Raw genomic sequence first — 62,396 nt, 5'->3', positions numbered from 1 at the left:
CTGGGTCCAGTGTAACGCGGGATGCTGATTCCCCGTTCTAGGTTCTGCTCTGCAATTACTCGAGGATCCTACTGGCCTTTGTCGGGTTAATCGTCCTAATTCCTTGGCCTCTGGGCTTTTAGTGTTGTTCTAGATATTTTTGAAATCCTGGACTTCTCCCATTAGCCAGACCCTAATAGGCCATTTCCTTTTAGCCCCTTGCATCCCAGCAGGATCCCATTTTCAAAGGACTTTGTATGCATAGGAATCTCCAGCTTTGAATTGCCTCGTAGGAATATGAAAACTCCTCAAATGGTTTAAGTAGAGGGAGTCCGTGCATAACAACAGAAGTCGTACTAAGGAGATGGGAGAATACTTTACTTTGTAAAGCGCTCCTGAATTATCTTATTGACCATCATTATGCGGAAGGATAGGTTTTCATTTTACCCTTTTGACCACAGAGGAAATTAAACTCTAACTAGTGAGGTGACTTGCTACAGTTCAACCCTGCCCCCTCTACGGAAAGCCAGGCCCTTATGGCCAGTCAAGTGGCTGAAAACTTGAGGGCTGAGCATCTGGCCCACTGACAGATGTTTTGTTTGGCTAGTATGATGTTTTCCAAAATTATGAATTAGTTGCCAAATTTTAAAAATCTGTCTTTTTGGCTTCTCTCTAAAAAGTCAAAAGTTTTGCTCATTTTGAGCCTCTCTTTTCACGTGACCATTACTTCTGAGTAACATCTGTCCATCCAGGGCAGGCACTGTCTCCACTTAGCTGCTTGGCCTCTGTATTTAAATTATCTTCCCCCTATACTTGCCATGCCCCAGTCTCCGTCCCCTCCCCATTATCACGTTACCTCTCTACAAATGTATTTAAAATGACAAGTGTGAAGACCCTGTAAATATGTGAAAATAGGAATAAAGAACACGTTAGCTAAGATGACACAGGAGACAAAATCCATACTGACTACAATATTAAAACTCATCTATTGCTAGTACAAGTGTAAATCGCTACAAATCACTTTGGAAGACTGTTTGGCAGTGTCTACTAAAGCTGAAACTAGGAATGTGAATCTGTAAATCTGAAATTCCACAAAATGTGTACAAAATACTTGTTCTAGAATATTGATGGCAGCAGTATTTGTAATAGCCAAAAAACTGGGAACTACCCAAAATGCCCATCAACCATAGCAAGGATAGATAAAATGTTATATTCTGACAATGGTACATTATGCAGCAATGAGAATGAATAATCTACAATTACACGCAGCAAGATAGATGAATCTCACAAAACTTTCCATTTGTATAAAGTTCAAAAACAGGCAGAACTAATCTGTGCTGTTAGAAGTAAGGATAGTGGTTATCCTAGGGTAAGGATAGTTATCAGAAGGGAGCCTGAGGGGGCTTCTGGGGGGCTGTTCCTGTTCTGTTCCTGAGCTGGAGGCTGAATACACGATATACAGGTATCTTTAGTTGCCACATTTGAGCTGTTCTCTTTTGATAGTGATAGTACACTTTTCTATGGCATGTTGACTTCAATAAAAACCTTTAAAATATTTGGTTATATACGTATATATAATATTTATAAACAAATATGTACTGTGTATTATATATAAATTATATATATATATATATATACTCAAATGTTTATTAGGTATTATTTTCCTATAAATTCATGGATGAACCTGCCAGGAAGTGTGGAGTCCTAATCACTGGACCGCTAGGGAATTCCCAAGAGCAACCTTTTAAAGATGGAAATGATGTGCTTCCCTGGTGGCTTCCCTGGTTAAGAATCCGCCTGCCAATGCAGGGGACACAGGTTCGATCCCTGGTCTGGGAAGATCCCACATGCTGCGGAGCAGCTAAGCCCGTGAGCCACAACTACTGAGCCTGTGCTCTGGAGCCCATGAGCCACAACTACTGAGCCCACGCGCCTAGAGCCCATGCTCCGCAACAAGAGAAGCCACCACGATGAGAAGCCTGCACGCAGCAACGAAGACCCAATGCAGCCAATAAATTTTAAAAATAAATAAATTAATTTAAAAAAAAAAGATGGAAATGAGACCCAGAGAAGATAAGTTGTTTTAACTGCAGATAGTTAAAAAAACAGAAATGTAGCCAAAGACTCTGTCTCCTAGTCAGGACTCTTCATCCGCTCCTCTGTCACCTTGCCAGCTACTGACATCCTTTAATCCAGTTACAGGTGGGGAAGCTGAGGCCAGAAACCTAAGCCAGAGGTCCAGGCATTCACCATGGTCCGGAGCAAACCAGGGCAACTGCTAGAATGTGAGCTCCCTGAAGGCAGGGCCGCTGTGTCGCAGCTCCTTGAGCCCAGCCCAGCACACAGTAGGTGCCTGGCAAGTGTATGCAGAGTGCATGAGTGAAGGAAGGCTTGCCATTGCTAACATAAGAAAGGCTACCGGAGGGAAGAAAAAAAAAGCCTCAGAACAGGGAAATGGGTCTGGTTTCCAGCCTCTGGCAGGGAGTGGTAGAGCCGGGTGCTGTGAGAACCATGTCACTTTTTATTCACATGGGGCCCAGGCAGGAAAGGATCAAAACCTAGTTTGAGAACTTGAGAGTCGCCCTGGGGCTCTGTGGTTTGGAAACTGTAGGGTCAACTTGAAGGCTGCAGTGTGTCACTATTTCCATTACACATTTTCCAGGGTCCCCACTTGGCTGGTAAACTCGGAGCAGATTCTTCTGTCCAGGGGGATGGGAGCAGAGGCCCAGAGAGGTAGGATTTGGGAAAGCTCCCGGTTGGCAACAGGAAGCCCTGCTTGCCCCAGACTGGCCGGATAAGAAGCTCTTGATTACTTGTGCTATTGGGAGGGGGGTGTTAGTAGCACAACCCCCTGCCCCCATAATCCCCAGCAGTTTCAGTTAACCTGTGAGACACATTATACTGCTCCTCCCTGCCACAGGGATGTTGTTTGAAGCAGATTTTTTTGTCAAAAATTTTTTTGAATAGGTAATGCAAGTAGTATAGAGGGAACAGTAAGATGACTCCCCCCAGTGTTTCCCAGAGCCCAGCTAGCTGCTTCTTGTGTATTTAATGCTGGATTTCAAGTTAAGGTCAATTTACTTGCAAATGAAGGGTAGGTGAAGTATGCTCAGGAATTAGGGGTGGGGAGAAGGGTATGGGAGATGAAGAGACCTCCTCTGGTACCACCCACAAGCAAGGACTTTTGGACACACTCAGAGCACAGTGGGGGGGAGGAATGAATTGGGAGATTGGGACTGACATATATACACTATTGATACTATGTATAAAATAGATAACTAATGAGAACCTACTGTACAGCACAGGGAACTCTACTCAGTGCTCTCTGGTGACCTAAATGGGAAGGAAATCCAAAAAAGAGGGGATATATGTATACATATAGCTGATTCACTTTGCTGTACAGTAGAAACTAACACAACATTGTAAAGCAACCATACACCAATAAAAAATTAAAAAAAAAAAAAGAATACAGTGCACTGGCTCAGGACCTACCCTGCCTTGGTGAGAGGCAGTGCGGTGGGTGTGCAGTCCTTGAGTGTCTGGAAGCCCTGGGTTCAGAGGTCTGCTCTGCCCAGCTGTGTGCATTCATTTATGTGTATTTCTAAGATGGTGTGAGAATGTGATGAAATGTACAGGAAATCACATTGTCATATGTTAATTTTTCATTGTAAAGTGGTCTATAGTGGTTATCATATTTTCTTTTTCTTTTTTTTGGCCGCACCATGCGGCATGCAGGATCTTAGTTCCCCGACCAGGGATCGAACCCAGGCCCTTGGCAGTGAGAGCACGGAGTCCTAACCACTGGACCACCAGGGAATTCCCTGTAGTGGTTATCATTATTGGCTGGATAGTGCAGCCATTTACCTGCTGTGTGATATGGCTGTTACTTAACCTCTCTCAGCCTTGGTTTCCTCATCTATAAAATGGGGATAATGATATCTACCAGTTGGGGCTGTTGCGAAGATTAGATATGTGAAGTATCCTAAATCTTGTAGGCTCTCAAGACATTAGTTCCCTCTCATAGTGCGCTTTGGGTAATTTGGGTATTCAAAAGCACCCAACACAAGAACTTCAGCAAAACATTTCAACTCCTCTGGAGCAACCATTTGTTAGTACAGGGGTCTATACTGGTGTCTTCTGCAGCTCAAAACTATTCCTTCACAAGACAGGATTCTGTGTCAGCATCACTACAGTCTGTCAGCCTTCCAATTGCTATTATTATCCACACCCTCTTAGAATCTTTAAAAATATGTGAGCAGTCCCTCCAGAATGATTAGTGGGTACCAAAGGCACTGTCCTGGCCCAAGCCTGTGGCTCTTGAGGCTATCCTTGGACAAATACTGCGAGGTCCTTGGAACCCAGTGCCTGGTTTTAGAAGGAGAGGGGGTGTCCCACCCTCCCCACCCCAGGCACCCTCTAGAGGTTGCCTCAGCCTAGCCACATCATCTGGAAACTTCCACTGCCTCTGCCTGTTCCTGCTACCACCTCTTTGCCCCTCAAGTCCCCCAGATACTACTATATGGCCCAATGTTTTCTCCCCTGTGATTACCCCAGCCCTTCAGCCTGGGTCCTTCCCATTCTAACCCCAACTCAGAGCATTCTCTGTTCCTTGTCCAGTTCATTCATCATCATCCCCTCACTCACAGCACTCCTTAGCTCAAGGCAAAAGCTGCACGTCCCTCACCTCCCCCCTCTTGTCACTCAGCTCCCTCAGGCTATATATAGCACAGCTGTGTCTTAGATTGTGTACAGCCTCAAGTCCAAGTCCCCCTCCCCTACCCATTCCCTTCCCCCCACACAATAAGGAGAACAAGCCTGAAGCTTCCAGTTAGGGCAGGGAAGCCCCTCCAACAAGGAGGAGGTGGAGTTGGAGAAGGTTGAGAGTGTGCTGAATTCAGGACCACCCAGAACATGGGAACCTTTCCATCTGTTGTCAGGGACTTTCCACTTCTCCCCCAGCCTGTTACCCATCCCTGCCACTTGCTCATTCTGGAGGAAAAGGAGCAGGCAGTGTGCAGGGGAATTCTAACAATTATCTTGTTTAACCCTTACAACGATCCTATAGGTAGATGCTACCTCCATTTTACAGATGATGACACACACTCAAAAGAGGTTGAGTGGCATAAGACCAAGTATTCAGAGAGTGGTTGGTCAAGCAGCTGACCCCACGTCTGACTCTGGCCGGCACTCCAGATCCATTAAGTCTGTCTGCATCATTCAATTAGACCCCTCTAATAGAATTTCTGTTAGTGTGACCTGATCTGGAAGAGGTTTATTAAGCAAATTACTAATGTAGAAAGGCTTAAATCGAAGTAATTATTAAAGTCTTGGCATATTAAACAAAAATGGTATCATAATTTTATCTTATCTGTTTACTAAAACAGGACTCTACAGAAATCTGGTCCTTGAAGTTTTAATTACTGTGTGTTCTCAGAGGTTCTTGAAATAAAAAGCAATTTTGTTTCTTCTATTTCAAGACTTTCCCCGCACTTTACAGTCATTCTCCTGTTAGTCCAGAGTAGTGAGATTTGACTTTAGGAATGGTTAGAAATCTGGTCCTTTTTTCTCTGTCACTTTCTGTGACCTTGAGCAAGATGTTTAACTCAAGCCTCAGTTTTTCATCTTTGAAATAGGAATAAAAATAATAGTACCTACCACATACCTAATAGAATAATAGTTATGAGGATTAAATAAAATAACCTATTTAAAGCAATTAGCACATGTCTATGCTCAGAAGATCATAGCAACTATTATTATTTTCTTGGTTCTGGGCTGAGATGCTGTGGGAGCATCAACATCATCTCAACGGGGAGAAGTTGAACTTCGCTCTCCATAGCTTGGCCTCCATTCTCTAAAGGGCTTGGAGTTGATCCTGATTCTTGCACTGTCTCATCCAGACATTTCCATCCTCCCACTTCTGGCCTAGAGCACTGATCTCTGGAGAATTCAGGCCACTGCTGGGACCAGGAGAGGCAGCACAGGAGTGTGTGTGAATGACTGGGAGGAGAGTTCCCATGGACGCTGGGGATATGCGGAGGCCCTGGGGAGATGCTGTGACCCTGGGTCTCTCCCTGAAGCAGTGAGGGCTAGGGAGAGAAAAGAGAGACATCAGCTGCTGGACATATTTCCAGTGCTAAAACGCCCCTTTAGGACAGACACACAGGCTAGGAGAGAAACAAAGGCATGGGACGGAGTGGGACTCTCCACAGTGCATCCGATCTTTCTCCATTTCTTAGCAAGAAGCTACTTTGGAGCCAGCCAGACCTAGGTTCAGATCGTGAAACTGCCATTTACTAGCTGTGTACCCGTGGATAATTCATTTAGCCTCTCAGAAGCTCAGTTCCTGGTCTATGAACAAGCTGCTACTTACTGTGTAGAATAGTGGAAAGGTCTGAAATATAAATACTTTAAATAGAATAGGTGCTAATGCTGGTCTTTGTCATCTCTGTATCCTGAGTGAGCATCACCCCATAGGCAGTATGAAGGGGTCTGGAGATGTGAGGGAAGTCCCAGTTGTTTCAAACTCCTGGAGAAATCTCTTTGGTCCAGAAAACATCCTTGGAGGGATCAAGACCAAGACCAGACAGCCCGTCTCTCACAATTAAGGCAGTACAACTTGGGGGAGAACCCAGGATCTCTATCCATCCTTGCCTCTATATTCCCATCTCAGTTCTTCAAATCAAGTCCGTCTCTGATCCAGCCACTTATGTCCAGAGGAATGAAAAGACTGAATTGAGGTAAGGGCTCCCCTCCATCTGATCTTTCATTACTTTCCAGTGTTTGAGCTCCAGCCTGGAACTCAGCAGATGGGGGGTTAAGACCGATGCCCTGTCCTATCTCCTCTCCTCTCCATTCCTGACTTCAAAGTCTCCATAAAGCCGGACACTGCTTCCCTGACCCCATAGTGGCAGCTCCATCCGCAGCTCTTGGCCAATTCAAAGCAGCAGACGCTGAGCCCTGGCTGGGCTGCTTGCACTCCACTTTCTAGCCGTCTCCTAGGGTAAGCACCGGCGTGCTGAGGACCTGTGGGGCCAACAGTCTTTGCTCCTCCAGGAGAGGAGAGGCAACTAGGAATAGAAGCCACCTCAAGCAGGGACTTTGTCTCGTGGTTAGACTTAGAAGGCACCCAGCAGGCAGAACCCCTGGCCTAAGGACCAGGACTCTGGGACTCCATCTAGTTTTTGATCAGAGCAGACATTTACAGGGTTAGCAAGTAGAGCCATAGGGGTTCCAGCACAGGGATAAGGCAGGGGGTTGGTACCTGCAAAGAACCTGGCAAGAGATGGACTTAGAGACAGGAGAACAGCTCAGGGACCAGAATTTGTTCCATTAGACTTAACATCCAAAATCTACACAAAATTATACACAGATACATGCCTAATCGTTTCAATCTCTGGCTCTCATGATTCAGTAACCAGTGCTGTAACTGTCTGGGATGGCTCTGGCTGCCTGGGGCCAGATCTTCCTCTGCAGCTCCATCAGGGACAACCATCACAGACTCAAGGCCAGTGGGGGACCCAATGTTAAAGGCCTGTTCCTCCCACCCTCATCTGTGGATTTTTCCAGCTGCTTTTCTTGGCCCAAGGATCACACCCGTAGGGACAGAGATGGTAGAGGGGGAGGCAGAGAAAACAGTGAAGCTGGAATGAGCTGGGCAAGAGGCAGATGCTGGGAGGAAGAGACGGAGAAATGGCTCCAGCCATCTGAGACAGGACACCCAGGACATCTTTTTTTTTTTTTTTTTTTTTTTTTTTTTTTTAAAGTTTTACTTGATTTTATTTATTTATTTATTTATTTTTGGCTGTGTTGGGTCTTCGGTTCGTGCGAGGGCTTTCTCCAGTTGCGGCAAGCGGGGGCCACTCTTCATCGCGGTGCGGGGACCGCTCTTCATCGCGGTGCGCGGGCCTTTCTCTATCGCGGCCCCTCCCGTCGCGGGGCACAGGCTCCAGACGCGCAGGCTCAGCAATTGTGGCTCACGGGCCCAGCTGCTCCGCGGCATGTGGGATCTTCCCAGACCAGGGCTCGAACCCGTGTCCCCTGCATTAGCAGGCAGATTCTCAACCACTGCGCCACCAGGGAAGCCCACCAGGACATCTTTTTAAGTAGTGTCTGTGTTGGGCATGGTAAGAGAGGTCTCAGCAGTCCACTTCTTCCTTCCCTCCCTAGACTGGGAATTGGAGTTCTTCCTGCCTCCTTCTAGGACCGATTTGAAGCCTAGGAGCCCCAGCTGCTAACATCTGGGGGCAGGATCATGTCTGCTAACAAAGGCTCGTGGGCACCACCTGAGGGTGAGGACAGCATGTCTGAGAAGATCCTGAGGAAGACCAGGGAGTCTCTGCTGGTGCCTATAGGTGAGTGGGAGACGAAGGAATGGGGGCCGAGGAGGGGGCCTTCTCTCAGAGAACATGTCTCCTAGTCCTTTCAAAGAATGAAGCACAGAACTCAAGTGGTCCTACCCATCGAATAATCAACAGCTAGAAGTGAACCAACAGCAAAGGTGCCGAGGGACTAAGGGACACGTCCTGACAATGAAACGAAGGAGTCTGGATGGCTGGAGGTGGCAGCCAACCAAGCGCATGGGATACCAACACCAGCGTCAGGATGGGCAGGAGCAGTCTGGGGTTCCCCAGGGCTCCCTTCCCCCTGGCCCTGGGAGGTTAGAACAGCTGTGGGGGCCGGCAGCAGTTGGAGAAGAGCTAAGGGGGGTGGGAGAGTCATGATGATGGGCTATTTGTACAGGGAGGAGGGGAGTCATTGGAGGGAAGCACTTTGTAAATATCTTTGAGAAGAAACAACTCAATGTTCTAATGATAGCCTCTCCTCACCCCACTGCCGGCCCCAAAGCAGTAGCAGGAAGGCAGTTGATTATCCAGATGCCCAGCCTGCCTAGTGAGGTGTCTCTCACCAGGAGAGCGATGTACTTGGTGACTGAGGTCCAAGGGGTCATGTTCTCTGCCTACATAGGCTTAGGGGGTTGTGTGGTGGTGGCAGCATGCAGGATTTACCGGCTGAAGGCTCATGGTTCCACCAAGATGTCCACACACCTGATTCACACCCGAGTGGCAGCACAGGCCTGTGCTGTGGGTGCGATCATGCTGGGTGAGCAGCTGGTGGGGTCATGGGAGAATGAGGGCAAAACTGATTAGGCAAAATCTGGCTGAGTCCTGACAGTTAAGGGACCATGAGTTCAGTCCCTGTTCCCTATACCAAGCTCCACAGCAAGTCCTTGGTGAGGCCCTCATACCGAGAGTTTCAGGGTTCCCTGTTTAATCTCCTGTGTTCCAGGGGAAGATGCACAGTCTGTTTCGTGAGTTTGTCCTAGAAATGAGAAAAACCATGCAGCAGAACCTATGCTGAATTTCTTTTCCTCTCTGGATCGAAAGGCAGACAGCTACTTACTAGCTGTACGACAGTGGACAAATCTTTCTCTCACAGTTTCCCCACGTGCAACATGATGGTAACCACCCCAGCTTGCCTCCCTCATGTACTGCCGTGAGGTTTCTCAGATAATATACGTGAAAGTACTTTGTGAAGTGTTAAATGGGATGTTTCCCCAGGCTGTGCGGCCAGGTGTTTGTAGCAGCTGTTGTGACCTAGGGTGGAAAGATAAGCAGCAAAGCTGGACTCCCAAGGGGATAGCTAGTGCTGGACCCCCAGGACTCTGGAACACCTGAGAGAGCCAGAGGATGGGTGGAGGGTGTGATGTCATGGGGCCGTTTCCCTTCTCCCTCACACAGGTGCTGTGTACACGATGTACAGAGACTACATCAAGAGAACCGCGCAGGATGCTGGGGAGAAGTAGGACTCCTACAGGCCTGGGGCAGCCAGACCTCTTCGATCAACCCCTGGTATGCACCTAATAAAGGAGTCTGAGGCAAATCAATAGTCTCTTCTTCACACAGACGAGAGCAGAGTAAGGGATTGGTAGTGGCTGGTAGGAGGACTTAGAGCAAAGGGCTGGAAATCAAAGAGTTCTGGCCCCCAGCTCCAGGGCAAGGAGAATCCTCAGGGGCAGAGGAGGAGGTGTAGCCCTCTGATCCCAGAGACCCAACAACTCCCAAGCCCCCTCAGGTGCCATCCACCAGGAATGGGAGCTGGGGACAGTAAAGAGGCCTCAGTGCTCATGGGAACACTAAGTGAAGAGGCAGGCGTTCCTCCCCCCACAGGCCGCCTCCCTGGGGACCAGGCAGGAAGAAGGCTGCAGCTGGGAGCAGAGTCAGTGCGGCCTCATGGGAGACAAGACAGATCCAGAACCCAAGTGCCAGGATGAGCCCGTGCTGGAGGGAAGGGGGCGGAGCGGTGGGGATGAAAAGAACGGAGCAAGGCAGAGGTCAGAATGTTCTGTTCATTTATAAACCATGTCTCAGGTCAAACTTTTATACAAAAAAAAAAAAAATAAAATAAAAATCCACGTAAATCCTGACGACAGGGCCCCCTTGGGCGTCAACACTGCCACGCCCTTCTCCCTCCCTGAGCCCAAGCTCCTCTCTGTTCTCTGGGAATGCAGCCAGGCAGAGGCCACAGGAGGAACCAGGAAGCCAAACGCTCCTCCCTCTGGGTTGGAGGTTGGAGGCTCTGGGCTTGTTAAGGGCGGCCACAGCAGTCCCAGACACGCTCTGACAGCACGGAGTCCAAGTCCCACCAGGTCCTCGCTTCAAAGTCCAGGACGCAGCCCAGCGCAGGGAGCAGGAGCGGCCAGGAGTCCGGGCGCTCACATGGGGTAATTGAGCACAACATCCTGCTTGGCGAGCTCCAGCAACATAGGATCATCGAAGAACTTGCTGATGCTGACGTCTTCACTCAGGCCCTGCAGAGTGGGGGCAAATGCAAGGATGAGCCCTGCGTGACCGAGCTGTGCTTGACTGCGGGGAGCGGGTGGGGGCCAGTTGTCGGCGGAGCTGCTTCGGGAGCCCTGCCTTTAGGGTACCGTCCCAGGGCAGGGGAAGGCGCTCCCTTCCCAGGCAGGCAGCCCTGGGTCTGGTTGCCTGAAGCCTATACAGATCGTGACTCTCCACGCTGTGCTGTGAAATGCTTTCAGTCTTTGGGAGAAGGGTCCAAAAGCAAGAAATGAAGAGAGATCCAACTCCTGGCAAGACCTTGGGGGTGGAGGGATGGCCGTGGGTCTGAGGGACACGTACCTTCCTACGACGGGTTTTGATCATGAATTCTCGGGCCAGGTGGGGTGCTGGCTGCGGCTCCAAGGGACGGATGACAATGCTTTTGTCCAGAGGATCACCGGGTACAATCTGAAAGGCAAAGTGGTTTCATCAGATGGTCCAGGCCGACCTCCCAGAGCATCCGGCCTAGCAGCAGGGCCCTTCTCTAGGATGCCGGCGATCCCCCTTGGGGCCTGGAGAGGAACAGGTCAGAGGGGATGACCTTGCAGAGGTGGGGACCATAGCGGCCAGCCTGCAGTTTTCTTACCTGCCAATGGTGGAAGACAGACAAGGAAAAGGCCTGCCCCTGCGTGTGAGTCCGCAGATCGGTCTCAAAGCCAAAAGAGTCGATGGCAGGGATGAAAGCTTTGATGGTGTAGAGAGGGGAGCCTGGGATGGGTGCATCCTGAGTCACATGCCCCCTGAGACAGAAAAACAAAGGCTGAGTCCCTAGTCCTGAAGAGGCCAAAAGCAGAGAAGTAGTGTACCCCCAAATGTTGACCATCAAAGAAAATAACCACAAGTGCGCTACAGAGGGCAGAAACGGCTCTCGGCCTAGTTCCCTGTGGAAGTCAAAGGTGCAGCAACCTCTGGGCAAGAGTACAACATTGACGAGACAAGGTCCTGTAGACATTCCCACCACTGACACACCCCAGGAATACTTGCCCCAGGAGCTCTCTGAGGGGGCAGCCCAAGGAGAAATCTCAAATTATAATCTGTGGTAAGGCTGGGGATTGCCTCATTCCTTTCCTACTTCCTTCTAAAAACCGTGGTTTCAGGAGTGGAGAGTGTGGGGTCCAGTCCCTCCTCCTCCACAGCGAGGTTCCTTCTTGCTGGGCTTGTGCTCGCTGCCCCTCCCTAACGTGCCTGGGCAGCTCACCTGCGCCTGGCCAGGACGGTATAAACAGCAGAAACACAATCTGCGGGAGCCTGGACCTCTACGAAGTAGTAGGGCTCCATCAGACGAGGGGTGGCCTGCGAGAGAGCCAGAAGGAAGGGTTCCTCAGCTTGGGGAAGGCTGAGGACCGAGAACCCGGGTAAAGGGAAGGCTGGGGGACAGTAGCCTCGAGGCCCCACTTAATGCCCTGCGGCAGGACAGCCCTACTCGCTCACCATGAGGAAGGCAGAGTAGACGACTCTTCTGGCCGTGGGGATGATTTGGCCCCCACCCCGGTGCAGGGGCTCCTGGGCAACCACTGCATCCAGGATCTTAAACTTGACATTTCGAATCACTGGAAAGGAGAAGGGGGAGCTGACTGCTGAGTGGTTCTGGTGCTAGTCAAGGGCGCACGGGCAGAGCAGCAAGGAGCCTCTGCAGCATTGCAGCTGTCTTGTAGCCATGAAAGATACGGTACAGAATCAGCCTGCAGATGCGCGTTCTAACAGCATATGCGGGGGTGTGAAGGTAAGCATATGTTCTCAGTGTTGGTTTCAGGCCACGTTCAGACAGCATAAAGTGTCCCTAGAAGTTTATGTGTTTCTTTTCCAGATATTTAATTATTTTGGGATGTAGAGTAAGTTCTAGAAATTGCACATTTGTCCCTACTAAGTCCAATCCTGGTCTATAAACCACTCCAATCCCATCCCCCTGATACCCTTCCTGAAACACATTCCAGAAATGAGGAGCAAATGTCAATCTAGACGTGACTTCCATTTCTAAGGTGTACCAAGCAGTAGCACCAGGATAGGGAAGGAGAAGGGAGGAAGCTGGCCCAGGACATGGGAAGGCCCTGTGGGCCCCAAGCTGCTTCTCCTGCCAGGTCCCAAAGATGAGCCCACCCCACCTCATACACCCAGATGCAAGGACCCTAGAGGCCTGGGGTGGCAAAGGCAGAGGCGCTGGTGGACTTACACTCATCACAGAGGGGCCCCTCCCTGGTTCCCCACTGGAAACCTTGAACGATGCTGTCCTTCACCGAGCCGAGAAGAGCCTTGTCCACCTGCACAAAACATGAGGGCCCCTTAGCAGTGACCCTGGCAACAGCCGAAGAGTTTAGAGGGAGGAGGAGGTAGGTACACCAGTAAAAGGATACTCTTCTTCACCAGAACATACAAAATACTTTTGGGAAAAATAAGAACACTTTGTAGTTTCTTCCACTCAAGAGCTAGGAGAAGGCCACATGGCTTCCATTAGTTCTGTACCTCAGAGGGCAGGGTATCATCCACCAGGATGTTGGGGCCGGTGGCATCAGGGCCAAAAGCCCAGATGGAACGGGCAGCCAGCAGATCCCAGTCGTACTTGGTCTGGAAGAACTCTCCCAGCTTCTTCCTGGGGGAGGAGGAGAAAATGGTCACATCAGACAGTTCTGTGATTGCCCGTTCCTGAGGCCACAGATCCTGCTTTTCTGGGTAACAGTCGCCTCAGCCTACCTACACTGTGCCAGGACCATAGTGAGAAGGGGGAGACAAAATCAATTCCTAGAGTGAGGGATGTGTCGTGCTAGAGACTCATCAGGTAAGCTGTTCGGCCCTGGAATCAGAGCCACGTTCTCACCTGTTCCATGTGATCTGGACCACCTCGTTCTCTATGTCCTCAGCGAGGCCCTTCTCAAGAGGCTCAGCAATCATGGTGATCTTGTTCCTAGTCAGAAAGGAAATGGGTAATGAGGAGGGTCAGCAGGCTGACCCTCTAGTCAGAAAGGAAATGGGTTCTGAGCAGGGTCAGAAGGGTTGTTCCTAAGAAAGGGTGACAAAGGAAAGAGCTAAGGCAGCGACATCAGTGAAAGCCACAGGAGCAGAGTAGAGCAAAAAGGGCTCATCTTCTTTCATTTGAATCTATCACTTTTTAAAAAAATAAAATTTGGGGCATTGTTTTAAAAAGCTTTAAACAGTATTAGTTACTAAACAGTGAAACAGTAGAGTTGCTGCTAGGAAAAATTTTAAGATGGTCATATTATACAGAGAGAAAAAGTGGCAATTATGAAACCACTGGGAGTAACTAAGGCAAAGAATTCCACAGCATCGTGTCCAAAGGCATAATGAGAGGGCTGGGGTAAAACTCAAGTCTCCTAAGCACCCTCATCCCAAGACTTAGGGGCCTCTATTTGTGATTGGGGTAGAGGTGGGGTCAGGGGAAAGCGACCCCTGTGAGTCCCAGGGTCACTACGACCCCCAGCTTACTTCTTATTGGGAGTTTCAGCAAAGCACTTGAGGGAGGATGTTTCCACGACCGTCTCACAAAACGTGACAACGGGGTCAGCCACCTGAGAAACAAAATAAACTGTTAGGCAAGGTCTAACTGTTGGGAGGACGACCTTCTGCCAAAGGGGATTCCAAGGTTCCCTTGATGCTACCTCTGCGAGAACCCCTGTCTTAATCAGCGTTAGCGACAAGTACCATAGCAGGCTCAGGCTAAAAGTCTGTACCTAAACTAAGAAGCCTGGAAAACTTAGTGTAGTGCACAATTTATGTTCCTGAGCCAAGAGTAAGTGGAGATCAGTTTAGGGCCTAAATTATAGTCTCCCAGGGTATCTTTCAATATCCATACAGCCGTCCCACTAGCATTCACTAAACACCGTGGGCCTGTCAGAGCTCTGCCTTGACACACTGACTGGCGAGCGCCCGTTCCATTCTCAACCCACGACCTCCGGGCAGCACAGCTCCGCCCAGAAGCCCCCACATGGCCTACTCCCGGAAAAATGCAGCGTCTTCTACAGCACCAGCCCTGGGCTAAGAGGGGCATTTGAGGGCACTCACTCCCACGACCACCACCCATGGCCCTGGAGAAAATGTGTGTGTCCACTGAGACCAAGGCTGTGCGACGGGCAGTTTAACTGAGGGGCTACATTAAGATCTCACCACGAGTCCAGAAGAGCCAGTCCCCACGCTCTCCTCGGAACCATCCACTCTGAGCCCTAATCACCACAGATGGCTTAGCTGTGCAACCATTTTCTTAACAAAAGATCAAGAATAACTTTGGCTTGGGAGACTTGGCTCTGAACGTTTGACACTGAGAATAACCCCCACCGCAGGAGGCAAACTGGATTTCCAACCCTTCCCACACAGGGAGCAACAGGTCATGCTTTTCCCACACAGATCTCCTCCCCTGGTGCACCCTTCTCCCCTTGGACCTTCCTGGGGACTCAAGGGTTTGGCTGCTTGTAAAATCAGCCTGGAGCTGTGAGCCAAGCTCCTGGCCAAGCAGGAGCCAAAGAAAGGAGCGGCTGCTTCACCTTGATGTCTATCTCCGAGTACATCTTCCGCAAATCGTGCATCACACAGTCCAGGTAGAGCTCCCCAGTACCCAGGATCACGTGCTCGCCAGATTCTTCCACCTGAAACACAACAACCCTGGTGGTCACAGCCTGGACTCTCTTGTGGCAGCAACAGCAGACAGAGACAGCATGAAGGCTAGAACCCAGGAGGAGGTGCCCAAGCCCACTGGCCAGTGTTGGTTCCAGCCTCTTCAGGAAGGATCAGTGGGGAGCAGTGACCTATGAGTCAGTCCTCAAGACGCCTGGACCGCTGAGCACAGTGCTACTGGATGTGAGGTCACGGACTGAATTAACATCTTAGCCATTTAGGGAAAACCCTGCTCTGCCCGTGGATATAAGCTGACCCTGTAGCCCTGGCCAACTCCTCAGAAAGCTATGCTGGCAGGCTCAGAGTGACTCACTTTTCCCTGTGTGTTTTCTGGAAAATCAATTCAAAGTGTACTTTCCAGGAATCACCTTTCCTATCTAAAGATGCTTGTGTAAGATGCATACACACGTGCATACAGGCCCATACACACAAACAGGGGTCTTGTACTGCCTTCAAATGACAGTTAACAGACAGGGACCAGTCCCTGATGTAGGCTGCCGGAAGCAGCAGATCAGAGCCACCCGGTGGACACGAGGCAGCGCGCGACACAAGCAAAGACCCCTCAGCCTGGGCACACAGGGCTCGGCAGCGACCGCGGCCTAGGGCCTACCTTGGTGGTGAGGGACGGATAGCTCTTGTTGACCTTGCGGAGGCCGTCCAGCATCTTGGGCAGCTCAGAGGGGTTGACTGGCTCCACAGCAATCTTGATAACAGATGTGGTGTTGAACTTCAAGGGCCGGAAAATCTGAGCCTGAGACCCAAAATGCAGAGCAGTGAGGACACCTGGCCTGAGCAGGCACAGACAGTGCAGAGGTCAGGGAGAAGCTGATGACCTGATGGGGAGCGGACTATCCCCCCACCTGGAGCCAGGGCGCTGCTTGGAGGCAACCTGAAGGGCCATTTATTCCCACATACGTTGGCAGAACAAAAAGAGGAGGGAAAGAATAAAAGGATCCCTTCTAATTCCTAGCATTCAGTACAAGGAGAATCCAGCAGGGGCAGATCTAGAAGGCTGAGGCCTGGCAGCAGGAAGCAGCAGTGACTCCGGGTTCATCCCCTGCGCGTTCTGCTGCCTATTGCTCACGTGTGCTGCGCCTCCTTGTGACCCTCTAGCTTAAGCCAATCTAGTTGCCTCTTCCAAAACTCTTACCTCCTCATTGCCTCGGGGTTCAGTTATGGTTGCGGTCTTCACAATTGGTTGATCGACACCTTCAATCAGAACCCAGTTGCCAGCAGGAACACGGTTCACTTCAATGTGGTACCTGGAGCAGCATCCAATAAGCAGCAATGGAACTTGGGCAGAGTATTCATTCCATAAAAATTTACTGAGCACCTGCTCTGTGCCAGGCACTGAGCCAGGAGCAGGGTGAGCAAAACAGATACATTCTAGCAGGGGAGGGATGCAATGAACAATCAATCATATAGCCACACATATATGTGGTTACAAACTGATGCATGCCATGAAAGAAAAATGCAAGGTATAACATGAGGACAAAACAGGCAAATCTAATTCCAGTTAGATGTTGGTAGTAATAAGCAAACCACTGCCCAAGGGGTAGAATGTAAGGAGATGCCAAAAGCACCACAGAAGATACTGCAACTCTCCTAGCTCTTTAATTTTCTTCTGCCTTCTAGAGAATGGGGTGAATTTGGAGGGAAAAGGGGCTGTTGGCAAGGTGCAGCAGCCACCCTAGGAACAGGACAGCCTCGGTTCGGCTTTCTAGCTAAAACGCCAAACTGATGAACTGACAAGCAGCCCAGAGACCCAAGCGAAGTTTAATTCTGCAGACTGGGGTGCTACAAGGGATCCAGCAAAGTCTTTATCTTAGTCAAAAAATAGTCAGTGGAGTTCGGGAAATAATTTCTTTTGGGAAGAAACATAAAGGTTACAATTTAAAGAACACAGAAGAGGAAGAGAAGATTAAGATGAGTGAACATAGAAATCCTGCTACAAGAGTTTATACAAACCATTCAAAAGGCAAAGGCAGGGCTCTTGGCATTATCCCAACAGTAGCTGCCTTGTGACCCTAGCAACCTTGGGTAGTAAGAACCAGAAGTCAACAGATCTGCTGAAGGAGTGGACTTCAGCTTACCCCCATCACAGGGAGCCAGGCAGCTACTGTGTTTCCAAGGAGGACCACCCCTTTCGGCTCGCTGGGGCAGTTCCAGTGCAGAGGCCCAGGCATGGCCCTAGGGGCTCTGGTTGGCAGTACCTGGCCACGGAGATCCAAAGGCGGCCCACGGTGCATATCTGGGAGTCCTCCTCATCCTCCAGGGTGTAGTTCTCCCCCAGTACCTTCACAGGCTGCCCAGCATGGATGGTGCCGCTCAGCACGCGGCCAAAGGCATGAAACTGAACTCCGTCATCTGTGCTGTACATCTTGGTCGTGTGGCACATGAGGGGACCCTGGAGGCGGGGGCAGAGGGTAGCCTCAACCACACAGACTCTCTGGGTAAGCACCACCGTCTCCACCTTCCTTGTTAGCAATGACATGAGCTCCACGAGAAGGCAGCCCAGACCGAGAAGAAGATGTGGCAATCTCCTGGGAAAATTCCAACCAAGGCCCACCCCCTGCTTAGTTAACAGATGTCACAGGCATAGCAAAAAAAATCTTCCTTTTTCTTGGGGGGGGATGAGGGCACTGGGAAAGAGAAGCAGGTTTAGGATGGTAGAATGGCACTTTTAACTTGCAAGATTATAAGACTAACTTGCCCCAAATTTCCTCCAAAGAAGTAACTCACAATTCTCGACTGGCTGTAACGTTTATGCCAAGAAACTAGATTGCCTAAGGAATGACGGGGACAGATTTTTTTAAAAGCCAGGACTGGGACTTTCCTGGCGGTTCAGTGGTTAAGACTCTGCACTTCCACTTCAGGGGGCACGGGTTCGATCCCTGGTCAGGGAACTAAGATCCCGCATGCTGTGTGGCAATCAACTGATCAATCAAAAATTAAGGGGGCTTCCCTGGTGGCGCAGTGGTTGAGAATCTGCCTGCCAATGCAGGGGACACGGGTTCGCGCCCTGGTCCGGGAAGATCCCACATGCCGCGGAGCAACTAGGCCCGTGAGCCACAACTACTGAGCCTGCGCGTCTGGAGCCTGTGCTCCGCAACAAGAGAGGCCGTGACAGTGAGAGGCCCACGCACCGCGATGAACAGTGGCCCCCGCTCGCCGCAACTAGAGAAAGCCCTCGCATAGAAACGAAAACCCAACACAGCCAAAAATAAATAAATAAATTAATAATAATAATAAAAAATTAAAAGCCAGGACTGACAAGATTAGTTATCATTCGTTGAATCTTTACTACCTGTCAGGCACCATGCTAAACACAACCGTGACACTTGCTTAATCTTACTTACTTCTCATAACTACCACATACAAATTATTATCATCACTTTATAGACCAAGACCCTTAGACTCAGAAAGCCTAAACAATGTTCTCAAGATCACACCAGCAGTAGTGGTAACAGCGGGCTTTGAATTCAGGTCATTCTGACTACGCCCGTTGGGAGGGCCATGTAAGGATGGAAAAGAAGGCATTACTCCTGTGACTGGAAAACAGTATTCCCCATACAGTAGGGGACGGAAATCAGAGAACCGGGGGGCCACGTTCCCTTACATCAGGGTCACAGTCGCTCATGGCCTCGCCAAGGTCGGAATCCACACCTCCGGTGTAGGTGTGCTCGATCTTGGGCTTGGCGCCCGCCTTTGGAGAGGGGATATGCTGCACACACATGTCCACAAAGCCTGCGGAGGGAGAAGAGAAAGCCATTACTATATGCTCTCATGGGGGAAGGGAGTGGGGAGCTCTGATCCACTCATGATGGCCAGAAAACTAACAGTGAGGGGACTGCTTTTCAGCTCTAAAAGCTATGGTCCTATGATTCTAGGAAGAAGTGATACCCTGTTGCCTGGGCATACGCTGCTAAAAGATTTGGAATCACACTGATGCCAGGGAAGAGCAAGAAGAAGGTCTAAGTGGTTCCTTGGAACTCAGCTGACAAAAACTTTAATGTATCTATATCAGTCCATGACCTTTTACTGAATATAAGCACTTACTGAGCACTTACACAAAACTAAATAAGTACCCCATCTCTTCTTTCTAGATCTACTTAGAACCATCTCCGAATTGACTCTTCCCTTTGGGAAACACTTCATACGTTTCTGTTCAATAAGTTATTCTGTTTTTCTAACAGCCAATAAGCCATACAAGAGAGAACCTCCATTGGCACCTTGGGGTGCCTAGCATGTCTGCTTTTAGTTGGGATCTCCTATGTCAGATTGATGACCAGCCCAGAATGAACCATTAAAATTATGCGCTTTAGGGATTCAGATACCTAATTCCTATCAGACTCGGAATCAAGAGATTGCTGAGAGGGCCCTTAGCCATCACATTTTCCACCTCCCTTATTTTACAGATGAGAGATTAGAGTGACAGAAGGATTGAGTGGCTGGCCCAGGATCACCCCATGGGACAGGACCAGAGGAGGATTAAGACTCAGGTCTTTTCCCAGCCAGTCTGGGGCTTGTTTTACTATAGCACCTGCCTTCTGCGTGACTAAAATACGAGAAAGAGGAGCTTGGGGGAAAGAGAGATTGGAGTCTATAACCCATCTCCCAAGTCCCAGCCTGGGGCTTTTCCCACTATTTTACCACACTCACGAGTCCACCTTCCTGACTGCCCTCTGGCAAAAACACCAGAACCTCAGAATCTGCTTCCCCATCCCCTTTACTTGCATGTTCCTCCTGGTAGGGAAATTTAATTGCTTTTGTTTTCCCAAGATAGAATTCTTGGTACCATCTTCTAAGCAAAGCAGCTAGGAAAAAACCCAGGTGCCCTGCATCCTGACCTGCAGTTTACTTAAAAGAGCCTCAGATCTCCAAACACCACTGTGGGGTAAGGGAAAGGTCCCCATGATACATGTGGAGGAAATGGTGATGACGATGAGCTCCTTACCTGTGAACTCGCCAAAGAATTTTTTGCAGACCAGCCTGAGCAGGGGGCGGATGTTCAGCTTCAGCTCCTCCTTGGTCAGGTGGATGCCAAGCTCATCCAGGGTCCTCGGGAGGCTGGTGTCCACATCACCCACGACCTGTGACAGTAACAGACACCATGTCAGCTCAAATCATAGCCCCAGTGTGGTGGTACAGAGGACAAGGAGGGCCAAAGGGCAATAGGAAGGGTCACTGCACTGGGTTCTCTCCTACAGGGAGAGCTCTTGGCAAGGATATCAATTTGGTTTCAGGGAAATCTTTGGTACTTACACTTCAAACCAACAGTGGGTGTAGCAAGCTCAGTTAAATGCCCACACTAGCCAATAAACCTGGCCCTCTCAGACGGACTGCTGTCAGTGCTCTGCCCCCTGGTGTCCGAAAAGCAGCATCTCATCTCACTCAGGAAATCCCTTACCCTTCCTTCCCTATTTACAGACTTCTCAGATTTAGAGGATCACTGCACTGGAAGGAACCAAAAAAGGTCACCTAGCAGTCCATCGGCTGTCAGGATGGGGCCAAGCTAAATCATCCTCAGCAGACTCAAGGTCTCTACAGAGACGGACTCTATAAATTTCTTCTTTAATCCTTAGTCTCACACAAGATACGAAGTATTTTCCAGCACTAATGAATTTTAATCGTGGTACTTTGTTTTGTTGCTATGTTTTACTATTTTGTCAGTTGGAATGGCCACACACATTTTGTGTATGTGTGTGTGTTCACTGTGCACAGTGCTTATTAAACACTTGCATAAACACATAACACTCATAAAGTATAACTGTCTTGGGAGAAAGGTATGTATGAAAATTCCTGTACAACATTATTACCCTTTTAGGTAGCACAAATTCATACAAATGCAATGTTATATTCTTTTCTTTGGAGCATCCCACATGTTTTATTTATTTATTTACTTATTTATTTATTATTTTCATTGGCGGATAGTTGCTTGGAGCATCCTACATGTTTAACTACATCATTACCACTGTCTGATGCATCCTTTTCAATCTGACAAACATCACATACATACGTGCCCAGAATAGTCATTAAAATCAAGCTCATATAGCCATTCATTTAATGGCTGCAGAATACTTCATTTTATGGGGTGTACCGTAATTCATTTAATCAGATTCTCACCGATGAACACGTATTTCCAGTTTTTTCCCCTTTTCCTGCTGGTATAAATAACGCTATAACATATATATATATTTTTTAAATATATTTTTATATGTGTATAAAAGTAAAAACTAGACAACGTTCATGTGAAACAATTATATCGAAGTTAAATCCCCATAACTGAAACTATTACTTCTCAAGTGTCACATTCTTTCGAATAGTCAAAATCTTTGTACGTTTCTCCGGGCTGTGCCTTTTCTTTTCTATCTTCCCCCTTTACTCTGATCTCAACAGCACTTAGAAGACTGTAGTGTTCTAGATCCAGAAGACTGGTGACCAACCTTCCTCATACTGAGTAATACAAAACTGATCAGGTTCAGGGGCAGGGGGAAGACCAAGTTCACCAGCTCTTCCACCCTGTGCTTAGAAGGGCAGACCTGAGCCAGGTGGCCTGACACACTCACCTGAGCGAGGATCTTATAGAGGGGCTCCAAGATAAACTCCACGAAGCTCCTCTGGGAGCTGCTGGTTGGGGCCTTTTTGGTGAACTTTCGCCTGAAGAGATCAAGAGTTATGGGAGACCCAGGAGGGAGATGGCAGTGTCACCAACCCCAAGGGTGGATTTCCTAACTTCTGAATCTGGGCAAGGCCAAGCCGAGGGGAAGGAATGTGTGTGATCATAAAATCTCCAAACACAGACTCCTGAGATGGCATAGGTTATGACCCTCATGCATGCCTGGGCTGAGCTGTGGAGACTTCAAGGGAAATGGCCTCTCACCATGTTAGAGCTCATGAAGCCAGCTCACTTAGAGGAGGAAAGATGGTAGTTCACGTCTAATAAAAAAGTAGGTTTTAATCTTAGGAACTCCTTCTCTGTCTGTCCGCACTTACTGGGAAAATGGATCACGCCTCTAGAGAGTCACTTCCTGCACTCTACTTACGTCTTGGGGTTGAAGTAGATGTCACCCCAGAGTCTTTTAGCAAATTCCTGGTAGTTAATGTCACCTATAAGAAAAGCCATACAATTATAGTCTACCTAGCAAAGTACTATTCGAAATTGTTTCATGTGCCACAAGTGGTTTCTAGCTGAGGAATTCTTGCACCTTCCTCTCCAAGGTCCAGACATTTGCTTCTACCCAGGCAGGCAGACAAGGATACTGAGGCACAAGGGACACTACTGGCCCAAAGTCAACAAGGTGATGCTGGAGCCAAAATGAGCACTCAGGTAGCTCCATCTCCAGGAAGCCTATGACTGAGCTATGGACAAGGGTACAGTTTATATCCTTTCCTTTGATGCAACAGGCTCAACTGCCTACATGCTATCCTCTGTGTGCACCTATTACCGCCCCTTCCTGCAGTGGATCTTAGTAGTTCCTTCATTCCTTCCTGACCCACAGAAGCTCTACTCCGCTGCCAGTGTGGGCAACCTCCCAGCTGCAGCACCACACTGAGGCTCCGACTAGCTGTCAACCTCTAGAAGGCACACACCCAGCCCTCTGGAGAGAAGACACCAAAGCTAACCGTTGTGTCATCTTTTACCAATTGATATTTTTAGTTTGACTGCAACTGCTGATCCTCATCAGACTGAAGCCAGCAATTGCGGCTTTTAAAATTCAAGATCTTCTGAGTCCAGAGCTCGTCTAACATTCAGTTAGATCCCTGATAGCACCAGCTATCTCGTGGATGTTTCTAACCCAGATGTCAGACTGCTATCTCTTTCTTGAGAAGGCATAGAGGAAATTCATCACCTTTTCCCTAAAGCCACATTCCCTCAGACTTTTCGCTCCCTTTCAGTGAGGCCATCATCGGCACTTCAACCAAGCTCAAAATCTCTTTGTTGCCCACTTGGTTAATTACCACATTTCCCCTTCTTTCCCACGTTATTAGTTACTTTAACCCTCTCTCCTCTGTGAACCGCTATTTCTTTTACACACCTCTATTACTGCACTTAACATACACTGTATTATAATCACTGGACTGAGCTGCCCGAGCACTCACAGAACCAGGCCTAGTGCGTAACAGACGTTTAATACATGCTTACTCAAAGAATGAGTGAACACCTCTCCAATCCCCCTGCCCCCTTTCAATCTCAAAGATAACATCAAGCCAATAATCACAATCCTGTATCTGTATATTGGCGAAAATGTCTAAATAAGTGTCCCTTCCCTCATCATTTCCTCTCTCTGGCCTATCTTCCATCAGCTTTGCACATATCATCCCACTCCAATCTTTATTAGCTCCTAACTGCCTACAGGATAAAGTCTAAATTCCTTAACCTCGCATTCCAACCCTCCCCAATGTGGTCCCATCCCAGCCTCCCAGTAGTTTTACTTCAACTCTTCTCCTTGATGGAACAGTCCACTCTTCCTGAACAGCCGCCCGTGGGCCAACACCACCTGCCTCCGTGCCTCCTCTCCCAGCCCAGAGAGTCTGGACCTCCTGGCTCCCTACTCTCCACCGTCAAAGCCCCGTCTCCTTCAGGCAGCCTCCGCTAGGCCTTTGGAGCCGAATTCCCTCAGCTCCACCTGCCTACGGCAGCCCCCAGGCACTAAGCCTACACCACCTTACACTGTCATTCATCACTGTGGGATTCTGTCTACCCACTGGATGAAGTTCCCAGGAGTCAGAGATTATTCATCATGCCTTGTGTTCCTAGTAAGAAGACATGGTATCAATTTTGGCAGGATGATGTGATTAAAAAAGCACCAAAGTGGAGTCTAGTTCCAACCCCATCAATAAGGTCTGTGTCCCTGGGCACAGTTTTCCCACATGTAAAATGATGGGGAAGGACGCAGTGATCTCTGATTCCTTCCAGTGCTGACTTTCCAGAAGTCCATACGTGGCTTTTCATAATGATGCTGGGGCTCACAGCTGGCTTCTTCAGAAACTAACAGTGGGTTCGAAGGGTGAGTAATAATCTCTCCTGAGGCTCAGAGCCATTTTCAGTCAGAAACTGAACTGTCAATACATTATAATTACAGAAACAATCTTGGATTTTGCTTCATATGTTGATACAAACAACATTCAGAAACATAACCTGGAACCTTGTTCAGGTGAATTTCATTTACTGTCTGTCCATCTATACATTTTTAAAAAAAGAGCCATTTGGAAACAACCAAAATATATGTCTAATGATGAGAAAGCGAATAAGTTATAGTACATCTATACAGTGGACCAATAGGCAGTTACATAAAATCATTTTTATCAATAAATTTTAATAGGCAAATTATTGTGATCTAATGCTAAGTGAATACTTATCTTATGCTATTATACTATATGTATATATATAAAATACGATCTCTTTTATGTAAAACACTGAACTGAGAAAGAAGGAACTACATCAGAATGTTTGCAGTAGTTATGGTAATGAGGTTATGGGTGAATTTTGTTTCCTTCACATTTTACTGTATTTTCCACTCTTCTAAATAAGGATGCAGTAAATATGTGCATATTTTAAAAAAGACCAAGTTTTAATTGGTCCATTATTTTCACCAGAGCAAACGTTTCCACGTTTGAGAGTGAGGCAGGACCAGTGACTAAAGAACACTGGTGCCCCAACGCCAGCGCTGACCAGCTGTGAGGCTTCTCACTGAGCCTGTCTCCTCAGCTCCAAAAATGGGGGTGACAAAGACCTCTGTGCGGAAGTACAGTATTTGACACACAGGCTACACACTGACACCCAGGACATGGTTCCTACTAGATCTGAGGGAACTGGGGAGGCACAGAGGTGGAGCGCACGGGAACCTCTTGAGAGTTGGGGAGCTGGTCCCAGGGTTCTGGTGTTGCGGCTCCAGGGGCCTGTAAAATCATTCCGCTGGACGTCCCAGTGGGCTGCGAATCCAACTCGAGTTCTCAAGTGGGCCTACAAAACTTCTATGTGCCTGGATATAGTTGGAAAGACAGCTAGAAGCATGACCGGTGAGAGGGATTCCATCTCTGAGAAAGAGGCCTAAACGGCTTTGGAGCCATGGATAATTCCTTCTTGACAAAATCTGTTTCACCCTAGGAGAGATTCTTATTCCTAACTTGAGCTCCCTCTTCACCCATTTCTTCCCAGGCACCTTTATCCCTCTATTTATTGTTTGGAAAGCAGTTAGCCCGAGGAAAGAGCCTAGGTGCCAAAAAGAGCCCCAGATGTGAAGACAACACTTGATAAAATGTCTCCCTCCAACAGGGGACTCTGGCATGAAGCCCATTTCTAAACCATTCAACAGGAAAGGCACACATGACTCTGGGGAAGCTGGAGAGACAGACTGCCAGCCAGAGCTTACCAAAGGTGTCAGCGTAGATCTTGGCAAAGGAGCCCAGTGTGAAGCAGATGCTGTACTGGGAGCTGGAGAAGCAGACGTTGCCCAGGAGCGGGGAAAGGATTAGGTTCTCGTCAGTGGAATACATGCTGAAACAGAGACAGCCGTGAGTGCAGAGCCAGGCTGGGCAGCAATGCCGGCGCGACGCCAAGGGTGAAGGGCGCAGGGACTCAATATCACAGCTTCTTTCCAGCCCTCACCCTCAGAAGGGGCTTGCGTTATACACTCGGCTTTGCCAACAGCCTGATCCAAGAAAGTGACATGATGGAGCTGTACCCTAACTCCCAGTAACAAAGTGATTTCCCAGAGCTGGAAACATTCTGCGTGATCTTGAAGAAGTTAACTGCGCCAGACAGGGGGAAACTTGGAGGACAGAGACAAAGACCTTGGAACACAGGAAACTAATCTAATGTGATAAGATTAGAGAAATCCAACATTTTAGAGAAATCTCAATTTCACAAAGAGAAACACCAGTGTAAGTAAATGAATGAATGAATGAATGAATGAAAGAAAAGCAACTTTGCCCCCTGCTCTCCCTGCCCTACTCTTCATTGCCTTGTTTGACTTTGCTTTTACAAATTCATGTTAAAACGTTCAGTCTTAAAAGCCATGCAGAAGCCACAGCACCCCAAGTTCACTAGCATTTATAAGAACCAGCTGTACACAGGGATCAAATCCACAACCCTAGCCTTTCTGACACCCTGCTTTACGCAATTTCTTTTCTTTTTAAAAAATATTTGGCTGCGCCAGGTCTTAGTTGCAGCGTGCAGAATCTTTTTAGCTGCGGCATGTGAACTCTTAGTGGCGGCATGTGGGATCTAGTTCCCTGACCAGGGATCGAACCCGGGCCCCCTGCGTTGGGAGCGCAGAGTGTTAGCCACTGGACCACCAGGGAAGTCCCTGGAATTTCTTAATTTAGAAATAAAAGTATTGGCTTATAAAGAGTAGTCCCCTACCATACTCCCAGGTTACGGTCCCCAGAGGCAATTGCTTTCAACTCTTTTAAAGGTGCTTCTAGAGCATTCACCTCCATATTTCTAAATAATATGTTCATGTTGCTATTTCTTTTTATTTCTTTTTTTTTTTTTTTTGGCTGCATTGGGTCTTCGTTGCTGTGCACGGGCTTTCTCTAGTTGCGGCGAGCGTGGGCTGCTCTTCATTGTGGAGTACAGGCTCTATCTAGGGGGCAGGCTTCAGTAATTGTGGCATGTGGGCTCAGTAGTTGTGGCTTGCGGGCTCTAGAGCCCAGGCTCAGTAGTTGTGGCACACCGGCTTAGTTGCTCCGCGGCATGTGGGATCTTCCCGGACCAGGGCTGGAACCCGTGTCCCCTGCATTGGCAGGCGGATTCTTAACCACTGCGCCACCAGGGAAGCCCCATGTTGCTATTTCTTGTTTGGTGGTTGAGATGTGACTTCTTGACTTCCTATTCTGGTACATAAGGATTTAGCCCTGTCCAAGCCGTCCCCCCTTTAGAGAAGTTTATCATTTCATCTTTTGGACTCCGGCCATTATATGGGCTCCAGTCATTCTCAGCCCTTCCAGTAACAGGGAGAAGATACCCCTGTTGAGAACCAGTGTTACAAACTGGGGGATGGCGGGGCGGGGTGTCTGAAGGTTAACCTGTCCCCGCCACGAGAGTACCGTCCCTGACCCTCAGCTGGAGAGGAGCTCTCTCAGGAGGGCAGCCTCCTCCCAGCCCTGCAACGGGCCTCAAAAAGTCATCCAGTACATCCTTCAGCCTACAGATAAAACTGTCTTTAAGAATATATTCAGGGAGTTCCCTGGCGGTTCAGTGGTTAGGACTCCACGCTTCCACTGCTGGGGGCCCGGACTGGATCCCTGGTCGGGGAACTAAGATCCCACAATCTGTGCGGTGTGGCCAAAAAAAAACTAATTTAAGCTATTCTTCAAAGCCACCTTGGTACTATATTCTAAGGTCTCCCAACCATCACTCATAAACCCCAAATCCATCTTTTTGAAAAGCAGCTTCAACAAGAAATAAAAGCCAACAAACAGTTCCTTCTCTTACTGAGTCTGTGCTAGTAAGATAATAGCAGCTAACATTACTCACCCATCAGCTACTGTCTGCTGAGCACTGTGCTAAGTGTGTTACATTGGCTGTCTTTAATTCCTTGTAACATCTCGTTGGGCAAATATTACTACTCCCTTCTTACGGAAGCAGAAACTGAGGCTCTATGAGCTTAAGGACTCTGCCCAACTTTACATGGTTGGTTCAGTGAAGACGAGACTGATTCTAGAGCTCAGGGTACTGACTGCAGTACTAAATTGAGGATGTGTGGCAAGCTGCATATCTGGTTAAGGAGCAGAGTTAATGAGGCCAAGGCGGCGGAGTCAATCCCTGCAGAGCCACAGAATGCGCCTCTAGCTGTGTCCAACAAGCTCGTCAACGCATGCCAAGGAATCAGAGTTGCCCCCAGAGGTGTTCAAGGTTAAGATTTATAAAAACCAGAGTGCCGAGGACAGGAGGTCCACTCCCAGGGTTCCTCTACCTTATTAATCCGTTGACCTCATCTACAATGTGACGCAGCTTGTAATAAGCATCAGTGGGGGGCAGCTTCAGCTCCAGGATCAGCCGGTCAATCTTGTTGATGCACACGGTGACTGCCAGCCTCTCCTGCACGGCGTGCTTGATCAGCCGCTCTGTGTTCAGCATCACCTGAGAGACACAAGGCTCAGAAGGTGGTGATGAGAGCAAAGAGGGCAGAACAGTCCAGAGCAGAGCCAAAGAAGGTACTACTTAAAAATATGAAGAATGTGAAAAAGAGGAAATAGATTGTTGAGGGAAAGCAGAGGGTATCTTGCCCAATGGCAGATTCAGGAATTTTAAGAGGTGACCTTGCAGGATTGAGAAATGAATAAATACACTGATGATGTTGGGAGCCAGGTTTCTCAGTGCCAGAGAAGGAACCAAGGAAGGCTTGGGAAGAAGCTGTGGTGCTGAAATAGAATTGTGGGTATTAGGATAAATTGATTTTTTTCTTCTCTTCTACTGTGTTAATGGTTTTTAATATGTATGTGTAGAAAACAGTTACAGATACCTTTGGGTGTATATTATCTGTGTTCAGTGAAAAGTCCTAGAAGCAATGTGTCCCAGTAGCAATGAACATACTCTGATCTTTGTTTCTATGTATCCGTCCTCACTATAAGGAGCCAAAGCTCCATGGAGAAATGGCTGATTCCAGGATTGGGGCAGGGAAAGTACAAGATGACTCTAGGACATCTTTTTGTGCCTAAAAAAAGACGGGGCATGTCAAAAGGATAAAGGAGCCAGCCTGAAGGAGTTCTCACTAGCCAAATCTGTGATAACTAGAATATTAAAAGATATAAAGATACTAGTGGATTATAACCCACTGAGTAAAATAAAAATCCGTGTATCCATACGGATAATAAATAAGCAAATGGAGAAGGGAAATCTCTTCCTTACAACAGAATTCCAACCAATAAATACAGAAGAAATAGTAAGAGTTAGAAAATTACCATTTGCAACTATTATATCAATAAGCTAGGAATGACCAATGGATGATGAAACTGGTAAAGTTTGATAAGGAATAACATGTATACGTAGACTCAAGGTATCACCCCACAAATCAGTTATTACAAGGGGGAAAACAGTAACTTTACATTGGAGAAGCCTGGCACACCCACCTTAACCAAGTGATCAAAGTTCACATCACCAATAATGGGATAAGGTTACATCATGGGCCTTCTGATGTGAGGGACTAATAAGAACACAACTGTGCTGATATAGTATTCCTGCCCCAAATAACCTGAACCTAATCATGAGGAAACATTAGACAAACCCTGATTGAGAGACAGTCTACAAAATAAATGGCCTATACACTTCAAAAATGCTAACGTCATAAAAGACCAAGAAAGGTAGAAGAAGAATTCCAATTAAAAGAGACATGAAAATTAAATGTTATGCATCATCCTGGATAAGGAAAAAAAATTCTATAAAGGACATTAATGGGACAATTAGTGAGACTGACTAAGGTCTACAGAAAAAGATCTGTACAACAATATTGTATCAACGTTGAATTCCCAGATTCTGGTAAGTGTATTATGATTATGTAAGTGAATGTCCTTGTTCTTAGGAAATACATTCTGAAATATTTTATTTTCAAATGGTTCAAGGGGAAAACACATACGTGTGAGTGCATATGTACATGTACAGAGACAGAATTACAAATGAGGGTGTTCTCTGTACTACTGCAACTTTTCAGTAAGTTTGAAATTACTCCAAGATGAAGTCCATTTTTAAAAAGGTAACCCTAGCTCCCTCTGCTGGCTGTCTCACGGATGGCAACATGAATGAGGTTGGCCAAATCACCTCATCTGTGGGCCTTTTAACTCCAATCTCTCTTTACCTTAGACAAATCCATTAACATTTAAAACTCTCCTCCCTCCCTTTTATTTACCTTTGTCATTTTTGTGTTTCTGAATGACAATGGGTCCTATCATTTTGAGCTTCACTGGGCAGGGAGTAAGGGATTCACTGAGAACTAATTTTGACTTTCATTTGCTGCCCTAATTTTAGAGCAAAGGTGAGGCTTAATCCCACAGACTCTCACGTTCTCTAATTCCCAGCTCACTCAGAGCTCTGGGCATCGTGTGCGGCAAACATGACAGGGAGGAGGGGTCCTAAGAGAACTGACGCAGACTTACGCCCTCAGCAGCATCGATGAAAAGGACCACTCCATCTGAGATGCGCAAGCCAGCTGTGACCTCGTCAGAAAAATTCACGTGTCCTGAAAAGCAAATACCAAGTAAGTCGCCACTTGTGTGGTGGCAGGATGAGGCACAATTAACTTGTACGTGGTCTGTGGGGCACTGCAAAGCATGTGAACCCACAAATACCCCCTTCCCTTCTCCCCACAGCTCCCTGCAGTGCGCAAAGTTCCACGTTAGAGCCACATCCTTGGATTATGCTTTTATACAGGAGGCCCCCAAACATAAAGAAAGCATTTTATCAAGGAGGGCACAACACATTCAACTCGCAGACTAAACCAGTCTAATCAGCAGTGAACAGAGTTCTGTGGGACAGAAGACAATTTGGAAGCAGGAAAGAGGGCAAAGGAGGGCCTGGAGCATGGGAGCTGGTTCCTGGCAAGGTGGTGCTGGTGGGTGCGGGTAGGGGTCAGGGGCTGAGAGATACGAGGGCATCGGGCATCTGATGGGGCAAAGAAGGCCAATCTGTCAAAACCCAAATTTTCCTATTTAAAAAAAGGGAACCCTGAGCTGGTCCTTCCCAAAGAGAAAGTCAGCCACAGGGTGAGGCATGCTGCTTCTATGGTAACCTGCATGTCCCCCAGCCATCGGTGTGTGCCCCCATAGTCTCCTTCAAAAGACTGAGACTGCCTGAGGCCGGGACCATGTCTGACTCAGCTTTGTTGCCCCCATGTCTAGCATGGGCTGACACAAGCTGAAATGAATAAGTGAATCAGATTCCCCCAAATTTAAATCTTCTAGAGCAGAGTCAAGAGAGGAACAAAATAGAAGGCCTGGAGCACATTGCTGGCTAATTAACTAGTTAGAAGCAAAGGAGACAGTTAAAAAAAGAAAATTATCTCAATGAAGGCAAGGGAATGTAAAAACAAACACATAATGCTCTGCTCTGTTCTGGAAGCAAAAGAAACAAACAGGACAGGGTTCTGATGGTAAAAAGTCAAGGAATGTCCTACCTGGAGTGTCCATGATATTGAAGAGGTAGGATTTTCCTTTGGTATCTGGCAAGACTACTGTCACAGGAGTACTCTTGATGCCAACACCCCTCTGAAAGTCGCAGAGAGAAAGGGCGAGAGTGATCAAGGCTTCTTCCTATTCAGGAGGGATTCATTCTGCTCTTGGATCTTTCCAGTTGCTAGTAAATTACACTGATGTCTCACCTTGTAGTGGGTGTGATTTTTATCTAGGTCTCTAACCAGAATGACCTTAAAGATGAACAATCTTGATGTTAAAAAGCACTGGGGGGCTTCCCTGGTGGCGCAGTGGTTGAGAATCTGCCTGCCAATGCAGGGCACACGGGTTGAGCCCTGGTCTGGGAAGATCCCACATGCCACGGAGCAACTAGGCCCGTGAGCCACAACTACTGAACCTGCGCATCTGGAGCCTGTGCTCCGCAACAAGAGAGGCCGCGACAGTGAAAGGCCCGCTGCACCGCGATGAAGAGTGGCCCCCGCTTGCCACAACTAGAGAAAGCCCTTGCACAGAAACGAAGACCCAACACAGCCAAAAAAAAACAAATAAATAAAGTAAACAATGCGTTTAAAAAAAAAAAAAAGCACTGGGGCGGGGCGGCGGGGGGAGTTGGTTCAAATACAAAAAAGTAAAAATAAAAAAATGAACAAGCTAGCAAAGCAGTATTAAACCTTAATAGAGAATCCAGAGTCCTAAAATCTTATCCTCCGCATACACTGTAAACAAAAATAATTAAGCACAGTACAAGTAAAAAGAAACAATCTGCAGCATTTTAGGTTTTCTTAAAAATATATTATAAAAGCTGTAACAGAAAATAAGTATTAAAACAACTCCAGTCAAACAAATATATATATATATAAAAAAACAATAGCTAGTATCTGTTGAGTGCTTAACATATGCCAGCACCGTTCAAGGTTCCTTTGGTTAATCACAGTACTTATACTCTTGTGCTTTCCATGTGGTCATTTATGAGAGACAGAAATAAAGAAGAGGGGGAAACAGAAGGGATTAGAGGGGAGGGACAAAGATCCAGATGGAAAGAAAGACCAACCAGTAGGAATGGGAAAGACAGAGATGTATGCTCACTCTTTTATACAGAAAGAGAAGCACAAAGACAGACGAACCCATTCTCCAGGAGAAGCTACTCCCAGAAAGATCAACATATGGATGGACTCATCTTACAGATTTTAAGGATGATGTCATTTTAAAAATCATGTTTAGCTTCTGCAGAACTTACAGCATAAATGTACACATCACCTCTTAGCATTTGCCCTACTAGGTTAAATTAAATCCAGCCAAAGATAGAAGGGTCTCCCCTTTTACCCTACAGTTTGCCTACCCAGCTCTCTTTCAAGTTATAGATCATAGGATGACCGAGAGAAGCAGGGAGATAAAGAGATGAGGGGTGGGAGTGAGGGTGGGGAGGTGTGTGGTATGGACCAAAATGTTACCGTAAAGCTCTTCGACATTCCCTACAAAACTACTACTGCTGGGCCTGCTGTGGACAACAATCAGACTTCCAAAGGCACACTTACCTCTTGCTCTGTGAAGAGGATGTCAGTGTAGCACAGCTTTAAAAAAAAAAAAAAAAAAAAGGAACTGTAGTTACCTCCAGAATTCAGACTCCTCTCCCACACAAACCATCAATTACTTTCCCTCACCACCTCCCAGCTCAAGGGTCTCTGCCTCAGGAGGAGAATAGATGGAAGACAACAGGGTACCCTTACAGAAATGTCAGACAATGAGACCAGCACCCTCCCAGATGGAAAATGCTCCTGGGTGTGTGGTTGGTTGGGGAGTAGGGGAAGTCACTAAAGACCAGGTATGACTGAAGAGCTGAATTATATCAAATGCACTGAATTTTTCACAGTGGTACATGGAGACACATCCGGCCTTCATGGGACCCTGAACGTCAAAACAGTCAATCTGGCCAAGACTGAACATTTATTGCACTGAGACTTGCAGCCCCACTTGGCCTCATTCACAGGCATTTAAATTTATCATGAAAACAACAAGGTCCAATTGTATTATACTTATAGAGAAGCTATTAATACTATGACAGGAAAGAATAGGTTATCAAAGTCAGCATGTATCAGAACAGAGGAGGGATCCCAAGCGCAGAACAGATCATCCAAAAATACTGCACGCTAATATTCTCTCTGTTTCTGAGAAAGTTGAAATTATTTTCTTAAGGCCTATTAATAGAAATTACAATTATAAAGCAGCACATTATATGCATCATTATTTACAGTGAGAGTGGGAAGGTGGAAGAAAGGGAAAGGAGAGAGACACCCACCCCTGTATATTCTGAATGGTTCATCCTAAACCTTCAACAGAATTTCTACTCACATCTTGGTCGTAGCGCTTTCTGATTTCCGGGTGAGTCTGCTCTATTAAACAATCTACAAAACATGTCTGAAAGGGAAGAGAAAGTTAGGTTCTGCCAACCACAGAGAAAAATCTACTCTACCCTTCTCCCAGTTCCCACTACACCACATAATTTAGGGATAAAGAGAGGAAGAAGAGAGCAGGGAGGATTATGGGCCAGCAAAGAATTAACAATGAAGCCACAGGATTATTTTCAAATGAAAGATGAAATCTTTCTTAGACAAGCATCCCCCAGGAAATGAAAACTTATAAAATCAGAGCAAGGCTCAATTTCCCCTCTTCTGTCCAGATGTAGACACAAGGCTCAGGCATGCAAGTGGCTTAGCTTTCCATCTGCTGCTCAGGAAAAGCTAGAATTTCACAGCTCAGTTTCACAATAGGCATGGAGGCCCCCCAGAGTGAGGAGGTCCAGCCTTATGGCCTCAGACCCCAACGTATGACTCTGAGGGCTGAAAAAATGAGCAAAAATGAAGAGCAACCCTGTTGCAAGTAGCCGAAAGCTCTCTCACCTTGCCATGGTGGAGATGACCACAAAGGGTCACATTTCTGATGAGCTCCGAATTATCCATCAGATCTGCCAAGAAACTGAAAGGAGAAAGGAAAAGAGCAAAAGGGACTTTGCCAAAAGTTTTCAAATGGGGGAGTGCTACAAAGGTGTTTTAGGTATTTTCGGCCAGGAACAACTTTCAGACCAACTGGAGAATTGTCAGAGGCAGAAGTGAGTTTCTACCTCTACACAGTTCTGGCTTTGGGAACGGAACGTACTTATTCATGAGGAGACACGACCTGTGAAATGTCATGGAGATTTCAACAGTAAAATAATGAAATTTGAAAAGCAAGCAAGAAGAAAAAACCAAATACCAGCACACACATACATGAGTACTGTTCAGTTCAAAACATTCAGGCTAGATGTTACACATTTATACCACTGATGCCAAGGGGACTTCAAATCACTTAGGGAGCTTTGCTTCTGAAACTGCCGTTACAGCTGGTTAACAAGGCTTTCAAGAAAACCTCATCTCATTAATGATGAGCAGAGGAGTTCCATCCTGATCAAAACCAACCCTGCCTTTCTTGCTTATCATCCGCATTACTTACGGTAAATAGCCTTCAGGTGACTTTTGGCTCTTTGAAAAATCCAGCCTGGGGCTTCCCTGGTGGCGCAGTGGTTGAGAATCTGCCTGCCAATGCAGGGGACACGGGTTCGAACCCTGGTCTGGGAAGATCCCACATGCCACGGAGCAGCTGGGCCCGTGAGTCACAATTACTGAGCCTGCGCGTCTGGAGCCTGTGCTCCGCAACAAGAGAGGCCGTGATAGTGAGAGGCCCGCGCACCGCGATGAAGAGTGGCCCCCGCTTGCCACAACTAGAGGAAGCCCTCGTACAGAAACGAAGACCCAACACAGCCATACATACACACATACATACATACATACATAAAATAAATACAGTATAAAGTGTTAAAAATAAATAAATAAATAAATTTTAAAAATCCAGCCTGCTTTCAAAGATTGGAGATTTTTTTAAAAATCACCACTGAGAACACAAAAGAATATGATGCAAGTTCTGAAGAAAACTGAAAGGTTGTTTCAAAAATGTGTGAATGGGGGACTTCCTGGTGGCGCAGTGGTTAAGACTACGCACTCCCAATGCAAGGGGCCCGGGTTTGATCCCTGCTCAGGGAACTAGATCCCACATGAGATTCACATGCCACAACTAAGGAGCCCGCCTGCCGCAACTAAGGAGCCCATGCGCTGCAACTAAGACCCAATGCAACCAAATAAATAAATATTAAAAAAAAAAAAAAAAGTGTGAATGATGGCAGGTGAGCTGACCATTTCAGAAGGGACCTTACTCCTTCGGACATACAAGATGTCAACATGTTTTAAAAAAAAAAGTTTCATTATCTAATAATGGGTCACAAGCACCTCAATATATGAGGGCCTTATAAGTGCATTTCATCAATAAAAATATTTTCAAAAACAGTTTGCAATGTGAAGAGTCTAAACTATTCTACACATATCTACCTACCTGCGCCTCCTTTTCAAAATAAAGAGTTGTTATGTTCCCAAAACACTTAGCAACCATACCGAGTCAAAACAGGCTCTGGTGGCCCCAACACTGACAATTATAATCCCCAGTTCTGTCTCAAAGGCTGGCTTCTAATACCAAACTAAAGGTTTGGAAGAGAAAATGGCTGAGATCCAGATGAGAGCCAAGAAGAAAGTTAAGATTGAGCCTAAATATCTCAGCAACGATATAAGCTGAAGGAAAATTTTGGCAAATTGTAGGAAGAGATTTTTGCTTTCACAATAATTCACTGCCACAGCACCATGGATGGACCTAGAGATTATTATCCTAAGTGAAGTAAGCCAGACAGAGAAAGACAAATATCATACGATATCACTTATATGTGGAATCTAAAAGAAAAAAAAAAAAGATACAAATGAGCTTATTTACAAAACAGAAATAGGCCCACAGACATAGAAAACAAACTGACGGTTACCAAAGAGGAAAGGGGAGGGGAGGGGAGCGATAAATTAGGAGTTGGAGATTAACATATACACACTACTATATATAAAACAGATAACCAACAAGGACCTACTGTATAGCACAGGGAACTATACTCAATATTTTGTAATAACATATAAGGGAAAAGAATCTGAATAACTGTGCTGTACAGTAGAAACTAACACAACATTGCAAATCAACTATACCTCAATTTTTAAAAATTAAATAAATAAATACATAATAAAGGGCTCAGGGATATGTCCTTTTACCTACCAAAATAAATAAATACTTAAATAAAGTTGAAATCTGTCAGACTAGATCTGGCAGCAGGCAGCGACAGAGCTGAACCTGGTCATAGAGAGAAGTCAGCAAAATGACTCAGGCACAAACAGATGCCACTGCTCTCACCACCACCACCCCAAAAATTCACTGGTTACTTTAACCACAAACCACCTCCTACCTCCATGAAAAAACTGAACCTACAATATTCGTGCAGAGAGGCTGCAAGACCTTATAACTTACTCCATTTCATATACCGTGACAGGTAATGTCTGCTCCATCAGAGTGAACTTCTTGGTTTTCACCGGTTTAATAATGGGTTCTAGGAGGGAAAAAAAAGTAGTAATGTGTAGGTAGGCATAAAGCATAAAAATACAGAGCCCTATTCCATTAGACTGAGCTTTCAGAATGGATGATATATGACATCAATTTATGTTATTCTCGAGGACCACTCAGGTTGAGAAAGTTCTGGGAACGCTGTCTGGCATGAGACACTGAAGGATCTTGAATTGTGGACTGAGGTGTCTGGACTTCATTTTGTGGGAGGAAGGGAGAGGGACTGGATATAGGATGAGATCAATGTCAGTTCAAAATCTCTCCTTGCATTTATAAAATGCAACTACTTCCCAGAAGATCAATGAAAATTATTAAGGAAGTGGAAAATAAGCATTGTGAGGACTAGTTAAAGAAACTGGTATTATTTGGATGGAAAAACATATCAGACCAGAGGGAGAACTTAAAAACAGTCTTCAAGAACCCAAACAAATATTAGATAAAGAAAGAAGTAACACTTATTTGCTTGCTAACAAGCTGTTTTGTTGAATATCAAAACAGGGTTAATTGAATCTCAATCCAGAAATACCACCTGAAAGAAAAACTAGTCAGTTCATTCACTGAACTTTCAAGACTGCTGATGGCTATGAAATGAAGTTTTCTAGCTTCGATTTCACCTCTCACAGCCCAGTGCCTCCAGACTCACCTGTGAGAGGCTGGGTGTCCTCCTCCTGAACTATGGTCTCCACTTCAGGACCGTACACCTCCTCAGCTGTGGGGTAGTACTTCTTGTCCTCATGCAGCACCACCTCCATCCCAGGGTGGTCTTCATCATGATCTCCTAGCTCGTCGTCGTCGTCATCATCATCGACCTAAAAGCAAGAGACGGAAGGAGGTTGGAAGAGGCATGCACTTTTCCTGCTCAATGACTCACTACACTACACGAGTTAAGAGCAATGACTTCACATGCCTGACAGCTTCTTATTTTGAGTTCTGTGCTACAGTCAGTGGGGCAGGTTCTACTCTTGCGTGATCCTTCACAAAGAGAAGACTGTAAGCCGTGGGTATGGACAGCTCTCCTGATTCAAATGGACCCTTTCTTAAATGCAGGCCATTGGTCACAAATGGATCAAGATTGGAGGCACTTTTCTGGATATTGCCCCATGCCTCACACATTAGGAATCCCATAGGACGGGAGTTCTTTGAGCACTATTCATCTCTGTGTCCTCGGTACACAGCATGGTGCCTGGCACATAGCAGACCATGTTAAATGAATGAACTCTCTCTACGTATTCCTGTCCCTGTTGAGTACTTCCAATAACAACAGTACTCACTCACAAGACAGCCCAGTTCCCTGTTGGAAAGTGAGTCTTCGTAAATGACTGCGAACTCACCTCCTTATAAATTAAAACCCACAGTCACAAGCAACGCTGAACAAAGCTATGTATGCCCTCTTCTCCTAAAAAGTCTTTCAAATGATTAAAAGTGGCTACTACATAACCCTTTATGTTCCAAAACACCCTGGTTAATTCATTCGCTCAACAAATATCTACTGAGCACTTACTATGTGCCAGGCACTGTTCTAGGTATTGGTAATATAGCAATGCAAAAAAGAGAGGTGATGACATTTGAGCAAAAATCTGAGGGAAGAGAGAGTAAGTTCTACAAGTAAGTGGGGAAGAGCATTCTAGTTGGCTGAAACAGCAAACGCAAAGGCTCTGAGTCAAGGGTATGCCGGCAACTTTGAGGATTAGCAAGGAAGCCAGTTCAGTAAATAATGGGGAGAACAGTATAAGCTGAGATCACATAGGAGGTGATCATGTAGGATCTTCTGGATCATTCTAAGTAATCTAACTTTACTCTATGGCAGTGCTTCTCAGCCAAAGACAATTCTGTCTCCCAGGGAACATTTGGCAATGTCTGAAGACGTTCCTGGTTGTCACAGCTGGGTATGTGTGTGGGGGACCTAGTGGGTAGAAGCCAGGGATGCTGCTAAACATCCTATAAAGCGCAGGACAGCCCCTGCAACAAAGAATTATCTGGCCCCAAACGTCAATGGTACCGAGGCTGAGAAGTCCTGTTCTAGCAGTTCTGAGCAGAGGAGTAATACGATCAGGCTTTTGTTTTAAAAGGCTCACTCTGGTCCCCATACTGAGATATACTAAAAGGAGAGAGATTAGTTGGAAGGCTACTGCAGTGATACAGGAGAGAGATGGCAGTGATTGTGGCTTATGCCCAGAGGAGTAGCTGTGAAGGTGGAAGGAGAGGTTGGATTCTGCATATATTTTAAAAATAGAGTAAAAAATGTATTCTAGTGAATTCAGAGTAGGAGTGAAAAAAAAGAGGCAAGGTTTTTGACCTGAGCAACCGGGGAATGGCCCTGTCTTTACTAGATGAGGAAGACTGTAAGAGGAGGTTGGAGGCAGAAGCAGGGGACAGGGGATGGAGAAGCTCTGTGTTTAGGCCTTAGATATGCTAAGTTTGAGATGCCATATTAGATATCAAGTAGAGATGTCAAGTAGAAAGCTAGACATACAAACCTGAGGTTCAAGAGAAAGGTGCAGGTTGGAGATATAAATTTGAGAGTCCTCAGGGAATAGAAGGGATTTGACATACTGGATAAGATGACCAGGGGAGTGAGTGCAGATAGAGAACAGGTATTAGGAATGGAGCCTTGGGGCCCATTGACAGTTAAGAGGTCAGGGAGATGAGGAGGAACCAGCGGCAAAGACTGAGAAGGACCGGCCAGAGAAGAGAAGGAAAACCAGGGGATTCCCTGGAAGCCAAGGGAAGAGAGTATTTTAAGGAGGGAGGGATCAGCTGGGTCAGATGCTGCAGACAGGTCAAGCAGGATGAGCACCGGGTCTGGGGCAGAGGTCACTGATGACCCTGACAAGAGCAGTCTGTGTGGAATGGGAGAGGCAAAACAACAAAACTTGGTTTCAGAGAAAATGGGAGGAGAGGATTTGGAGACAGCAAGTAACAACTCTTTTGTGATGTGCCGCATTGGCAAACAGGGAAATGGGAGGTAACGGAAGGGGGCTATAGGGTCATGAAAGGATTTTATGATGAAACAACAGCATATCTGTATGCTGATGGGGATGATCTGGTAGAGAGGGAAAACTAATGACATGGGAGAGAGGGGAGAATTGCTGGGGTGAACATCTTGAGTAAATGAGAAGGGATGATGGAAAAATCAAAAACACTAGTTCAAAAAGACATATGGGGGCTTCCCTGGTGGCGCAGTGGTTGAGAATCTGCCTGCCAATGCAGGGGACACGGGTTCGAGCCCTGGTCTGGGAAGATCCCACATGCTGCGGAGCAACTAGGCCCGTGAGCCACAACTACTGAGCCTGAGCGTCCGGAGCCTGTGCTCCTCAACAAGAGAGGCCGCGACAGTGAGAGGCCCGCGCACCGTGAAGAAGAGTGGCCCCTGCTTGCCACAACTAGAGAAAGCCTTCGCACAGAAACGAAGACCCAACACAGCCAAAAATATAAATTTAAAGAAAAAAAAAAAAGACATATGGGGGCTTCCCTGGTGGCGCAGTGGTTGAGAGTCCGCCTGCCAATGCAGGGGACACGGGTTCGAGCCCTGGTCTGGGAAGATCCCACATGCCGTGGAACGGCTGGGCCCGTGAGCCAGAATTACTGAGCCTGCGCGTCTGGAGCCTGTGCTCCGCAGCCCGAGAGGCCGCGATAGTGAGAAGCCCGCGCACCGCGATGAAGAGTGGCCCCAGCTTGCCCCAGCTGGAGAGGGCCCTCGCACAGAAGCAAAGACCCAACACAGCCATAAATAAATAAATAAATAAATAAATTAAAAAAAAAAAAAGACATATGCACCCCCAGGTTCATAGCAGCACTATTTACAACAGCCAAGACATGGAAACAACCCAAGTGCCCATCAACAGATGACTGATTTAAGAAGACGTGGTACATGTATACAGTGGAATATTACTCAGCCATAAAAAAGAATGAAATATTGCCATTTGCAGCAACGTTGATGGACCTAGAGAATATCATACTAAGTGAAGCCAGACAGAGAAAGACAAATATTATATGATATCACTTATATGTGGAATCTAAAACACAACACACATGAATCTATATACAAAACAGAAAGACACTCACAGAAACAGACTCACTAATTTATGGTTACTACTTTATTGCTTTCTTAAAAAGGAGAGATGAAAAAAGTATGTATTTGTTTTACCTCATCAAGATCTTTGGTCTCTCTGCCCAATTCATCATCATCTTCATCAGAATCAAGCTCTGGTCCAATATAATTCCCAAACTCATCATACAAGTCAGTATCCATGATGCTAAAATTCAAGAAGAGAAGAGTTAGATGCTGGCAAGGTAATCAAGGCCTCCACCCTAGCCTGTGGTTGACCATATCCCTCACACAATCTCCTCTCCAGTTACATCAACCTACTCACTGCTCCTCCAAAGCCCTGTACCTTCCCCTCCTGTCTGTTCCACTCCTGTTTCTGTTTACATATACTTTACCCACTTTTTTTTTCTAATACTAAACAAATTTTAATTTTAAAATAATTAAATACCAGAAAGTTGCAAAAATAGTACACATAACTTTCTTTCTCCTAAATTATTTGCAAATAAGTTGCTGACACAATGTCTCATCGCCTCCTCATACTTTAATGCAGCAGTTGGTAAACTATAGCCTGTGGCCAAATCTGGCCTGCCAACTGTTTTCATATAGCCCTGAAGGTAAGATGTTTTTTATTGTTTTTAAATAGTTGAAAAAAATCAAAAGAATAATATTTCATGACACATGAAAATTAATTATATGAAATTCAAATTTCAGCGTCTATAAAAACAGCTTTATTGGAACACAGCCATGCTCATTCCTTTTTTTTTTTTTTAAGTTATTTATTTATTTATTTTTGGCTGTGTTGGGTCTTCGTTTCTGTGCGAGGGCTTTCTCTAGTTGCGGCGAGCGGGGGCCACTCTTCATCGCGGTGTGCGGGCCTCTCACTATTGCGGCCTCTCTTGTTGCGGAGCACAGGCTCCAGACGCGCAGGCTCAGTAATTGTGGCTCACGGGCCCAGTCGCTCCGCAGCATGTGGGATCTTCCCAGACCAGGGCTCGAACCCGTGTCCCCTGCATTGGCAGGCAGATTCTCAACCACTGCACCACCAGGAAGCCCCATGCTCATTCTTTTATATTGTCTGTGGCTGCTTTCACACTGTAACAGCGGAGCAGAGTAGCTGCCACTGAGATCATATGGCCCACAAAGCCTAAAATATTTACTATCTAGCCCTTGACAGACAAAGTTTGCCAACCCCTGCTTTTAGTGCATGTGATTCCTACAAACAAGGACATTCTCCTACATAACCACAATACAACCATCAGAATGAGAAAACACTGACATATTACTACCACCTAATCCACAGGCCCCCATTCAAGTTTCACAGACTGTTCCAATAATCTCCTGCACAGCAAAGGAGCCAATCCAGGATTCCATGTTTGCATTTAGCTGTCATGTCTTTAGTCTCTTTCAATCTGGAACAGTTCCTTGGTCTTTCCTTTGACTTCTATGACTTGACACTTTTGAAGATTATAGGCTAGTGAGTTCGTAGAATGTCCTTTAAGTTTGCCAATGTTTCCTCATTATTAGATTCAGGTTATGCATTTTCTGGCAAGAATATCACAGAAGTGATGCTGTGCTCTTTTCAGTGCATCTTCTAACAAGTGGCATATGATTTTAATTTGTCCCATCAGTGGCGATGTTAACTTCACCACTTGATTATGGTGGTGCCTACCAGGCCTTTCCATTGTAAAGTTACTTGCTTTCTCTTTGTAATTAATAAGTATTTTGTGGGTTGTCTCCACTTCAATTATTGAAATTCTATTCAAAGTAACAGGTCAAATACCACCTCCTTCAAGCCTTCCTATAGCCTCAATTCCTCACTCTCCTATACTGCTGTAGCCTTTTGTGTCTTTATCAGCATTTAATTCTGTCATGAATGGTAGTTAACTGTACTAATCACCCTCACCAACATCTCTATAGCTTACAGTAATAGGCAACAGACCAGAGTGTGGGTTAACGGTCAGGGCTCTGGAGTTGGGAGACCTAGATTTGAATCCAAACTTTGTCACTTAATAACTATGTCATTTCAGGTTATTTCACCTCTCCGAGCTTGTTTCTTTAATTGGAAAATAAAGTGATTAATCCCCATTGCATAAAGGGTTATGAGAATTAAGCAAAATAGGCTGTGTAAAGAATTTATTACAGTTCCAGGCTCAATAAATGTTAGCTAGCATTATTTTTTGGCCATTCTTAAATACAGGAACCCTGTGTTCCTTGTGCCCACCTGCCAATGACCAAGACAGCGTTTCATGTAAGTAGGAAGTGGATAAATGTTAACTGCACAGAATGTTTAATTTTGAAATACTGATACTTCTTTCATGAGGCTAATCCTTCCACCTCCCTCAATGCCCTTGTTGAGTGCTGACTGTGGATAAAATAGAGAATTAAGAGCTCCAAGCACTAATAATTAAATGTAAATTATTACGGAAACTTTCATATGCATAGAGATTCTTTTTACTACCAAAGAGATACCACATCTGTGCACATTTCATTCTCCCAAGACACCCATGAAATGACTGCAGAAATTTTTACAGAAGGCTGTTCATGGAACAACCCACCTCATTTCTGCTTCAGGGCCACTGCACTTACTATTCTCTTCCAAAATGCTCTCCCCTTGGGCATGTATACCTTGTTCCTTCATCTCACCCAGGTCTCTACTATATAAAATGTCCCCTTGTCACTCTAAAAAAAGCTCCACCCATACACATTCTCCAACCCCCACTTTCATTGTTTTATTATTTTTATTAACATTTATCATTAGCTGACACGTATCTATTCGTGTATTTACTGTCATCTCTCCAACTACAGTTTAAGCAACGACTGTTTTTTTTTCACTTAGAACGGTGCCTGGCACAAAACAGAACCTCAATCAGTATTTGCTGAATGACTAAATGAGTGACTCCAACAAGGCACAGAGAAGATAGGTGACTTGCCCACAGTTGCACAAATTAGTGAACTTCGGTACCAAACTTCACCGCAGCTTCCCGCCACAACGCAGGCTCTCCAAGGAATACAGAGTAAGGACGGAGGGAGCTTGGTAGAGAAAGGGTGAAGGCGGCACAGTTGGAAGAGGGAGTGAGACAGGTGCATGGACAGTGCAAGAACGACCCCTGCCCCGGGAAAGGGTTTATAAAGGGGGACGACAGGGGCTCCCCTGGTGGCGCAGTGGTTGAGAATTTGCCTGCCAATGCAGGGAACACGGGTTCGAGCCGTGGTCTGGGAAGATCCCACATGCCGCGGAGCAACTAGGCCCGTGAGCCACAACTACTGAGCCTGCGCGTCTGGAGCCTGTGCTCCGCAACAAGAGAGGCCGCGACAGTGAGAGGCCCGCGCACCGCGATGAAGAGTGGCCCCCGCTTGCCGCAACTAGAGAAAGCCCTCGCACAGAAACGAAGACCCAACACAGCTTAAAAAAAAACAAAAAACAAAAAACCAACGTTTAAAAAAAAAAAAAGGTAACTTTAAATGAAAAAGGTAGCCATTTAAATTCTACAGCTTAAAAAAAAAAAAAAAAAAGATGTACGACAGGAGGGAACCCCGGAATCGGTGTGTGGGGGGGCGGGGTGGGAGGGCTTTCATTCCCTTTCCCGCCTCAATTAACCCATCTGTAAAGTGAAAGGAGAAGATAGCATATAACGTTTCCTCCACATCTGACATTATTTAATTTCCCATCCCACAAGAGCAACCTCCCCATGCCGTGGACCCGCGTCAGCTCACCTCCCGCTGCTCAGCCAAAAACTCCGAGTCAGCCGCCGGAGACCGCGCTTCCGTCCCACGCCGCCGCACCGCCTGCGCCCGCTGTTCGGAAGGACCCCGCAGACGCCGCGGTCGCGTTTCTGCCCCGGAGGACAGCCCTTTGCCTGTGGACCAGCTCGGAAGAATGCCGGCCGCGGACACAGGAACCTGCGAGGCGGAGTTGTGGGTCCCCAAACCAAGGCGTGGGCTGCTCCGAAGAAAGCAAGGCCCGAGGAGGCGAGAATCTGGTCAGGCGCCTCGGGGCCACCCTGACGGGGGGGGGGGCCTTCGGGGCGGTCACGTGGGCAGGCTGTTGGAGCAGTTGCTGGGCAACCACAGCTGCTGGGCGTGGTCTACGCTGAGCTGACTTGGTCTGGCGGTAACTGGGGATCCCCAAAGAAAGGAAACCAGGGCCCTGGCTGCTGGGGTGAAGGTCAGGGGGCAGGAGGATTAGATGTTCTATTTATTCAGTGACTGGCAAGGGCTCAGAACTAGACAGGAGCCAGGACACCTGAGTTCAGTTCCTGGCCAACCCAGCCTCCTTCTTGGTCTTCAAGCTTACCCATGTTGGGGTGGAGGGGGAGGGCACGGGGTTGGTTGTAGACGTCAAGCTTCCCTGCCCTAAGGCTGTTGATGATGACTTCACCACGTAATCTAGCTTAGTGCACTAAGAGTCTGATGTTCAAAGGGGTCTCACAGTAAGGAAATGCTAGAGCCAAGACTAGAACACACATAGGTGATCTCTGTGTAGAACGGGTCAATCAGCCTCAGATATGCGGAGGCTGCAGAAGTACAGTGGCAGAGCTAAAGAGGTTGCCCAAGAACCTAGGAATCTGTGCTCCAGCCCTGGCTGGACAGAGGGATTTGGAAACGGGGATCATTGAGCCCCTTCTTCTGCCACCTCTACTTGATTTCCTGCTCAGTCACTGCATCTGGATTGGGTGGAAAGTATCATTCCTCGTTAAAGACATTTAACAATGAGTGGAATTTTATCCCAGGGCTCAAGAGTAGGTTACAATAGTTCTGCTTTTGTGTGAGGGCCTCTATCACAACTCGCTATAGAGTGAGTCCATGTGGAAATGTGAAGGGACTGAATTCTGAAATCTAAATGCTTCCTCAGCCAAAGCACCAATACTAAAATATTTTTAGAGGCAGAATAAAAAAGAATGAAAAATTGCCGTTTAAAACAACATGGATGAAAAAAAAAAAACCCAACATGGGTGGACCTAGAGGGTGTTATGCTAAGGTATTATACAGTATTACAGGATATTATAAGTCAGACAGAGAAAGACAAATACTGTATGATTCCACTTATGTGTGGAATCTAAAACACAAATGAACAAACAAAACAGAACAAACTGGTGGTTGCCAGAAGGGAAGGGGGTGGTGGGATGGATGAACTAGGTTAAGAAGCACAAACTTCCAGGTATAAAATATATGTTATGAGAATGTAATATACAGAATAGGGAATATAGTCAATAGTATTATAATAACCTTAAATGATGACAGATGGTAACAAGACTTATTGTGGTGATCATCTTGTAATGTATATAAATGTCGAATCACTATGTTGTACACCTGAAACTAATATAACATTGTATGTCAATTATACTTCGATTAAAAAAATATTTTCAAAGGCAGAGAGCAAAATTTAGACAAGGCACTAAATTGAAAGTCAAGACTATTTTCAGTGGCAACAAATCTTAAGCAAGACCTCACTGTGCAACTCAGCTTCCCTCTGTAAAATAGAGAACTAGATTTTTATAACACCCCCCCTCAAGATAAGTGACTAGATATCCAGAGTGCTTTGGGGTCATTTTGTGGGCTGGCAAAGAATCCAGATGCAACCCCCACCCCTGATATTCACCCTCTGCTGACATTCATTCCCTTTGCCTTCCCAGGCACAGGCCATGAAAAGGAATGACATCATTGACTTCAAGGCTTTGGAGAAAGAGCTGCAGGCTGCACTCACTGCTGATGAGAAGTACAAACGGGAAAATGCTGCCAAGTTACGGGCAGTGGAACAGAGGGTAGCTTCCTATGAGGAGTTCAGGTCGGCTTACTGCCATTTTTCTCAGGCTCTCCTGTTATGGTTTACTATAGTGGATAAGAGCATGCACTTGGAGTCAGACAATTCTGGGCTCAATCTTGGCCGTACCTTCTGCTACCTGTGTGATCTTGTGCAAGTTATTTAACCGATCTGAGCCTCTGTTCCTCATCTGTAAGAGAGCGTAACCATTGTCATGTTAAATGTTATTGCACATAAGATTCTGAGCACAATATCTGGCACATGGAAAGTGCTCAAAAGTTGTCAGCTATTGTTGCTGTTGTTGTTATTATTATTGTCATATTGGCCTGCCAACAGGTTCAGCCAGTATCACGCAAAGTCCAGCCACCTCACACCTACAGACAGCATTAGGTCCATCCCCTAATCTCTGTCCTTTGCCTGTAGGGGTATTGTCCTTGCATCACATCTGAAGCCGCTGGAGCAGAAGGACAAGATAGGAGGAAAGAGGACTGTGCCCTGGAACTGTCACACTATTCAGGGAAGGCCCTCCCGGGATGAAACCACTGAAATCTCCCCGGTAGGTGAGGCCCAGCAGGATTCTCTGCCTTAAACCTCCAACCCTGTTTTCTTATAACACATATGTTTTCCTTATTTCTCATGTAAAGCCAACAGAGGCAGGTTTCTGCCTCCAATCCCAGAAAGAAAAGCAACCAACGGGTGGTGAGGCCAAAACTAACCAGAACAGGTCAGAAAGGTGGGCTCGGCAGGCCCCTGTCAGTCAGTCCTTGGTTCCCATTCCCAGATCAGATTTGGGTTGCTCTGCCTCGAGTTATATGGTATAGAGCCTATGATCCTCTGGCAGTGTTGGGAAGCAGATCTAGCCTGTCAGATCCTTAATACTCATCTTGAGTTCCTTTCTCTCCTCCCGAGGTTTCCAATTACCCCCTCTCCTGCCCTGCCCAGAGTAAACTCTGACTTAGTCTTGTAGATCAGGGCTATGTCTACATTCATCAGTAGGAAAATCCTGGTACAACTGAGAGTCTCAAATCACAGCCTGGGTTCCTTGGGACCCTCCCTCCCCATCCCATCCCTTGTTCCCTCGTCTGAAAATGAGGCCCACAGGGACCGCAGCCTTGCCAGTGCTCAGAGAGTGATACTAGAGCTCAGATGAAAATCCACAGGCTCCCCTCACTCTCACTGTCACAGAGCAGCTGGAGGAGCTCTGTACTCTCTTTCCTTCATTTGCGATCCAGGAGAAAACGCTCCTCCAGCCCGAGACCTCGGCTGAGTTCTACCGTGATTGGCGGCGATACTTGCGGAGTGGGCCAGAGCGCTACGAGGCCCTGCTGCATCTCGGGGGCCCAAAGCTGGGCCGCCTCTTCCAGATGGATGTGGGGTTTGGACTTCTAGGGGAGATGCTGATGGCACTGGCTGATCACGTGAGGCCAGCTGACCGGTGGGTGGTGCTGGGGATCCTGCGCAGCCTGGCCAGCACTGGCCGCTTCACCCTGAACCTGAGCCTGATGAGCCATGAGGAGAAAGAGAGCTGCAGATCCTTGTTTCAGAAGCTGCAGGCCATGGGCACCCCCAGCCTGGAGGGGCGGGGTCTGGGGGAGCAGCCTGGTGGGCTCCAGGAGGAGGAGAGTCTTCTGCAAGAGCTGCTAAGGCTGTATCACGTGGACTGATGGGACCAGTTACCTTCAGAGGCCCCCAGTGGCCACTGGAGGCATTTTTTTGTTGTCTCGAGGGCTCTACAGGACTGTAGTGAGAAGCCCACACCTAATTCCCTTCTGGTCTTGGAATTTTCACAACAAAAGCAGTAACTGAATTTTCCCTTTTCCTCCAGCCTCTTGGGGGCTCCATATTCTGAACTGTGTAGATCCACAGGATGGTCAAGGGCCCAAGAAGTTGAAAGGCTTTTGCTTCCCACCCTTAGAGTCTGCCAGTCTGCTAGCCCATGGCCCTGAGAGATGGATGCGAACCCAACCAAACACTGGTGCCACCAGTTACAGCCTCCACTCAAAAAAAGTAAAAAGCAAAATTGTTAATCTTCCATGATAAATTAATACTGATCTCCATAGCTCTTAACAAGAGTATTTGTAACTGGAAACCAACAGAATGGACATTTAATCAATAAATGATCAAATGCTACCTCATTTGAGGTGCAGTATTTTTCTCCAGGGGCTGAGTTCCCGTGCAGGTTGGGCCTGGGAAAGCCCCAAGCCATCAGCTCAGGCCTGGCCAGCCTCCCAGGCATCTTCAGATGGCCAGATGTGCAGGTAGGAGGGTTTCCTTCAACTCCTGGATTAACCAAAGGGAGGACCTTTCCACCAGGCAGGCAGGGCAGGGCCTGGAACAGAGAGGCAGAGATTTCCCTGTCCTGGTACGTGGGCCCTTGCTTCTCATTCTGGCTTCCCCTGACCCATTCTTGAGTGAGTGTCAGTGTTCTAGAAAGGGGAGAAAGGGCCAGGTTCTAGAATGGTTTTCCCTCAAGATCATGTCTGGAATGTTAGAAGGGCATCTTGTACTTCCACTGGGAATAAATTGCTTGGTCTGTGGCAGCTTCCTCTGCAGATTGTTGCTTCTTTTCCCGGCTGCTGAATCCTTTCCTCATATACGTGCCTCCTCCCAGCAGTGATTTCTAGAAGCCCCACAGGCCTTTAGTGCCTAGGTTTTGCCCCGCCCCCTCTGACTCTTCCCTTGTGCAGGCATGAACCTGGCCCAGGCCACTGTGCTCCTGTGGGTGTTGGGGAGCCTCCAGGCCTTTGAAATCGTGGAGAAGGAGAACATTTTTCAGAGGACCCCCTGCCCAGCTTTCCTGATGTTTGACAATGCAGCCTACCTGGCTGACATGAGCTTCGAGCTCCCCTGCCACTGCAAGCCCGAGGAGGTGTCCGCTGTCGTCTGGTACTATCAGAAGCACCTCGGCAGCGGCCACACCAAAGTGCTCACGGACTTTGATGGGCGGGTCCTGACGGAGGCAGCCCAGGTGCGTGTGGGCAGCGACATGCTGGTCCGCTTCAGCATCCGTATGTTCAGCCTGTTGGTCTTCCGGGCGCAGCCCGAGGACTCAGGCTTGTATTTCTGCGGCACCCGCAAGGGGGACTACTTTTACGCCTACGACGTGGACATCCAGAGCAGTGAGGGGATGGTGGCCACCTTCAAGGACCAGGGCCAGGAGCCCTTCGCAGATGAGTACCACGGGAGCCTCCACGTCTTCACCACCTTCTGGGAGTGGACCCCCTGCGACCGCTGCGGGGTGCGCGGGGAGCAGTGGCGCATCGGCCTGTGTTACCTGCAGAGCCCAGACCTCTCCCCCCGCTACCGCAAGACACTGCCCGACGTGGTGTCCTGTGGTTCGCGGGCTGTGCCCAGGCAGCTCCGGGCCCAGGCCAGCAACCACGCCCCCGAGCTGCTGCTTCGGAGCTGCCTGGTGCCCTGCGAGAAGGAGAAGAAGATCCAGGAGGGTGTGATGGCCCTCTTCAGCTACGTGTCCAAAGTGGGCAGCCGGCCCTGGTTGCCCCAGGTGCCCATTCAGTTCCACCAGCAGAGGCTGGGCCACGGACTAATCATCTCCTGTCCCGGGGCCCGGCCGGAGCATGCCGTGGCCTGGGACAAGGACCACCAGTACCTCTACCGCACGCAGTACCTAAAGGGCGTCAACTGGTCCATGAGGGTGTTCATCGACCACGGCAACCATCTCCACATCCGCTTCACCCAGCTGGAAGACCGGGGCATCTACTACTGCTGGCGGCAGGGCGTGCGCATCGCTGGGTTCCGACTGGGCGTGACATCTCGAGGCCGCTACCCAGTCTCGTTCTCCAGCCCCGAGATTCGGGCCGCCCTGGTGCTCACCCTGATAGGCTACCTGCTTATCACGGCAGTCTTCATCACTATTCACCTCTGTCGTTGCTGCTGTTACTTATTCCGCTGTTGTCCCAACTTCTCCCCCTAGGCTCTCTCTTCCCCGGCTCTGAAGACCAGATGAGCTCAAATGTGTTTGTTAAATGGTACCAGATGCCTCTGGATAGGCATCCTGAGCTGGGATGTGTGGCAGGGCATGTGGACAAAGTTGTTAGCTATAACCTGCTCCCTGCTACCATGAGCGAGTTTGGGACCCAATCTGGGAAGTGGGGAGGCCTGAGGCTGGTGGGAGATGGGGGACTGAAGCGAGATGGAAGTAGCCAGGGTGCACGTGTCTTCTGACTTCACACTCAGAGAGGGAAGAAGTGAACCTAACATTTATCACCTGTCTGGTGTTGAACAGTGTTTGACGTGCTTTATTTTCTTGCCTTCGAGGATTGCTAAGTGGGCGCTGTTTGAATTGGGGGTAGCAGAGGGAGGAAGAAAAGAGTCGGGGTACCTAGTGTTTATCCTCTTTGCCTTCTTTCCCAGCCTCATCCCGGGACTGGCAGGTAGAAATGGTGAGTTTGGGAATACAGGTAAAGACTAGAACAGGGGAAATGGGTGAGGAAATTGGAGACTGAATTCAGCACTTTCCTGAGAGATTGCACCCAGGCTGGGGGCTGGGGGTGAGAAGAGGGGCGGGAAGCGAAGGCCGTGGGGGGCAGGCACCAGGGCTGCAGGGCAGAGCAGGGCTGGAGATGGGATTTGTCATGTGGCCACTGCTGGGGGTGGCTGGGGGTCCCAAGATGATCAGTGATAAGAAGCAAGTTGTGTCTTGTCCAAGGCTACTTCCTGCCCCCTTCCCCCAGCCCCAGCCTCTGCCGAACAGATGAGAGTCCACTCTGGGGAAAGCCACAGCAGTTGTCTTTATTTATGTCAGTGACTAAAGGCGGCAGTGGTGCCCCGAAGGTTAGCAGCAGTGGGTGGCAGGAGGGAGTAGGGGAAGGGCACCAGTCTTGGAAAGAGGGAGGGACTCCTACTTCTCCCTCCCTCTGCCTTAGAGGGAGATGGGGACCCTGGAGTGGGCCTCTGAGCCCCGCTCGTGGGCACTGATCATCTCGTGTCCGCCAGTCTTCCCGTGGACCGCAGAACAGGTGCTCGGGGTGAAAGTGTCTGCCCCAAGCTGTCCTGCCTCTAGGCTGCAGGAACACAAACCAGTGTCTTCACTCTGCGTGGGCCTCGGGTTCCCAAATTATAAAATAGGGCGCTACCTAAAACACGGGGGTACGCTTTGTATTTGACTACGAGGGGACAACAGGGGCCTTGGCTTAGGGAAGAGCAGCGGTCACTGTGGGGAGGAGGGGGTCGGGCGTGCGGCAGAGGCTTTGCCTAGCAGTATTTGCTGGGGTCAGGCGGCAGCTGCAGTGGCTCCCAGGCCTGGGTGGACAGGGGTTACGCAGCCAGGAAAGGGCCTTTAGAGCTGGGACAAAGTGGGCCCTGCCCCCAGGAACAGCAGCCTCTTTCTTTCCTGTTTCACCATCTTCAAGAGGATGAGTCACTTTCTTGATTCCCACGACCCAGAGGCCAAGCGTAACTGCCCACTCACAGCCCCCCACTCTGATGTCTGGCCTCATCCCAACCACCTCCTCTACCATCTCTACCTGCCCCCCCTCCAGCCTGTATCGGGGGCGGGGGAGTCCTCCTGGGCTTGACCTCTCTGTGCCCACAGCTCGGGGCCAGGCCCCCTTCTACTCCCTCCCAGCACCCCTTCCCTCACCACTTACACTGTAGTTCCCCCAAGTGCTGAGAATCAAGCCCCCACGGGCCCACAGCATGCCCACGTGGCAGCTCAGTGGGGCTGAGACACTTGAACCATCACTCAGGAGGCCCCTCTGCAATCTGGGCAGGCCAGGAATTCTGTCCGGTGACTAGTCCAGGTGGCAGGATAGACCCACCCACCCTCAGACTGGGCAGAGTCAGTCTAGAAGAATAAGCCTCTGGCCAAGGCCGCCTTGCCTATGGGGATTCCCCTGCCTGTCTCAGCGTCGCGGTTTTCCTCCACCAGCCTGAGGAAATTCAAAGGCCCCGTTCCCAGATACCCCCAGACACCTCCGGCTCTGGCAACAGTTGCCATGACAACAGGGATTCGGGATATGGAGGGTGATTTATTAGGTCTCCCTGCCCTCCCCAACTTCTCTCCTCCCTCCCAATTCTAACCCAAGCTGCTGGCCATGCCCCTCCAGGCTGCCCCTTTGGGGTGAGTGCCCTGTTAGAGTTGCTGGGTGCTGGGTGGGTGCTGTCTGACAGGCTTAATGCTGATGGAGCCTAGGGCAGCAAGCTGACATAGAGACTGAAGGGGAAGAGGAGCAGCTGGGGTGGGTGGGAACTCAAGTCTGGGGAAATTAACTAGCAGAGGAGGGGCAACTACCCCGACTCCTGCTGCAGGCCCCTCATACTGTGGGGCAGGGACCACCAGGTGGGTCCTGCCTCACATCACATCCTTGTGCTCCTGCTTGGACTCCTTAATGACCTGCAGGGGACAGAGAAAGTGCCACAGTTAGGTTAGGAGCTCACACAGACTCCAGGTCCACCACAGCTAGGCTATGGACCTAGACAAGTCCCCCGCCTTCCTGGGTCATCTTTTCTATGATAGTAGCCGGAACACGCCCATGCAGCAGTCAGAGGGGGAGATGAGGTAACGTGGGCAAACAACTAGCACCGTGCCTGGCACATGGTGAGCTGATCTTGTAAGATTAGCTGGTACTGTTGCTGGTGTGATGGGGAGGGGGTTATGACCAATCCCCCCCATCCCATTCTTCTGCCAGGTTCCTTTCACCAAGCTGCAAGTTGAAAGTTGGGAGTGAAAGCTACTAACTTTAATTTTCTTTCTCTCTCCCCCAGGCCTGGCATGGGGGCACCGGAGTCTGAGGGTGAGATAGGGAGAAAGCTGGAGTCAGGACCCCATCCAGTGGTCTAGGCACCCAGGCTCCCCTTAGAACTGCCAGTGGAGGGGCTGGGGAAATGAATTACATCCGGGTTCCTTCCCCTCTTGCAGAGCCTCCCAGAGGAGCTGTTGTGAATTATCAACAACCTTCTATGTGCCAGTCAAGCTTTCTTCCAGAGTCTGCTGGGGCCAGAATCTGGGATCCGCCCTCCTCACCTCTCCATCCCGCATCTCCACGGTCTTCACCACGATGTTCCTCTTGAGGTGGCCTTCTGACATGGAATTGGTGTCCAGGCTGGTTTCTGCAGGCATGAGGAGAGGAGGCCTCCGTGGGCTCTCAGGGCACTAGACATCCTCTCCCACCCTCGGTTTCACTATGAAACCCCCAATCATGAGTCCAAAAGCCTATCCAATCAGGCAGAGAGGGCATAGGCTCTTCCAAAGGTGCTGGCAACCTCCTAAGTCCCTATGGTGCTGGGCAAGTCCTTGCTGCCCTGCTCGCTCTCCTGGCCTGGCTGCATTTCAGCCCCTCTGCAAGCCCTCACCTGGCCCCTGGCTTCCTGACAACCCAGAGTCGTGCCAAGGAAGGAGCACGTGGGTTTTGAAGTCAGGCAGGCCAGAACTTGAGTCCCAGCTCAGCCACATGACTGTGGGCAAGTTAATTTACCTCTTCCAGCCTCAGTGTCCTCATCTGCAAAATGGGGATGCTGCTGTCTACTTTTCTAGGTGGGAGTGAGGAGTCAGTTAACTGAAATAATGTTTGTTAAATGACGGGCACATATTAATGCTCAATACACGTGGGTCCCTTTCCTGTCCCCCTTCCTCTTTCCTACTTCTCTCTGCCTCTTCTCTGGGCCCTAGTGACCCTTTTCTGTCTGGCATTTGGCAGTATTGCCTCTACCTGGTCTGCCTGGTTAACCTTTCTGATGCTGAACTAAGCCCTTGTACATGCATAGCTAGTGTTCCTAAATTTCTAGCCCAAAAGAAAGAAGAATATTTTTTTCCTTAGCTAAGAATCATTTGAGGGCCACATACAAGTAAGAAGTAATTTACTTTTTTCCCCCCTCAGAGAGAAAAATATAACATGTCACACTCACTAATATTTAAAATTAAGAGCAGGGGACATAAAACTTTATTCACTCCAAGAGCAGCAGTCCAGGGGGAAATAATCCTCTGGGTTGAATCATCACTGAGCTGAACAATGGAGCCTCAGGGACAGACGAATCAGGCAGAGAGCCTGGCTGCTGGGCCCAGCAAGACCCTAGGGGCCCTCCCAGTGATGGGAAAGAGGTGAGGCAGAGGCTGGCGTTTGCTCAGAGGCCCCAGAGCATCTCATCTGTGCACCCGAGGACTTATCACCTTGAACACTGGCCAACTCTGCTACTTTAACCTACATTTACCCTGTGCCAGGTCCTGGGCTGGGTGCTGAGGCTGCTGGGAAAATGACACAGGCTTGGCCCTTTAAGGAAACCTGGGAGGAGGGAGCCCAAGAGGATGGGGAAAGTGGGCTTGGTGAGGCTCTCTCCCTATCAAGCTGAGAAGAGCACCGTGTCTATAAGGCAGGCAGCTAACCGAGAGCCGGCGGGGCTCCATTTACAATCTGGTGAGCCTGTATTGGTATAACTTGTATTGTGAGGCTTTTGAGATGTCTTGTGACCTTGTGACCTTCCCCTTCTTTGGTGCTTTTGCCCCCTGTAGTGACAAGCAGTTAAAAAAAAAAACACACAAACATCAAACACTTGGATGTGCAGAGCTTAATCAGGGATCTGCAGACAGGACAGAGGTTGAGACCATCATCACCCAGTTCTGCAATGGAATGGGGTGTGGGGATGGGGGGGTGTGGGACAAAGGGCAGAGCAGGATAGGAGTGGCTGTAAGCCCCACCTCGAATGCTCTGGGATGGTGTGTTCTGGCTAGAAGTTCTGCGGTGAATCATGAAGGTCCCCATGGAGAGCCCCAGGCCCGTTTGCCCTGGTCCTCGGCCCCAGGCCAGAACAGCAACCCACAGGCCTGGGGGAGGGGGCAGGAATCCAACACTCTGCCCACAAGACCCTGTTCTACTGACCTCGGATCTGCAGGTTGGAGAAGGTCTGCACAGGAATGGTGATGCTGAAAGACAGCAGAGAGAGAGAGAGGGGTGACCAGGCTGCCCTAGGATATCCCCAGGCCAGGTCCTGGTCTGGGGATTTCATGACAGCTTTGAGGCTTTTTTCCCTGCCAGGAAAGGCCGACCCCATCTTTTAGCTTCCCCAGCAGCAAATACACTCCTTGGAGCTGCCAAAGCCGGCAAGGGGCCTGGATGTTGTGAGGGGAATATCTCTATTCAAAAGAGAGTGGGTGCTTGGAGGATGGCAGAGGGGAGGGAAGAGTGGCGAAGAGAATTCCCAGGAGGCAGAAGATACTGGTCAGGGGAAAAGAAGTCCGATTTTTGTTGGGAGGGTGGGAAGTGAGCCTCTTAGTTTGGGAGGTGACCCGAGTCCTTACCCTGGGACCTAATCAACATGGGCTGAATTGAATCCATTCATTCATTCATCAGACATTTATTGAATACCAACTGTGTGTTAGGCAAGCACTGTGCTGGGCACTGGGATAGGAGGGGGCTGGACACAAGACTGAATAAGACAGTCCCTGAAGGGAACAAAGCAGCTCCAGGGAAGGGCAAGCAGGGAGGGTTGCTGGGCTGGGCTCACCGGTTCTCCTCGCCCTCCAGCAGCTTCCTGTAGGTGGCGATCTCGATGTCCAGGGCCAGTTTAACGTTGAGCAGGTCCTGGTACTCCTGCAGGTGGTGGGCCATCTCGTCCTTGAGGCTCTGCCCCTCCTCTTCCAGCCGGGCCAGCGCCTCCTGGTAACTCGCCGCCTCCCGCGCGTGGCGCTCCTCCTGCTCCCGCATCTGCCTCTCCAGGGACTCGTTCTGTGGGTGGAGTCGGCTGGTTTCTCGAGGCCCCGCCCCGAGTAACTTTCCAGAGCTCCGTCCCCAGCCCTGGTCCCAGCCCCTGGCCCTTTTCCAGCACCTCCTAGGGCGGCAGGTCCCCTCCTCCGGTTCGCCAGCCTCCGCTCGTGGACCCCGTCCCCCCGCCTCTGGCCCTGCCCGCGCTCACCGTGCCGCGCAAGGACTCTAGGTCGCAGGTTAAGGCCTGCAGCTGGCGCCGGTAGTCGTTGGCCTCGTGCTTGGCCTGGCGGAGCAGCTCCGCGTTGCGGGCAGCGGCGTCCGTCAAGTCCGCAAACTAAATGGGGAGAGGGCTTTATGCTGAGCGGAGGGCTGGGGACGCTTATGGCGGGAGCTGTGCGGGCCCGTGGGGAGGAACGATGTCTGGAGGATCAGGGAGATGGGCGGGACCCCAGGGTGGTTGTCCAGCTCACCCCAGCCATTGGCCCTGGGTGGGATTATTCGCAGCGACTGCGGCCCGTGGACCGGGGACACAGAAGACACTGCTACGTCTCCAGCACCTAGTACAATGCCTGGTCAGGGAACGCAGGAATGAACAGTGTTTGCCACGGAATCCAGAATCTCCAGCACTGGCAGCTCCATCCGCGTGACTGAACCCTGTCCTCTTCCACCTTACACAGGGGATTCTGGTGAGCAAGCGCTGGATTCTAATAGCCCTGTTGCAGTGAAGCCCTCAGGGCTCCATCGCGTCTTGCCCTGCTCAGAACCATCACTGGCTTCTGCCACTTACACTCCTCAGCTCCACGCCCTGGCCCAGGATCTCTGGGCCCCTACCTCTTTGTGCTTTTCGGCCTCTACTCAGGCTCTGTCCTGCACTCTGAATGCCCCTTTCCTCTTTTCTTTATGTTCACAGGCTTCCAGTCCTGCCTGGTCCCAGTGCCCTCCCTTCTATGATATCCTTCCTGTCCCCACATTGTATATAAACTCTGCCCTGCTGTGTTCTCCGTAGACATCATTATTGGGTGACATAACATCTCCCTGGTCAGACATGTCTCTGTATCCTGGGCAGAGCTGGAGATGTAGTAGATGCTCAATAACCCAGGATACAGAGGCATCAAGAATTCAGGCTCCCAAGTGAGATAGCTAGGGTTAGAAATCCAGCTTTACTGCTTAGGAGCTGTGTGACGTTCGGCAAATTGGTTAACCTCTCTGGACTTTAGTTCTCTCATCTATCAAAGAACAGTACCTACTTCATGGTAAAATAATCCATGCAAAGCACAGGGCCTAATACACAACAGTGTTGGCTAATAGTAATAGCAATAAGTACTAATAAGTACTTATTGGAAATAATAATGCCTGTGTAACCCCGGGCAAGTCACCTCACGTCTCTGGTGAAGATCAGTCACTCAGAGAGGATCCTCCCCCAGCTTCCTCCACCCTCCTTCCCTAGTTCTTTTGTATGGAGCCAGGAGGGCTGCCTGGAGGAGGCAGGCTGGCCCAAAGTCAGGGCTACCTTGGAGCGGTACCACTCCTCCGCCTCATGCATGTTGCTGGACGCCACTGCCTCGTACTGCGTACGGATCTCTCTCAGGGCTGCTGTGAGGTCGGGCTTGGCCACATCCATCTCCACGTGGACCTGCTGCTGAGCTAGCTGCTCCTGGAGCTCCCGCACCTCCTGGCCAGGGTGAGAGAAGGGATGCCAGGGCTCAGGGACCAGGCTGCAACTGGGGTTTCCCCGCAGCATCATGCCCTCTTCTGTCTGCCCCTCGGACACAGAAGTTGGCTAAGGGAGATGGTCATTCCTAGTTGAAGGAAATGGCATGGCCCAGGCTAAGGGAGGCAGGGGGTACTTTGGGGGTCTCATGGTGTCCTCCTCCCAAGCCTGGAAGGCAGGAGCACTGAAAGTGTGCCTGTGTTCTCGTGGGAGAGTGACTGAGTCCCTGTGGTGTGGGTGTGCCTGTGGGTTCCCAGGTTCCCTGAGGCCGTGGATTCTGCATCCATTATCTGAAGTCAGAGCTCAGCTATGGTGGGGGGGGGGTGGTTTGTTTGTTTGTGTGTGTGTTTTTATGTATGGCTCTCATTTAAATGGAGACAGATGGCAGAGGGAATGGAGTCAGAGAGACTAACTGTGTGACCTTAGCAAGTTCTTTAACATCTCTGGGCTTCAGTGTCCTCCTCTGTGAAAAGGAGATAACACTGGAACGGCGGTCCCTATCTCACTGGGCTGTAGTGAAGAAAAACAGGAGGCAATGAGGCCTGTTGTAATTCTCAGTAAGTGGAGTGTGTGTCTGTGTGCATTTTACCGGGGGCTGGGGATGCTCTCTTATCTATCGTTTTGTACCCCGGCCGCACAGCGAGGCATGTGAGTTCCCCAGCCAGGGATGGACCCCGTGCTCCCTGCAGTGGAAGCGCGGAGTCCTAACCACTGGACCACCAGGGAAGGCCCTGTCTTTATCTCTGTCTCCCTTAGTCTCTCTCTGTATCTCTCTCTGTCTTTTCTCTCTCTCCCATTTTCTTTCTCTCTCTGTCAGTCTGTCTCCTTCTCTCTCTGTCTGAATACCTCTGCCTCAGTCTCCGTCTCTCTGTCTCTTTTCCTCAGTTCCAATCTCTGTGTTGGCCTTTCCTCCCTCTGCCCTGGCCTTACCTCCTCATGGATCTTCCTCCAGAACCGGATTTCCTCCTCCAGAGACTCAGTCTTCCTCTCCAGATCCAGACGGCCCAGGGTGGCTTCATCTGCCTCCTGGAGTAGGGAGGAAGCAAAGGGCCCCTCTGACCCCACACTCCTCCTCCCCACTCCCTAGTCTTATCTGATCCCTCCTTTTGTGGCTGGGGGGAGCAGCACATTGCTCTGGAGGGCTGGGCTTGGGGGCTGTGTTTGGGTGGGCTGCCATCAACACTTTCCCCCTCCCCGGCCCCTCCCCTCTGCCACCCTGACCTGTCGATAGGCAGCCAGGTTGTTCTCAGCCTCCAGCCTCAGGTTGGTTTCATCCTGGAGCCTGGGGTAGGGGGACACATTCTTGGGTCCGGGCTCTTCTGAGGACTATAGGACCCCTGCCCTAGTCTCCCTGGAGGTGGCTGCCAGAGAACCACCCCCCCTCCCTCCCAGGACCAATGTGAGTGGCAAGAGGAGTGAGGGGCAGAAGGACTTGGCCAGGAGGGTGAGCAGACAAGGGCCTTTGCTTTAACTCATCACCAAGGTGCCTTATCAGGGTTGCTGCACCTGCTCCCGCTCACACAGGCACTTCCACCAATGTACACTCACTGCTGCACACACCACACACACACACACACACACACACACACACACACACGTCCTCTGGCACTTGAAGTCACACACGAATGCCCTGCCAGCTCAGCAAGGACCATGCCCCTGGGGTTTCCTCTGACCTTTGGAAATGGGTTTTATTAAGATCTCCGCTTTACAGCTGTGCAAGTTGAAGTGTCTTGACTAGGGTCATAAGCTGGTGACAGGCAGGGTCTCCTGTATTCTGAAGCCAGTATTCTGCCTGCTCTTTCCCTCTCTTCCTGTAGCCCCAGCCCAGTCCTCCTGGTGCATACCAATCTTCCCTTCCAGTTCCCCCTCTAGACAGACCCAGGCTCAGAATAGGTGCGCTCCCCGACCACAGTAACAAGGCCCTGCAGTGAGTGAAATGCAGAGACCCTGCCCGCTGGGGGTCCCTGACTGTCCCACACAGCTTTCCCCAGCGGGGAGGCGCTGAGAGTACCCGAAGGTCTTTGGGAATCAGATCCCTGAGATCCTGGGTCTCCTCCCGGGCCCACCCTCATCTTGGGGAGCAAGGGCCACCCTCTCCTCCCAGAGGTGGGAAACTGGGGAGCAGGGAGGCAGAGCCCCTGCCCGAGACCCTGCAGGCCTGCAGGTGCTGCCTCTCCCGGGGTGGAGGTGCGGCTCAGTGCTCCCTGTTCATGAGGCCCCTCTGCGGCCCCCTCCTCACTTCTGCCTCAGGGTGCCCAGGTCCTGCGCCAGATTGTCCCTCTCCACCTCGAGCCGGGCGCTGTTGGCGGTAAGTTGATCAAGCCGCAGCCGCAGCTCGCGTAGCTCCGCCTGGTAGACGTCGGCAAGCTTGGTGGGCTCCTTGGCCCGCAGCTGGTTCAGCTCGGCAGCCAGCGCCTTGTTCTGCTGTTCCAGGAAGCGCACCTTCTCGATGTAGCTGGCGAAGCGGTCATTGAGCTCCATCATCTCCGCCCGCTCACTGGCCCGGGTCTCCTTGAAGCCGGAGCTGAGCGCCCCGGCCAAGGAGAAGTCCACCCGGGCCGGGAGTGGAGGTGGCATTCGAGCCAGGGACAGGCGGGTGCCAGGACCCAGGCGGCGGCCCCCCATCCCCATCTCTGAGGAGGAGACATAAGAGCGGCGAGCCGCTGAGGTGACCCGTCTCCTCTCCATCCTGTCCTGGCTCTGCCTGCTCCTGGGATGTGCTGGCTTTATGGAGGAGGGCCCGGCCTGGCCCGGCCCAGGCTGCCCCTGGCAACACCCCCTGGCATAGCCTGAGTGGGTGGGGCTGGGCCACAGCCCAGCCATGGGGAGAGTGCCTCTCATGCCCACCGAGGTCACTGTGCCCAGAGACAGGGCCTCCTGGGCATGCCAGCCCCAGCCTGGCTCCAGACAGAGGTGCTAGTGGGCAGTTCCCGGGGCCGATGCTGCATCTGGGGCCCTGACCACTGGACAAGGAGACCCTTTCACTGGGATGGTGGGTCAAGGAAGGGCTGGACCAGATGACCTCTGACCTGTCTTCTAACTTTTAGATCCTATGACCCAGGCCTTTCCTCACTCAGCACTCTCAGGCACACTCAGTGCCTGTTAGATGCTGGGAATCTGGTGGAAAACAAACCTGTTCCATATCTTCAAGGAACAGCCTATGTTACAGTTTCCTGCCAGCCTCATTCCCAACAGATTCCTGCAGTCCTTCCCTCTGAGTACAGGCGTTCTGCATTCCTGCTTTCTCCCCATCTGCAGGTGCGGGGCTGTGGGCTGGAATTAGAACCGGCCCTTTGTCTGGAGGGTCAGTTGAGGCCTCTGTCTAGCAGTGGGGGAATGATGGAAGGAACGTGGAGCCCCTGATAGGGTAAGTAGGGACAGGCGCTGCACTCTCTGGCCCTCCCCCTGGGTCACCCTTAAGCCCCAGCCTCAGCCTCATCGGGCTCACCCCTTCCTTGCCCAGCCTCCCCGCACCCCCTCCCAGAGCCCAGGCCTTGACAGCTCCACAAAGCACTTATGAATGAGCTGGCTGTCCCAACTCCCATCTTTGTTCCTGTAACACCCCGTTTCCCTGGCCACCCCTCATCTCACTCTCACACTGGAGATTTATCTCCTTCAAGTTCCCACACATCAAGCTGAGAAGCTGGGAAAGGCTTCTGGAGAATCGGTGGGTTTGGGAACCTAGGAGCCAGTGGGTTTGAACTGGGAGCCTGGGGCCTGGGCCCTGTTGCCCCTTGAGATTTCAGATCCAATCACACCTTCTATCTGGTCCCCCGGGGTCAGTACCCTGCCCAGGCCCTTCACCCATCTCTGTCCCTGGACTTCTGGGAAGTGGGCAGCCTTCCTCTCGTGCCCCCACCCCCCGCCCCACTGCCCACTGCCCACGCCTGGTTCTCTGATCCTTTTTCCTGAGCACTTGCTGAATGGAGCCTTGTTCTCCACTGCCGGTGAGGGTGTCGTGTGGCAAGGGCAGCCCTTGCAGGGGGCTGTGCTGTTTTTATCCCAAGATGCCAGCCTGTTGGGTGGGGTGCAGCCCAAGCCCCTTGCTCAAAGAGCTTCTCGGAAAGCATCTGATGGGGGCTGGGGTGCAACAGGGAGCAGGCTCTGTGCCCACCCCTGACCATTGTGTTTGTGC

General features: G+C 49.1%; 5 protein-coding genes across 11 annotated transcripts; 3 read left to right on the top strand and 2 right to left on the bottom strand.

Annotated features, from left to right (window-relative positions):
• Positions 1–6,678: 6,678 nt before the first annotated feature.
• HIGD1B (HIG1 hypoxia inducible domain family member 1B) lies at positions 6,679–9,781 on the top strand. Of its 2 annotated transcripts, XM_057536521.1 has the most exons (4): positions 6,679–6,716; positions 8,180–8,330; positions 8,944–9,078; positions 9,717–9,781. In XM_057536521.1, exons 2-4 carry the CDS (start codon positions 8,231–8,233, stop codon positions 9,779–9,781), a joined length of 300 nt encoding a protein of 99 aa, XP_057392504.1. In that variant the 5' UTR covers positions 6,679–6,716; positions 8,180–8,230. The 2 variants fall into 2 exon arrangements, with proteins under 2 accessions (XP_057392504.1, XP_007180241.1); XM_007180179.2 differs by lacking the exon at positions 6,679–6,716 and having other exon boundaries at positions 8,088–8,330.
• Positions 9,782–10,310: 529 nt separating this feature from the next.
• EFTUD2 (elongation factor Tu GTP binding domain containing 2) lies at positions 10,311–44,977 on the bottom strand. Its single transcript, XM_007180178.3, has 28 exons — positions 44,845–44,977; positions 41,230–41,338; positions 37,726–37,891; positions 36,990–37,068; positions 34,466–34,541; positions 33,918–33,983; positions 33,104–33,139; positions 31,553–31,643; positions 30,537–30,619; positions 28,361–28,527; positions 25,814–25,938; positions 22,484–22,547; positions 22,007–22,097; positions 20,395–20,530; positions 19,057–19,184; positions 17,651–17,844; positions 16,588–16,699; positions 16,048–16,188; positions 15,308–15,409; positions 14,256–14,338; positions 13,630–13,716; positions 13,278–13,404; positions 12,988–13,075; positions 12,249–12,367; positions 12,016–12,110; positions 11,404–11,557; positions 11,118–11,225; positions 10,311–10,786 (listed from the first exon to the last, which is right to left on the bottom strand). The coding sequence occupies exons 2-28, from the start codon at positions 41,332–41,334 to the stop codon at positions 10,691–10,693; spliced, it is 2,919 nt and encodes a 972-aa protein (XP_007180240.1). The 5' UTR covers positions 41,335–41,338; positions 44,845–44,977; the 3' UTR covers positions 10,311–10,690.
• CCDC103 (coiled-coil domain containing 103) lies at positions 44,182–49,416 on the top strand. Of its 5 annotated transcripts, none has more exons than XM_057535692.1 (5): positions 44,182–44,582; positions 44,808–45,110; positions 46,764–46,915; positions 47,315–47,447; positions 48,124–49,416. In XM_057535692.1, the coding sequence occupies exons 2-5, from the start codon at positions 44,820–44,822 to the stop codon at positions 48,553–48,555; spliced, it is 1,008 nt and encodes a 335-aa protein (XP_057391675.1). In that variant the 5' UTR covers positions 44,182–44,582; positions 44,808–44,819; the 3' UTR covers positions 48,556–49,416. The 5 variants fall into 5 exon arrangements, with proteins under 5 accessions (XP_057391675.1, XP_057391677.1, XP_007180239.2 ...); XM_057535694.1 differs by having other exon boundaries at positions 47,315–47,451; positions 48,124–48,301; XM_007180177.3 differs by lacking the exons at positions 44,182–44,582; positions 44,808–45,110 and adding an exon at positions 45,187–45,241.
• A 164-nt stretch (positions 49,417–49,580) lies between these two features.
• Positions 49,581–50,825, top strand: FAM187A (family with sequence similarity 187 member A). Its single transcript, XM_007180254.2, has one exon. It carries the CDS (start codon positions 49,581–49,583, stop codon positions 50,823–50,825), a length of 1,245 nt encoding a protein of 414 aa, XP_007180316.1.
• Positions 50,826–51,617: 792 nt separating this feature from the next.
• Positions 51,618–60,971, bottom strand: GFAP (glial fibrillary acidic protein). Of its 2 annotated transcripts, XM_007180174.3 has the most exons (10): positions 60,501–60,971; positions 59,483–59,543; positions 59,192–59,287; positions 58,061–58,222; positions 56,759–56,884; positions 56,351–56,571; positions 55,726–55,769; positions 55,233–55,352; positions 53,877–53,962; positions 51,618–53,246 (listed from the first exon to the last, which is right to left on the bottom strand). In XM_007180174.3, the coding sequence occupies exons 1-10, from the start codon at positions 60,947–60,949 to the stop codon at positions 53,205–53,207; spliced, it is 1,407 nt and encodes a 468-aa protein (XP_007180236.2). In that variant the 5' UTR covers positions 60,950–60,971; the 3' UTR covers positions 51,618–53,204. The 2 variants fall into 2 exon arrangements, with proteins under 2 accessions (XP_007180236.2, XP_007180237.2); XM_007180175.2 differs by lacking the exon at positions 55,233–55,352 and having other exon boundaries at positions 60,501–60,970.
• Positions 60,972–62,396: the final 1,425 nt, after the last annotated feature.

Source organism: Balaenoptera acutorostrata, chromosome 20, assembly GCF_949987535.1.
Source record: "Balaenoptera acutorostrata chromosome 20, mBalAcu1.1, whole genome shotgun sequence".
Lineage (NCBI taxonomy): Eukaryota > Metazoa > Chordata > Mammalia > Artiodactyla > Balaenopteridae > Balaenoptera > Balaenoptera acutorostrata.
The sequence above is the reverse complement of the archived record's forward strand: the minus strand, read 5'-3'. Positions and strand labels throughout refer to the sequence as shown.

Excerpts from the sequence above, each read along its gene's own strand:
- GFAP (XM_007180174.3), bottom strand. The coding sequence starts at position 60,949 with ATGGAGAGGAGACGGGTCACCTCAGCGGCTCGCCGCTCTTATGTCTCC. Across the intron at positions 59,288-59,482 it reads ACCTGGCTGCCTATCGACAG|GAGGCAGATGAAGCCACCCT; the intron begins GTCAGGGTGGCA and ends TCCCTACTCCAG. Across the intron at positions 55,353-55,725 it reads CTCCAACCTGCAGATCCGAG|GGGGCAAAAGCACCAAAGAA; the intron begins GTCAGTAGAACA and ends TTGTCACTACAG.
- FAM187A (XM_007180254.2), top strand. The coding sequence starts at position 49,581 with ATGAACCTGGCCCAGGCCACTGTGCTCCTGTGGGTGTTGGGGAGCCTC.
- HIGD1B (XM_057536521.1), top strand. The coding sequence starts at position 8,231 with ATGTCTGCTAACAAAGGCTCGTGGGCACCACCTGAGGGTGAGGACAGC. Across the intron at positions 8,331-8,943 it reads GTCTCTGCTGGTGCCTATAG|GCTTAGGGGGTTGTGTGGTG; the intron begins GTGAGTGGGAGA and ends CTGCCTACATAG. Across the intron at positions 9,079-9,716 it reads TGTGGGTGCGATCATGCTGG|GTGCTGTGTACACGATGTAC; the intron begins GTGAGCAGCTGG and ends TCCCTCACACAG.
- CCDC103 (XM_057535692.1), top strand. The coding sequence starts at position 44,820 with ATGCCGTGGACCCGCGTCAGCTCACCTCCCGCTGCTCAGCCAAAAACT. Across the intron at positions 45,111-46,763 it reads CCCGAGGAGGCGAGAATCTG|GCACAGGCCATGAAAAGGAA; the intron begins GTCAGGCGCCTC and ends TTGCCTTCCCAG. Across the intron at positions 46,916-47,314 it reads GCTTCCTATGAGGAGTTCAG|GGGTATTGTCCTTGCATCAC; the intron begins GTCGGCTTACTG and ends CTTTGCCTGTAG.
- EFTUD2 (XM_007180178.3), bottom strand. The coding sequence starts at position 41,334 with ATGGATACTGACTTGTATGATGAGTTTGGGAATTATATTGGACCAGAG. Across the intron at positions 17,845-19,056 it reads TGAGCGACTGTGACCCTGAT|GGTCCCCTCATGTGCCACAC; the intron begins GTAAGGGAACGT and ends CCCCGCCTCCAG. Across the intron at positions 13,405-13,629 it reads GTCCAGATCACATGGAACAG|GAAGAAGCTGGGAGAGTTCT; the intron begins GTGAGAACGTGG and ends CTCCTCCCCCAG.